The following is a 72089-nucleotide window of genomic DNA, read 5'->3' on the forward strand; positions in this document are numbered from 1 at the left end:
TCCATAGGCGCCATTATTTTTATTTACTTACATAGTTTTTATGTACCTCCTGCATAAATTAACTTCCTTTGGGTACTCCAGATTAGTCTTCAGCAGAAAAAGACTGGTAGGTTAAATTGGGTCTAACCTAACCAGTCCTTTTATAATGTGTACTACAACTAGTGGTCTGGTAGGCCAGATTGGGTTCGGAGGTCTCACTCCATCTATATTAGGTACAGCACCTGCAGTTGACCACATTCATACATGCACAGACTGAGTAAACATTGACATAAAATCTTATGAAGATGTATTTGTGTAGGGCAGTGGTGGGCAACCTTTTTTTTCAACTGAGCCAAATCTCGCCAAAACCACGATTGAAATTTATTTTGAGAGCCACATTTTTAAAACTGAAAATACATCCCCCATATAGTAATTCATCCCCCATAGTAATTCATCCCCCATATAGTAATTCATCCCCCATAGTAATTCATCCCCCATAGTAATTCATCCCCCATATAGTAATTCATCCCCCATAGTAATTCATCCCCCATATAGTAATTCATCCCCCATATAGTAATTCATCCCCCATAGTAATTCATCCCCCATATAGTAATTCATGCCCATATAGTAATTCATCCCCCATATAGTAATTCATCCCCCATATAGTAATTAATCACCCATATAGTAATTCATCCCCCATATAGTAATTCATGCCCATATAGTAATTCATCCCCCATATAGTAATTCATCCCCCATATAGTAATTAATCCCCCATATAGTAATTCATCCCCCATATAGTAATTCATCCCCCATATAGTAATTCATGCCCATATAGTAATTCATCCCCCATATAGTAATTCATCCCCCATATAGTAATTAATCCCCCATATAGTAATTCATCCCCCATATAGTTATTCATCCCCCATATAGTAATTCATCACCCATATAGTAATTCATCCCCATATAGTAATTCATCCCCCATATAGTAATTCATCCCCCATAGTAATTCATCCCCCATATAGTAATTCATCCCCCATATAGTAATTCATCCCCCCTATAGTAATTCATTCCCCATATTGTGTCAATTCACTTACCTTTGCTCCGCGCGTTCCTCTTGCCGTGTTCCCGCGCCGTTCCGGTCTTCAGGGCAGACTGTGAGAGGAGAGGAGTTCGTCACGCTGCCCCGCCTACTTCCTGACAGCCAATGTTTGCCACGCTCCGCGGGCCAGATTGAAAGGTCCGCCGTGCCGTATGCGGGCCGTAGTTTGCCCATTGCTGGGCTAGCTGCAGAGTCCTGACTTTTGGGGCGGCCGTCCGAGAGGAGGGAGGGGAGCGGGCGCCCGGCACACAGAAGAGCCGCATTAATGTGTGTAAAGAGCCGCGGCTTGCCTACCACTGGTATAGGGTAATGGAAGAACGTCTTACAGATATAAATGAAAAAAGCTGACAGTACTACCTCTTTAATATAGAAATCACAGTCATTAAATGGGTTAAGGCATCTTTTATGTTGTAGTAAGTTGTATTATCATAAAAAAGACAATCTGGATAGAACGTACACTCACTTTATATCTAATATACTGCATTTTAGAAGTGAGAACCATGAAAACTTCTGATCATTCCAAGCATAGCACCCTTTTAGTATAGGATGCTAGGCAAATTTAGTTTTTTGGCTTGCTCTGTAATCAGAGGAGTAGTGATCATTTGCCTTGGTTTGATCGTGGTTTCACAAGCTAAGGGTTTGGTTGTGCGCCCCACCTTTGGGAGAAGCTGCCAGAGTTTGGGACAAGAAATTCAAATGACTGGCCTAGAAACTGTATTTACCCTGGACAAACCATGGGGTGTTCCCAGGAGGTGGTCTGGAAGTTGGTAAATAGCCTGAAGACCTGGGCAGACTGTCCTGGTGGTTGTTCTAGGACTTATGAGTAGAGACCCCGAATGACTCCCTGGAGTAGTGTAACCAGAGAGACATTTCTCAGCTATTAGACATTAATCATTTTGGAGATTTCTCATGGTTCCCAGCTATGAGAAAAAAGACTGTCCTGTAAATTACCTCATGGTTCCCAGTTGTGAGAGCTACACTGTGTTACCTTTGCCAAGAGAAGAGTTCTCTCTGCCAAGCATTCCCAAGCATTTTGGAGTATCCCATGCCCCTTTCCCTCCGTCTGTTAAAGTGGAGTTCCACTCAAATATGGAATCTCCGCTTGTTTGCCCCCCCCCCCATCCAGTGTCATATATGGCAACGTTTGGGGGGGAGTGGGGAGAGGATACCAAAAAAATGCTCAAAGTGGGCCGTGAGGTAGGCCGGGCGGCCATTATTACTGATCACATGTGAGTTTTATTGTTTGGATTTATTCTGTTACACTGCAATAAACGTATTACACTATTAGTACCATTTCTGCCCCTTGGCCTGGTCATTTCAAGCCTACAAGGTGGAGCCATTTGGGATGTTGTTACCAGTGTGCTGAGTCTCCGGGAGGATTCAGTGAGCGGAAGGGGATCCCTGAGTGTGAATCGCTTCATTTCTGAGAGTCCTATTTTGAGCCTGATGACCTAGTCACCAAAGACCAGACCTGGATGACAACGCATATATCATATACATATAATGCTCTTATTATATGTACTTCTGGTAAGTACATTATTGTACCGGATTTTCTCATCATGAGACACGGAACACAGGAGCACTACTTATGATGAACTCTACCAATCACCGTCAATATTACTTCAGTTTGTTTGTCTATAATAGACTCATACGTCGCTACTTGACGTGATCACCATTGCACCATTCACACACTACCATTAGTGCCCACTTTGAGCATTTTTCATTTATTATTGCTGAGCGTTGCATAACGATTTACATAGAACATGTGAGGTACTCACTAAATGACAGTAAGAAATCAGATTGTCCAATGAAGGAGTAAGAAAATACATGATGATTTACTGAAAGGTAAATAATGTGTTTAATTTGTGGGCAGGGACACCTCACCCTGCATGCGGGGGTTCCTTGCCTCATGTACAGTACATGGTCACCAATGCCCAGCACCAGGCGGGGAACTGTGAAAGTCAACATTAAGACAAAATCCTGGCTTAGAGATGAGCCGCACACTGTGTGCAGTTGTATAGCATACAAGGTCATTCTGTAAAACGTCCTGTCCCATGTTGTGCTGCTACACACCTTTGCTCTACGATCGTTGCTGTTAGGAGAGACATCACTGAGCCTGGGCCCTCTCCACCAATCCAGCATAACTGTCACCTCACCTCCAGTTACAGAATGGGGTCCCACCGTGCACTAGCACAGACCTCATGTATGCACTTCATTGACTCCTTCTCTCTCCCGTACCATGCGGCGAGGTACCTGGGGTCTCCTTACTGTTTATTTTCAAAAATATTAGCCGGCAACTCAGTTGCTTCTTAATCCTGTTTCTTTATTGGTTACAAAATATTAGTACAGGATCCTAATATTTTGGAAGATATCTGGTACCAGTGGATGTTTTTAGCGTGAGTACTGGCCTTCAGCTGTGATTGATTATTGAATGGTTGAGCTTGGGTGGGTTTGATATCTCCTTTCTTTGCGTACGGTCCTGGATACCACTTGGGGAACCGACTGGTAGGGAGGGAGTCAGAATACCGACCCCCTTGCTACCAGAGGACCTGTTGCCTGCTATAGGTACTGCTGCTGATCTACCCTTGGCCACTATACACCTCCAACTCTCCTTCTCAGTTAACCCCTTGTGGTGGCCTTCCTCCTCTACCCTGTGTGTGCTTTGCAGACCTTGTTCTTCTAAATATGCCATGTAGCACCATGCACCCCTTTGTTTTTAGTGCAAACACAGTTCCTCTTATCTAACTGATCATTGGCTGCCCACACATACTTATACAGGTGTTAGTCAATAATGGGTACAGTCCATTACTGGTGGTTCCTCGGTTGCCATATGTTACATGCTTCTGGTGTGGACCTTGTAGCTTGTTCCTATATGGTCCTCTCCAGGGGCTTCACAAGCTAAGCCCTCCTTTGTATATGTGAGCCTACAGCCAGTAAGGGAGGGCCAAAATTACCTGTAATAGGATGTGATACACAGATAACACCTTTCCATCATGGGCAGCCTGATCTAACTGCATGGCTATACATTGCCATCAATACAACAGCAGAAATACATTCACTGTACCCCGGTAGCACCTCCTTACAACTTTGCAAGGTAAGTTGCCCAAGAGATTAATGAATAAGGGGAACTTTGTTGACTTTCATCATCTAATCATAAGCCAATAAAAACACTGTTATTTTGTTGTCCTTGCATATCATTGGGTATTCTTTGAAAACGTTAAGCCGCGGGGCAATTGCCCTTGCCAAGCATAACTTCCCTTGCAAAGTGAACAGTCTATTTGCCTTTAGTAAATTAACCTCAATGATTACAGAGGATTCCAGTGCAATCTACTACCAGAGATCACAAACTTACAGGGATCAGGTCATGCTATTGAGAGCAGAGTCCAAAAACAACATAGAAAGATGAATTATAAGATTCTTTGACCATGTTTTTACTGATTGTATTTATATTTTTATTATACTCTATTTATTTTCACTCTCTAAATATGAGTATGCAAAGAGATGAGCATTTCAAAGGGATGTGGAAGAAGAGATTAAATGGACATGTATTCTTTAATAGATCCAAGTTATACAATTTTTTTCCAGTTGCTGTTGAACTTTGTGAAAGAGGCAGTCAGTATTGATTGTGCTATAGTTATTCAAGCACAATTCTCCCTGGACTGGGATTATGTAATCAGAATGAGTTCAGTTCAGTAGCATTCACACATCTCATCATATTCAACAACATCAGCTGTTACACATTCCATGGAGAGTAGATAAAGCTGAGTTTCTATTGTGGTTATAGTTGAAATGCTGAGGTATATTTTGAAGACTCGTCAAAACTGAAGAAGATACTGAAGAAGATGAACAGCAAAATGTTCTCAATGTTACAAGAACAAGTCCAGTTAAATGGGACTATCTGGTACTAGCTACACCATGACCTGGATAAATAAGTAACTTCACAAGCAATGTATCAGGAATCAGTAGCAGTGATGGCCAGATCTGCATGTCTACACTCAGAAAACTGGGACCAGACTGTGTATGCTTTAAAGAAGAATTTCAGGAAAATGGGTTGACTGCTTGTTTATGTCTTGGGGTGAGGAGAGCGGAAATATGCTTACCTAATTTGCTGACCCTCCAAGCGTAAGACTGGTTCCTGCCACTCCCCCCCCCCCCCAGGCACGCTAGCAGTCTTGTGAAGGGACTGTTCCAGATGTCATCATGCCCATAGACTGGCTCTGGATGTGAGGAGGCAGGAACAGTCCACCACTGGACGTGGGGGAGCACTGTGTTTCAGAGGATTGAATGATTGGGTACGTATAGCCTTTTGGTGCGCCCTGGACAAAATGAGCAGTTAACCCATGCAGTGATGGCATAGCCTCACCGCATGGGACAAGAAGTTTTTTTATGGAGTTCTTCTTTAATTGAGATTTATTTACAGTGAAACAAAATCCATCCAAACAGCTGCACACAGCAAACATAAAAATATTAGTTAGGTTACTTAGAGACAGAATACTTGACTAATTAACCTAACAATAGAAAGCCTAACAAACAACTATGTACAATATATACAAAATAGGAAACATAGAAAAGCAGGGAAAACTGGAGGTGCATGGAGCAGATGGGAAGGAAGGGGGAAGCAAAACTGGGATCAGGAACAAGGGAGAGCAGGTATAATGCAGCAGGGTACAGAGCAAGAGCAAGATCACAAGATCAGAAGTCAATGGCAAACAGAATCTGGCAGCAGCAAAACACTGGAACTAGAGGCACTAGTAGGGGAGAACCTAAATACCCTCCCAGTAGCCAGCAGGAAACAGATTAATGAGATCTTCTGGCTGCTGGGAGATACTGGAGTACACCAGAACAACAACCTTCTGCTTTGGGAAGCCCTGTGCCACCAGCAGGTGATTCAGGTCCTGAAACAATGCAATGTTTAAGGATGTGTTTGTTGAGAGCATACAGAACACTTCAACATCTCCTTTGCCGCATCCTGCAACTTAGGGTTTCCAAGGACCAGAAGGAAAGATTGAACCATAGCATAGGAGGACAACAGTAGCAAAAATACCCAAAACTGGACATTTAAATGGGAGGCAACAGCAAAATAAAAAACAAACACACAAATGTAATAAAACGAATAAGCTAGCAATAGACGCTTTATCTTTAAGACTGTTTTTCCAAAACTTTTTGTTTGTTTGTTGCTTAAGGTCCCCATATTTTTTATCATATTATGGCCATGCTTCTTCAAGGTTCCAACAATACAAACGGTGCTGATTATAACGATGAGGAACGGTAAGCAACTTACAGTTATGGGGGTGCTCAAAATCCCCATGTCTGTGTATAATAAGGAGCTGTTAACACTTATTATTGAATCATTCATAGATTTTCTAGGGTTAATATTGATCAGCATACTCAAGAAACTGCTAAAAAAGGCCAACACTTCTGCTCCAACGATCATCCATGGTATGACAGTGCTGATGTTCTTCTTTGTCCAAACTATGGCCCTGGCTTTGAAATCCATGATTTTTATGCAATAGAAAAAACTGAGAATAGCAGTGAGCCAGGAACTGGAGCTCAGGGTAAACATGGTCATAGAACAGACAATAAAAGTCAAGATAGGATCACTCATCTGAATGCTTCTAGGTGAAAGTATACCACTGAACACCGAAGCGAACACTAAGATTGAGTAGCACACATTTGATATGTTTAGACAAATCCGTATTATGTTCCCTGTTTTCATGATCTTTTTTCTGAATCGACTGAGTATTATGGCCATGACAATTGCATTGGAAAATGTCCCAATGATTGTTTCAAGCAAAAGAACAAGAAGGCAAGCTGAATCGGGAGAACTGAGGAAGGAAGCCATGGATCCCAATTCTGCTGTGGTCAAGAGTGGAGAACGAGTGAGTATGAAATCTTAACACACAACTTGGGGAGAAAAAAATCTCTCACTCAGGCTTCAAGGTTGTATTTTTAACCGCGGCTAAAGACAAATATCACTTTTTGAACAGATACTGTGCTTTTGCATAGTGAGTATGGGAATTTACATAGCACATACTGCATAGATGGAAATACTCAAGCAGGTCTCACGTTTTGTAAATCATTAGGTTACTGGAGATTTTTTTTCCATTATCTATTGAAAGCACGGATAGCAAAGAAGTGACCTTTTGTGACAGAACAAATGAGATAAGAGTAATTGTCAACACATATTTTTGAAAAAATGGGGCTTGCCCAATGAGGCAATACATACCAGGGGCAGACTGACAACTCATGGGGCCCCCGGGCAATAGGGGATCATGGGGCCCCTGTGTCCTTGCCCAAACTCAAAAAAGACTATGAAAAAGGTACCAGGGGGATCTCCTGGGGCCCCCTACTGACCCTGGGCCCTCGGGCAGTGCCCGAGCTTCCAAATGGTCAGTCCACCCCTGATACATACAGTATATCATACTGTTAAAATTCATCCATTTATTGAAAAATCAGTAAAACATGACGTGTTTCCTAACAATATTTTTGTTGCATATACAGTATACACACTTCAAGTAAATGTATTCATAAATACAAGCATGCGATACAGAAGAATTCTTCACATGTGTGTCAGGGCATATCATTATTAATCCCGCCATCCTTAGTGTAACTTGGCTCCTTGATGTATGAACGGATGTGATCGGGGGGTAGAACAATGTGTCACAATGCGTTTTGTGGGTCTCCAACCCCATTTCTTCAGGTTTTTTGATACTATAAATAACAGTAATAAGAAGGACCAATTGAAATAAAAAATTGAAATTAGGATATTAGTTAGTGACTATTGCACCAACCTCTACTCCCCAAAAGAAACAGAAATAGTAGCAGCTGACAGGTTCTTATCAGGTGTCACTAACTCTATTGATCCTGCAGGTTTGTCAGCCACTAACCCTCCCTTGATGTTTTAAGAGCTGCACTCTGCCATCACATCCTTTAGGAGGAGCAGGACTATGGGCTGCCACAGTCTCCCAGAGGAGCTCTATGTAGCACTTTAGGATCTCATGGGCTTGGACCTGCTGGAGTTCCATGAGGAGATCGCAGTGGAGGGCAGAATGCCTCCTTTGCTCAGGAAGGGGATGATCTCTATCTTTTATAGGAAAAAGGGGGAGGGATGTGATTTGAAAAATTGGCATCCCATCTCTTTCTTGAACTTGGACTACAAGATCCTCATCAAGGTACTGGCCAACCAGCTGAAAGCTGTCATCAGACAGATCATCCACCTGAATCAGACTTGTGGCATTCCTGGCCACAGGAATGCAGACAGCCTTGCACTTGTCTGGGACATGGTCCAGTTCATCAAAGACCTCCTTATACATGAGGCACTGGTCAGTCTTGACAAGGAAAAGGCCATTGATCGTGTCTCACGGTGGTTTATGCACATGTTTGGTCTGGGAAATGTTTTGTTTGTATGTTGACCTTGAAAATAGAGTTCCATCCTTCCAAACTAAAAGTGTTTGAGAGCATGCCAGTCCTTCAGCTTACTATTTACTAATGACCAATGACTAACATTGTTTATAATTTAAATTAAGTGATTATGAGTTAGATGGAATGCAAATATCTAAAATAATAATAGCATTAGGCTTCCCAATAAAGGGGAATGGATCTCATTAGGTGCAAATGATTGAGTCTGGCATGGTTATGTTTAACCTTTTCAATGCCAGGTTTGTACATCGATCTGACAGCAGGGAGGTTTACACACACTCCCAATGTCTGCAGCCATAGGGATTTTGTGTGTAAATCTGACAAACCGACTTCCAGCTGTCAGATAAAAGCAGTCCGTCACCTCTGGCAGCACTGAATTGCTTTCATATTCCCCAGTAATGAGCGTTGCCCCCCACCACGTGACCAGGGCTCTGCTTGCCTATCTACGGGAGTGAAGTGTAAAATGTCTCTACAGTTTCCCCTATCAGTTTTCCCAGCCAGTATGATCAGGAAATAAAGTAATGTAGAGTGTCTGCATTGTATTACATTCAGTGGAGTGCAGAGGAGGGTCTAAAAGACCCTGGATGTCTCATAAAAGAGTATCTGTCACAAAAGAAATCATCACATTTGATGAAAAAAGAATGTAAAATTGTGGTTTGTGAAATTCACTGCTATACGTAATCATAATTTGTAAAACAAAAATCCTGATCACTTCCCCAAGGTAGTACAATGTCACTATGGTAACAATACATTGCACCGGTCACAATGTTTACAAAAATGTAAGAAAAAAATTGGAAAATTGAAAATATGTATAAACTGTATATACTGTGTGATTGTCACTCCAACAACAGTCCTAAGTAGCTGGAAAACTAATTACAGCTTTGGCATCGAACTCCATGATTTTATTCATAATCATACTTATCCAGTTGTCCCTGATTCCAGTATAACACAGCTGGTTGTGACCTGGTTCATCACAGAAACGCAGTTAAGTACAAAGAGGTCTTTGTTCACTCCGTCTAATGGCTTGACTTTGAATAAATGCATATCTAGAGCTATTGTCTTTATTTGGGGGGGGGGGGGGACTAGAAAGTAAGGCAACTGACACTGTCCAAGCACAGAAGAAGACTGATATAAACTATATAAAATGTATTATAAATCTCAGGCCAAGTGTAGTCTAAGAAAATATTCGGAGTCTATGTACACGAATGGGGCACATGCTATTGTCAGGACCGGAATCTGAACCCTCAACCTCTGATGTATCCAGAAGTGACTCTCTTACTGAGCCACCTGGACAGCTTCTTGTCTGGACCAGGGGCGGACTGACCATTTGGAAACTCGGGCACTGCCCGAGGGCCCGGGGTCAGTAGGGGGCCCCATGAGATGCCCCTGGTACCTTTTTCATAGGCTTTTTTGAGTTTGGGCAAGGACACAGGGGCCCCATGATCCCCTATTGCCCGGGGGCCCCATGAGTTGTCAGTCCGCCCCTGGTCTGGACCCTTGGATAGTCTTATCTTGTACCTTGTTTCTTGTGAAACTTGAACTCCTTGCTCCTCCCATGAACTTACTATTCAAGCCATGCCTTTCCACTTCTAGTTTGCCAAATTATTGCACTCCCTCCAGCAGATATCTTGTTCCTTTGCATACCTGCAGCTGTCCTTATCTCCACTACCACTCTTCAATAACCTTTTCCTTGTTCCTCGACTACAATTTCACTTGATCCCAACCTGCAGCCACTTGTTACTGACCTTTGGCTTGTTTACTGAATATGCTTCTGCTTGATCCCTAACTGCTATATCAGCCACAGGACCCCGGCTTGCTCCCCTCCTGGTGGGGGTGATCCTCATGGATGTGACCTGGTACTAACACACAGCAAAACCCATCTCCACCATAAGGAGCTCTGGTGAATACCAGTTAGTGGTTAGATCCCACACATTGCATGAGCCTGCATCATCCTCCAGGGTGACCTGCTTGTGTACGTATCCAGCTGGTTGGTGGGAGACTCTCTATTGCTATAGCTACTTGTCTCCAAGCCTGACCCTTGACCATGGCAGCTAAAGTAACAAGACTTTTGCTCCTTGCATCTCATCCATTTTTATGGTGGGAACACATGAAAGAGGAGATGAAAATACTGGTAAATACCAAAAAAGAGTTTAAATACAAAGATAGTCTTATGAATTGCTAATCAAAGAACAGAACAGAACCATATGATTATTTACATAGTATTTTCATGTATATAGCTCTGGAAGTAAACTGATATCACCTTATTATTTTAAGAACTGCTTGGTCATTGCAGGTGTCCAAGGTCTTTCATTGTCTCACTGACATCCAGCTTTGGGTACATGCAAAATGATAGTATAGACTTGCTTTCAGCAGATGCTGGAGCGCCATATTAAGTTTCTGTATTTATTTTAGGCTAACACTAAAATCACAACTGATATTTCAGCTGTAGGTAGATTCTAGCGCACGGAACAATCTTTATATTTGTTGATTCTCTTGAGGCAACAAATGCTTGAGTTCTTAAGCTTGTACATTAAAATGGGGGCCCACTCTCCATGTGAGATATTTAACCTGCGATATATACTTTAGGAACATTGAAGAACATTTGTTGCAGGATGTGTGGGAATCCAAGGAGGTTATGAGAAGAAAACTATGGTGATGGTGATATGATCTCTCTGCTGGAATCTCGAAGAGGTATAAAGGTTCAGAAAGTGACTTAGCTCACCAATTTCCACCAGTAGTTGAAGCATCGTGTTTTAGTAGACTGAACCTTATATAACTTGGTGACTCCAGTATATAAAGTTTTTGTATATCTTTTCTCTGAGTCCGCAATCACTCTTGGTGAAGAAGGTAATATCAGGACTCCCCCCCCCCCCCTCATAGTTTGTATTCTTCATCATTGGGGGTATTAGGGTCAGGTGTGGGAATGTTTTTTTTTCTTTTTCATGTCCCTTTGACATGCTTTCCATTTGATTTTATTTCTCTTGTGAGTATTTTACTTTTTATCAATAAATCTAGTTTGTAAAGGTAATGCACTAGGCCCGTGCTCCCTCTTTTTGTCTCTTCATATACAGTTCTCTTTGGATTTCCCTGGTCCGCTGAGGGCAGCAAGGCTTGCATTCTTTTTATACAGATGTGGGGATATTGACAAGGTGGAGTCCATTGTCCAGCGCAGGAGCTCAGGCATTCGGTTAATTTTTCATCCTCCAGATGCTCAATTGCCACTTTTGAGTATATATATAGTACAGTCAGATCAGTCCCTGCTCTCAAGAATCAAGTAGAGGAAAGTACAATCTGAGGTTTCTAACTCACATTCATACATATTATGGCCCACATATGGATATACAGTATGTCTTCGCTGTGGCACATTTAAAGTCCCGATAAAACCTTCTCCACCGTGAGTGGTTTTGGCATTGGAAGAAGGATATTTCAATTAATTCTTGAGAGTGCTGGTTGGTACCTTGAGAACTTTACTATGAAAAAAATTAATATAAAAAAAACGGTGAACTTATATAAGTTGATTTTTTTCTTGATATAAATTTTATATATAATTTGTTTGTATTCACATACGTTTAAAGAAAGCTCTGCACTTTTATATTTATGTATTGAAATTCACGCACATGGTATGAGTATGTGTTAGTGTGAGCTGCTTTCTGTAGTATGTATTGTTTGATTTGAGATATTTTTGTAGTATCTGAGACTGCTCGTGAGAAGTTTTGATTATTTTGTAACTTTACCGAGACGGTTCCACCCATGATATAATTAGTAATACTAATGAAGTTTTCCCAAGAAAACTGTTTCAAAGGTGAGCAAAATCTCATCCACCAGTCTTTCCAGTATGATTTACAGGCTGGTTTGGCAATAGTAGGGCTGAGGAGAAAACATCCTTCAAAGAACTATTAGGAGCTGTGTTGCCCTGTGGAAAGTGATCTCTGTTGGATTGCTTTTTAGATGGCACTTAACAAGTGGCTGGAAGGTGATACGCTTCCTCCCAGGGGCGGACTGACCATTTGGAAACTCAGGCATTGCCCAAGGGCCCGGGGTCAGTAGGGGGTCCCATGAGATGCTCCTGGTACCTTTTTCATAGGCTTTTTTGAGTTTGGGCAAGGACACAGGGGCCCCATGATTCCCTATTGCCCGGGGGCCCCATGAGTTGTCAGTCCGCCCCTGCTTCCTCCTCACTATCTCTTTTAACCCTGCAAAGCCTGCACCACCACACTGCAACCATGTGCATTGCATTAGGATTGCAGAGAGCTGGCAGTGCATCCCAATGACTTGGATAAGTCATTCTTGGTGGTGCCCACCAAACACATGACAGGAGAATTCATTTTTCCGAAAAGCAACACAGCCATGGCATGTGTACATTCCCCTCTGGCTGCCATGTTGGATTAAGGGAGAAGGTCTAGGGATGGTAAAACCATGGCTCAACCACCTGCTTTAATTGCCCCCCCCCCTTTACTTCAGGTGTAAGTGAGGACTCAAAATGGTTCAGAAAATTGATATCTTCCTGATTCCTGTCTTTGGAAGACATTTATCATAAACGTGTCTATAAAGCATTACAGTTAGTGAAGGACCCTTCTCACCCCTCACTGTTTACCTGCCTGCCACCTGGGAGGTGTATTAAGACAATGAAAGCACACATAGTTGGGTTGGGGAATAGTTTTTATCCTGGTAGAAAGGAGCCAGGTACCCTACCAGCATATCTTTGCAGTGTGAGAGGAAACCAAAGTAAGTGGAGGAAACCCACACAGGCACAGGGAGAACATGCAAACTCCAGGCAGGTGGTGCCGTGGTTGGGATTTGAACCGACAACCTTAGTACTGTTAGGGGGAAGCTGTTATATATTTATTGATGAGTTTAAGGTACCCTTAGCAGTAAAACTACTGCAAAAAAAACAACAATGTGCCATTGTTCACTGCTGCGATGATAGTTTAATGCTTGGGAACATAACAATTAGGTGCCTATTTACAAAAAGCTCACTGAACCTTTCACTGAGTGACTCAATATTTGCACAATTTTCACTAATAATTCCCCAAATGTGAATATTATGAGTGAAATGTTGTTTTCTATTTCTATTTCGTATGATCATCAACTCCATCTAGAGGCCACTATGGGTTTTTTTCCTGAAATTACACAATCTGAAAAATACCACATTATGGCCACTAGATGGTGCTGATGATTATCAATTATCGTTTACATCTGTTTAAATCCATCAAGACCAACAATGCCATCATCAGTCCCTCTCCGCAAGCCAAAGTCCTAGGTGTCACTCTAGACTCAAATCTATCCTTCCAACCCCATGTCCAATCGCTGGCAAACTCATGCAGGCTCCACCTCTGCAACATCTCCAAAATACATTCGTTCCTAACCCCAGACAGTACTAAACAACTCCCTTATTATCTCATGTCTGGACTACTGCAACTCCCTCCTCACCGGCCTACCTCATCACAGACTATCCCTGCTTCAGTCTATTCTGAATTCAGCGGCCAGACTCATCCACCTTACCAACCGCTCCGCTTCTGCCACCCCCCTCTGTCATTCCCTCCACTGGCCTCCACTCAGTGTCCTCTACCCCCCTCTGTCATTCCCTCCACTGGCCTCCACTCAGTGTCCTCCACCCCCCTCTGTCATTCCCTCCACTGGCCTCCACTCAGTGTCCTCCACCCCCCTCTGTCAATCCCTCCACTGGTCTCCACGCAGTGTCCTCCACCCGCCTCTGTCATTCCCTCCACTGGCCTCCACTCAGTGTCCTCCACCCCCCTCTGTCATTCCCTCCACTGGCCTCCACTCAGTGTCCTCCACCCCCCTCTGTCAATCCCTCCACTGGCTTCCTATTGCCCAACGCATAAAATTCAAACTTCTAACTCTGACCTACAAAGCCATTTATAACACCGTCCCAAACTACCTCACCGACCTGATACCCAGATACCACCCAACCCATACTCTTTGCTCCTCACAAGACCTCCTACTTTCTAGCTCCCTGGTCTCCACCTCCCACGCCTGACTGCAGGACTTCTCCAGGACTTCCCCCATCCTCTGGAACTCACTACCCTAATCCATCAGACTGTCACCTACCCTCCTCACCTTAAGGCGCACCCTGAAAACCCATCTCTTCAGAGAAGCCTACCCCACCCTCACCTAACAGCCGATCTCCTCCACTCCTCCTGCCACTCCATCCCCCACAGCCACTTCCTCCTGTACCACAATCCCCTCCCTCCTAGATTGTAAGCTCCAAAAGAGCAGGGCCCTCGAACCCCTCATGTATTGTATTGTTACTGTATTGTCTCATGTTCTGTCCCCCACTATAATGTACAGCTCTGAGCAAACCTTTTGGCGGTATATAAATACTGTATAATAATAATACTGAGACATTCACACAGTGAATTCTTTATAAGTTGACCTTTTAAAGTGGGAAAGATTGCTAAAGACAATGACTAAATGTTGCATATTAAACACACACCTATACACAGTGAAAAGTATACCTTATGGCTCTGCTCCAAGCTGTAGATGGAAGGAAAAGGATCACCTCACCGGCAAGTGAGAAGAGGGGAGTCCGAGCGATTCCAGTGTCAGCCAATACCAGTGAAGGGATGGACGCTGCCTAACCTCTTCCCAACCGCCCTATAGCAGAAATACTGCTGCAGGATGGCACAGGTGCACAAAATCACATATATATATATAGATCATTTTGCATTTCAGGGTAGGGGGCACGTGCAAGGAGCGAGTGCGCCCTACCCGAGCCGCCATTCACAGCTGTCAATCACTGGGTCCCATCCGGAGATTACTTTCCAGCACCCAGTGATCTCCGAGGATCACCGATGGGGAGGATAACTGTTTGTAAACAAAGCAGTTCTCCTCCCTGTCAGCTCGTACACACTGCTTTGGATGGCTGTACACAGCACTGGCATGCAAATCAGTGTGATTACAGTGAAGCACACTGGCAAAGCACAGTGTAAAATAGCACACAGTTAACCCTTTGATCTCCCCACATGTTAACCCCTTCCTGCCCAGTGCCATTAGTACAGTGTCAGTGCTTTTTTTTAGCACTGATCACTGTATTGGTGTCACTGGGGATGTTGGTGACACTAAGTCAGTTCCCCCCCAGTGTCAGAATGCCCACCACAGTCCCGAAGTCCCGCTATAAGTCTCTGATCGCCGCCATTACTAGTAAAAATATTTTTTTAAAAGCCCAGTATATAACGTCATTTGTAAACACCAGAACTTTCACGTAAAACAATTAATTTACTTGTATTGAGATTTTTTTTAGCAAAGACACGGAGCAGAATACATTTTGGCCTAAATTTATGCTGAAATTTGATTTTAAAATTTTTTACTGGACAGATTTAATAGCAAAAAGTCAAGAATATTGAAGGCACAGACAGCATGAACAATCATTCAGTCCCAGTTGGACCATGTTGAAATAAAAAGGAGGAATCTCTCTCTCCCCCCCTCTCTCTTCCCTCTCTCCCTCTCTCTCCCCCCCTCTCCCCCCCCCCCCCTTCTCTCTCTCTCTCTCTCCCCCACTACAAACCATTTTTTTTACATTTCCACTATAACACAAAAATGGACTCTTTAATTAAAAGTTGATAAATGTTCTTTTCCTAAAAATTAGAGCTAGTTTTAATGTCATATGATACAACGTAATAATCAAACACACAATGATTTCCGTGCGGTCTGCTGTCTGTAACATTTCCTGTTCAATTTCCTGTAAAATGGTTTGGGAGACCCGCCCTCCTTATCAGGGTAACACAGTACAGAGACAACCAGACCGAGAGAGCTGATCTCTGTGAGGTTATTCCTGAGACATGAATTGTTAAAGTGACATTGAAGGCTCATTTTTATCTGCTTTTTAAATAACAAACATGTCATACTTACTGTACCTGCTCTGTGTAATGGTTTTGAATGGAGCATCCCCGATCCGTCTCTTCTCGGGTCCCATACCAGCACTCCTGGTCCTCCTACCCCCCTGCTGAGTGCCCCCGTAGCCACTTGCCACTTGCATGCTTACTCCTGAGCCCCACTCTGTGTGTCCATTGACACACACAATGGGACTCAGTCCCTCCCCACTGGCTGTGATTGGCAGCAGCAGGAGCCAGTGGCTCCTGCTGCTGTATCTGGGCAAATGAAGAGGGATAGAGCCAGGAGAGTTAGCTTCTCCCATGTACATTGCTGGATTGGGATTGGGCTCAGGTAAGTATGTAGGGGGCCTGGGGGAGGGGGCAGCACACAGAAAGTTTTTTTACTTTCACGCATAGAATACATCAAATTATTAAGAAAAAACCTTCAGCCTTTACAACCACTTTAATGTGAATACATAAACAAGTACAATGAAAACGTTATCTTTTCACCCTAAATTATATTTTTCTGAAGTCTTTAAAATGTTCAACATTTTATTGCACAATGCTTAAACAACAGTCTTTAGTTTTATGAAACTCCTGGCTGCTATGAAAAAAAAACAAGGAAAAATTATTTAGTTTAAAAGTTTTACTAAACTCTCTTTTAATATTCAAACAAACAAACAAACAAATCCCTTCCATTTAAATAATAATCATCATCATAAAATACATGCAAATTGTTATTTATTTTTTGCATAAAAATCATAATTTTTATTACATGTCCTAACGTTATTATCTATGAAAAAGAGATAAAATGTTATATTCAATGCACGTCTTTGTATTAGCCACTTCCCGCTGGCCGTACGCATATATGCAGCCTCTCGTTGGATGGGCTTTAATGCCGCATGGCTGCATATATGCATTAATAACTAAAGATTTTAAATTGGAAAGTGAACTCCCTGCATGCTCCCAGCGCAGTAACAAATTGGGTATTGGAAAGCTCCCAATGAATACCTGCAATTGCGAGCTTTCCAATCATGTGACCGCTGTGACTGCCAATCACAACAGTCACATGATCACATGCCCACCTCCCAGCATTTAGATCCTGATAAAGGGTTGGGAGGCAGCAGCTGGAAGGGGTTAATCTAAGAAGGAACGATAACAACTGAATAGCCCACACAGGGGTTACAGATAATCAAATAAGGCTGGATATAGAATACAAAACACATGAATTAAAGGCTCGGGGTTTTTCACCTTAAGGCATTCTATGCATTAAAGTCATTTTAAAGCCTAAAAATTCTTTACCCTAATGCATTCCTTGAATTAAAATAGAAAATGTATAGGCATCAGCATTCACGCTCTCACCCCCCCCCCCCTTTTTACTTACCTGTTAATCAAAACCAGTGAGCAGGAAGAGGGGGCCGGGCCGAGTCCCACTGTCTGCATCAATGAACGCAGCAGCAGGGCTCAGGACTGAGCATGCACGAATGCTGCTATGGGAAGCAGTTTCCCGTAGGGGTAATGGACAGAGTGGAGGGGCCTGGCGCATTAGCAGGGGACCCAAGAAGAGGAGGTTTGTGGACTCTCTGTGCAGTTCCATTGCACACAGCAGGTAAGTATTGAAATGTTTGTTATGTTTTTGAAAAAAAAAATCCTTACAATCACTTTAAGGTAAAAAAAAAAACCTTCTGGGTGCAGTCCCCCCCCCCCCCAATAGTTATCTGAGCCCCATCTCCATTCAGTTATTTGCATGAGAGCAGCAGCCCCCTGGGTTCTTTCTCTCCTCATTGGCTCACACATAGCCACTGCTGTTATCAATCACAGCCAGTGAACAAAGGAGGAGAGAGTGGGGGTGGGGCCAATGGACAAGGTCCACTCACAAGAGTGCAGCTCAGGAGGTAGCCTACTTGAGTGCCCCAATAGCAAGAGACTTGTTATTGGGGACACTCGGCAGGGAGGAGGAGCCAGGACCTCTGGCGAGGGACCCAAAAAAGAAGAGGATCGGGGCTGTTCTGTGCAAAACCATTTCACAAAGCAGGTAAGTATAACATGTACAAAAAAATCTTCCTTTATAATCACTTTAGGGCTTCAATGTAGGAGCACAAGACCAACAAGACACCTCAAGATATAGGTTCCACTTAAGAGGGGAGTCCCCACTGGGACCAGAGGGAACAGGGAAATGAAGACAAGCAAAGAAAGCTGTAGGGCTAAAGACAATATAAAAAAAAAGAAGGTAAAGTGAGACTGAAGAGAAAGAAAGATGGGGGAAAAAAGCCAATCCTCCACCGATCCAAAATTCAGGTAAAGAATTAAGGGGCACTCAGACTGTCAGGTTTTAAGAACAGTAAGGCATAGGAGAGCCATAGGTTCCCAAATTTTAAAGAATTTCAATTGTGAACGATAGACATCTTTTCATTCAGATAAAACGCCATTTTGAAATAAACACATTAAACACTTTACATAGCAAAATACAATTAAATGATTATTTATAGGTCCATTTTATAACTTGTAAGTCAAGATACAGAAGTATATTTACAAACCAAATGGATATTTGAATGATGATGAAAGAGAAACATTCTTTTTGGAAATCACCTAGATAAACTGAAATTCAAACAAATTATTTTTCTACAGTATGTCTAAACATTGTATTTAATCTATAACTAGCATTGCTTTTCATTCAAGTGTAAATCTGATGACTAAATGAAAAAAAAAAGAAAATATACAGTAAATAAGTACAACAAGAATTTACATTATTTGTATACAATTCAGTATGTTCCAAAAATTTTTTTTTTTCACTAACATTCAAATTTTCAGGACCGGTCTTCATGGTGTACCCCTTCTCAAGTCTTCATTGTGTTCCCCTCTTAAGTATTCCTGGTGTACCCCTTCTCAAGTCTTCATGATGTTACCCTTCCTAAGTCGTCATGGTGTGCCCCCTCTCAAGTCTTCATGGTGTATCCCCTCTCAAGCCGTCATGGTGTGCCCCCTCTCAAGTCTTCATGGTGTATCCCCTCTCAAGTCTTCATGATGTTACCCTTCCTAAGTCGTCATGGTGTGCCCCCTCTCAAGTCTTCATGGTGTATCCCCTCTCAAGTCTTCATGATGTTACCCTTCCTAAGTCGTCATGGTGTGCCCCCTCTCAAGTCTTCATTGTGTTCCCCTCTCAAGTCTTCATGGTGTATCCCCTCTCAAGTCGTCATGGTGTATCCCCTCTCAAGTCGTCATGGTGTATCCCCTCTCAAGTCGTCATGGTGTTACCCTTCCTAAGTCGTCATGGTGTACCTCACTCCAAAGTCTTCATGGTGTACCCTCTCTCACATCTTTATTTTGTACCCCTTCTCAAGTCTTCATAGTGTGCCCCTCTCAAGTCTTCATGGTGTACCCCCTCTCAAGTCTTCATTGTGAACCCCCTTCTAAAGACTTCATGGTGCATCCTCTCTCAAGTCTTCATGGTGTACCCCCTCTCAAGTTTTTATGGTGTGCCCCCTCTCAAGTCTTCATGGTGTGCCCCCTCTCAAGTCTTCATGGTGTGCCCCCTCTCAACTCTTCATGGTGTATGCACTCTCAAGTCTTCATTGTGTACCCCCCTCTAAAGTCTTCATGGTGCATCCTCTCTCAAGTCTTCATGGTGTACCCCCTCTCAAGTCTTCCTGGAGTACCCCCTCTCAACTCTTCTTGGTGTACCTCCTCTCAAGTCTTCATGGTGTACCCTCTCTCAAGTCTTCATGGTATACCCCTTCTTCTAAGAACAAAGCATATACTAAACAAGTAAGGTTTTGTACTGCTTGGACTTTGGAAGAAGGGGGAACACCCTGAAAGCTTGTCCTGAAATTTTGAGTGCTAGCTCAAATAAAAAAAGTATAATGGACAGTACTCAAAGGTTTTTGTTGTAAGTGCACTAATACAATCACCTCAAGCGTCAATTATATACAATTTACTCTTCTCTGCTTTCCTCTGCTTCTTCTGATTCAGTACTGAGGTGAAATAGCTTCATCCACGCTTTCTTCAACTTTGTTGTGGCAAGAGATAGGAGAATCGATTGGGTTAGACCAAACGAACACATTATAACCAAAAAAACCCAAAAGCCAACACTAAATAATGCAAAGATATTAAAGTAAAAAAGAAACAGAACTACATAGATCATTGCATAGAAAATCAAAAGGCGTATCAGAATTCTTATTGTGTTTTCATATCTGTTTACACAGACATTGCTGGATGATGGTGATTTGGTCTTTGTCATTTTTATTCTGTGGAGGTGTAGCGAAAATGCGGTGGAAGCGGTGGTCAACCCACTAATCAGAAATGGAATGAAACTGCACACGAACAAGATGTAGAGGTTATCATTAAATATACCATTTGAAGACCTATGCGACATTGATATGTTAATGGAGTGGACAACTGGGATGTTTTTAGAAAGTTTCCTATCTACCAGAAACTGAACCACATTGAAAGAAGAACTGAAACAAGACAATGCCACAGACATGAAGATCATCCATGGAACAAGGGAGGAAATCTTCATCTTCAGGTGTGAGAGAAAGTCCGAGGTGAAGCTTTCGATTTTGACATAATAGAAAAAGCAGAGAGAGGCTGTCAGCCACAATGAAGTGATAAAGACAAATGAGATAGCAATAAAGACAGCAAGTGACATATTAGGAATCACAAAAATTAGAGGCCAAAAATAAAAAAGTAAAATATCGCTAAAAGCTATGCAGGTGTAACAAACGTTGGAGATGCTTAAAGCCACAATGATTTTGTCGCTGCCACTTATCGGCTTCTGGTGTTTACAGCAATTTAAGGAAAAAATGGAGATGATGAAAAAGTTCGTAAAAATTCCAATTAAGGACTCCAAAGATATTATAATAAAACATACCAGACCTACGGAGCTTTTAGTAGCCATTAGTGAGGGAAAAAACACAACTCAAAGTCCAAGAAATTCTGTCGGATGCTCTTATGTCCTCCTTGTCGCACCGTTCGGGTTATTGATCATCAAGAACTGAAGAAGCGTAAGATAAAAATTCAATGTATCCCTCAATATCCAGGCATGTTAACCAAAATGGAAAATATTAAAATGTGCTGCTGCTGGCCAAACATATAAGAGAACCTGAGCTAGGCAGCCTTTAGAGGGCATCCAGTCCACCAATCAGCATCAACTACATAATACTTAGGCAAAGCGGGATATGATTTGAGAACCCTTTATACAAAGTGATAATGATGCTGATGAGCCAGCTTAAAGGATAATGGGTGATTTACAAACATGTAAACAGTCAGATAATCAGGGTATTTAACATTCAACTGGTTTCAAATATAGACATCCTGTTGCCAAAGCAAAAGACAAATATGAGGAATATATAAATAAAAAAAAAAGAAAAGTCCTTCTTGGAGACACTTGCCAATATGAGCATTGATGTCACTATCACCTGTGATGGAGCCTTCCATAGTTGTCTGTATCTACACTATTTTCACAACCTTGGCCCCTACAGACTGCTATGAGCTCTGTCCTATATATTTTCATTTCTCCATAACTAAAGATGCTATTAAGTGCTAATGAGGTTTATAGATTTTTATGCAAAACAGCTGCTTTGTTGTGGCTGTGAATTTGTTTTCCCTTCAGATTAGTGGCTTGGATACATGCAAAGTCCTGACCACACAGATATACCATCTATCTCGTCATCTGCTTAGCTATGTCAACAGAGCAGGAGTGAGGATTTGCATCTGGAAGCTCATGATGGCGCTTTGACAAATGAGAGGATTACATGTTGTCTGCTTCAGCTTAGTGATAAGACCTAAGTTTAACTTGTAGAGACATCACAGGCTTTGAGGCTGTCCCCAAGGCAATGGAGAGACAAGTGTGGGAGATTACTGACCTTTAAAAACTTGTTACCCATCTGTTATGCCAACATACACTCACCAGCCACTTTATTAGGTTCACCTGTTTAATTTCTTGGTCACACAAATTGCTAATCACCCAATCACTTGGCAGCAATTCAATGCATTCAATATATTTCAGTAGTTTTTGAAATACTCAGAACAGCTCTTCTGGCACCAACAACTAAGTCACATTCAAAGTCACTTAAATCCCCTTTCTTCCCCATTCTGATGCTGCCGTGTGATTGGCTGATTAGCAATTTGTGTTACCAAGCAATTGAACAGGTGAACCTAATAAAGTGGCCGGTGAGTGCACAAGCAATATATCTGCTTAACCTCCCTGGCGGTATGATTCTTTCCGATTTTTTGTGCTGAAAGCGGTACCATTTTTTTGCATGGAAATATGTAGTTTTTTTATTGTAGGCTGTCATTTTTAAGAATAACTCACTGAAATCTGTCCGAACAAGAGTCTAGTAAACATCCCGGGGAGGATAAAATTCGAAACACGAAATCATAAATTATAATTTAATAAATAATCATAAAAAATAATAATATAATAATAATAAATTTAATTCAATAATATAATCAAACCAAAAACACTGAAATTTGAAATACAGAGGCAAATTCGCACATCGCTGAGCAAAGTCACAAAATTGTTTTCAGTGTCTGATGAAGAATTTCCCCCACCAATCATTATCACTCAATTCTGCAAGTGGTTCTGATTTACTATCGCTGTTCTCTAGCCGGTCTAAAACCGCGTCTGACCTAAAGGGACGCTTTTTGGACGCCGTGGACGTTTCTCAGTTTCCAGGCAGAAAGAACAGACAAAATGCAGGCAGGGCGCCGGACAAAGCACTCGGGACAAAATGTATGTGAAATGCATTGAAATAGCAATGACAGCAAAAATGTCATTTTTTAAAAAATTCTAATTTCCCGCCGGTTCCGGCGCCCGTACGTCCCGACGTCACAGGGACCGGAACACAGAAGCCGGATGCCGGCATCGGCCGGAGGAGATGACCGGGGACGCTGCAGGGGACACATCGCGGGAGCGAAGGACAAGGTAAGCGCTGCAGGGACCCCCAGAGCAGCGCCGCATGGTAAGCCCGAGTGTAGCTCGGGGGTTACCGCTTTTGGTATAGAAATTTTACCCCGAGCTACACTCGGGAATACCGCCAAGAAGGTTAATCAAAACAACCAATAGACAAAATGGCTTTTCCACTTTCCCTCTCAGTATTGAACCCAGATGGTCAACATGACAGCCTCCATGTTTCAAACATTAAATATTTCCTTTAAAGCAGACCTAAATTTGGATTTAAAAAACCAAAACCATGACTTTTGTCAATACCCTACCATTCCCATGTCAATCATAATGTTAGAAAATCCCATTGATACCTTTGTTGTCCATTTTTAGTTGTGAACCCATTCTTTTTTGTGAGCAGGGAAGGGCTGTGGGAGGGGAATAAAAGTAATGGTCTATCTGTAGGCTGGGGAGATTGAGTAAAGTAAATATGTAGCACAAATTAGATTCAATGAGAAAAGTTTCCTTTAATGCATGATCTCATAGATGCATGGGCCCTTCAACGGGTATGGCAAAATGGAGAAAATATTTAAAGAGATCCTCCACCAATAAAAAAAAAGAGGCCTTCCAGGGCCTTTGGAACATAATGATGCAATATTCCCACCAAAACCATATAAGCAGCAATAACAAAGAGCATAGTGTCAGGAACCATGAACCAGGCTGAGACAGAAAGTGCTGTTAAAATCACACCTTTAATGAAATAGAAAATATAACATAGATCAGGAAAGTTGTCAAAACAGAAGCCAGGGGTTGGATGCCAAAGCAGGTTATCAGATGAGCCAGAGTCAGGAAACCAGAAGTCAGAGCAGTCAGGAACCAAAAATCGGGAACAGGACTCAGAAGAGAAGTCATCCAGTCCAAGTTGTACACAGGAACACAGGCAGGAACACACTGGAGATCATAAAACATACAAGGGCAAGGAGGAAATGAGCTAATCTGCTAAAATAGCAAAAAGGGGCTGGCTGTGAGCTGGACTAATGAGGCAGTTAATGGTATCCAGGTGAATCTCTGCGGAGACAACAAGTGGCTGGTAATTAATCGACAGCAGAGCAGCTTCTGAGCACCGAAAGGAAAGAGCTGCTCATTACATAGAAGGAACCCAACCCTGACACATAGATATTACAGACACACAGTTTACAATCTTTTTACTATTTCAAAATATAGACACAGGAATACATTTTTGCTGTTACTATAGTCACGTGGAGCCAAGCAAAATCATGTTCGGCTTACATCTGGGCAAATGTCATGGGCAGCCCAAAAGTCAACCACATTGCATTAAACCCGACCATCCCTGGGCAATCAAGAACTCTCACAGTCAAAATCAGTAAACGGGTTTTGCAATTCAAAAACAAAGCAAAATAATATACTACAAAAGTGACCCGTTTCAAAGACTAAGAGTTAATAACGGAAATAACTTAGGTAAGGGCAGCACACCAATAAGAGAGCTAGGAAATCAAAACAAATCAGGGTAGATTGAAAGAAAGAAATAAGTATAGGATAATGGAGGAAGCAACTATCGAACACTTGGGGTACTGGGCATGATGTGCCGATGTGGGAGTGACCAGCTTGTTCCTCCCTGGTGACAATGCTTCTGTACTGGGGGAAGAGGCTGGGTCACCATACCACCTTGTAATCCAGTGGTGGAACAGATGAAGGAAGGGGTACAACATTACAGAGCTGTCACCCTACAACAGGAAGAGACCTGGGGACAATGGAACTGGTAGGATTGACAGGTATGTCTGACAGCAAACAAAAGGGGAAAGTGGAGATGACTTTACTAAAGGTTTAAGGCTGTGCTAGTAAGCAATTGTGTTCTCTTACAGGGTATAGAAATCTCGAATATGAGAAGGATGAATGAGGAAAGAAAATAGTTATATACACTAATATACACAATTCAGTAGTCAGAAAATCACAGGAGGGAACTTGCAGTCAGCTGATGGGGAGCAAGTTTTCTCTGATGTCTCATTTTCCCCCAACAATCATGGCGACATCCATACCAAGTGGCCAATTTGGATTTACCATTAGCCTCCGTTTTCCTCTGGCTATAGACGGAAGAGTGAAGGATGCGTCTTTTCAGTCCGGCCACACTGAATGCTTGTTTTTTCCATCCTCAGCCATCTCAGGTTTCTACATTATAGCAATATTTTTAAGCTAAGTCAGGAACAGACCTATAAAATGATCCCAATGAAGGGGGAGGGCTTTGGGCTCCTGAGGTTGTATGTCTACTGGCTGCAGTGAAGGAAATCGGACACTGTTGAATGGACGCTGGTCTCTCTGGCTCTCTTTTGGTCACCTCCATCATCTAAGCTGACAGCACAAAGGGCTAGATAGAATTTTTGATTGCCGATTGCCACAGATTGCTTTCTGTCTGACAGCAGCTGCCGACGGGATTGGAGACGTATGTACTTTATGCAATCAATGGCTAAAATTAAAAAAAAAAAATACTGCTTTAGTGTGTTCTCTAGTTTGGATATGAAATGTGGATTTTAAATAAATATACATAACATTTTATAATTGTTTTTGCAAATATACTGTACTTATAAATAGTTTTTTTTAGAGGCATTAAAATGTCTCCACAGTAAACTCATCATGCATCTAAAATAACTAAAATGACTGCAGATTTCTTTTATTGCAACAATATAGTGTCAGCGATGTCAAAAACGTACCTCATGCAGTCCTTCCTCAGAACTGTGGGGAGCACAGTGTGTAACCTACAGTGAAAAAGGAAGAGTGTTTATCAACAGAACTGACCTTTCATTGCTTCCTCTCCAGTCGGTAAATGCATTTAGATGTACACAGGGGCGGACTGACAACTCATGGGGCCCCGGGCAATAGGGGATCATGGGGCCCCTGTGTCCTTGCCCAAACTCAAAAAAGCCTATGAAAAAGGTACCAGGGGCATCTCATGGGGCCTCCTACTGACCCCGGGGCTTCGGGCAGTGACCGAGTTTCCAAATGGTCAGTCCGCCCTGGATGTACAGCATACTCACCGGCCACCTTATTAGGTACACCTGTTCAATTGCTTGGTAACACAAATTGAAGATGACTTGCTGAAGTTCAAACCAAGTATCAGAATGGGGAAGAAAGGGGATTTAAGTGACTTTAATGTGACAAGGTTGTTGGTACCAGAAGGGCTGGTCTGAGTATCTCAAAAACTGCTGATCTACTGGGATTTTCAAGCACAACCATCTCTAGGATTTACAGAGAATGGTCTGAAACAGAGAAAATATCCAGTGGCAGTTGTGTGGAGGAAAATGCCTTGTTGATGTCAGAGGTCAGAGGAGAATGGGCAGACTGGTTCCAGATGATTGAAAGGCAACAGAAACTGATGTCAATTTGGACCAAAATCTCTGAGGAATGTTTCCAACACCTTGTTGTATCTATGCCATGAAGAATTAAGGCAGTTCTGAAGGCAAAAGGGGGTCCAACCCGGTACTAGCAAGGTGGACCTAATAAAGTGGCTGATGAGTGTATGTTGGTGCTCAAAACACCAACACAGGCAAAAGGTCAGCTATTATGTCCAGACATATGATGCAATACTCCATTTTAGCCTACCTCAAGTCAATGTTCTAGTCTGTATGCAGTCTTCTTTCATTATTGAGATTGTTTGGATACAGAAGGTCCATTGGTCTACCTAAAGCAGTATTTAAGAGCCACCTTTACACCAAGAACACACACTACCCCTACACACAAAGGTTCCTTCACCTTCTCTGCAATGTCAAGCAGATGTCTGACTAACTCTAAAGGCTGGGGTAATTGGGCAAATGGAGCATGATCTCAGACGCATACAGCTTATGTTTGAAATCAGCATAAAGCAATACTAAAGGTTCATTTTTTTGTAAAATAACAAACTTGTTATACTGTGTGCAGTGGTTTTGCAAAGAGCAGCCCAGATACTCCTCGTTTTGGGTCCCATGCCAGCGCTCCTAGCTCCTCCTTTCTGCCAGGTGCCCCCTATAGCATGCAGCTTGCTATGGGGACACCTGAGCAGGCGTTTACCTGAGCCGCTGCTCCATGTGTTAATTTGCAGATGGAGCCGCAGATTTGCCCTGCTTCCTCTTTCTCCTCATTGGCTGACTGGCTGTGATTGACAGCAGTGGGAGTCAATGGCTCCCGCTTGCTGTCTCAGCCAATGAGGAGGCAGAAATCCGGGACAGCAGAGGCTATCATGCACATTGCTGGATCGCGATAGGGCTCAGGTAAGTTTTGAGGGGAGTGGGAAGGAAGCTGCACAAAGAAGTTTTTTTAACGCCATGCATAGAATACATGAAGGTAAAAAACCTTGAGCCTTTACAACCACTTTAATATGTATTAGGGGTTACCTGCCGCTAGCCTGCCAGCTCATGTCCCATCTGCTCTGCATGAAGAATTATGGCTTGTTGTGGATGTCCAGGGTGACACCAAGCAACCTATTTAAGGGTCATCTTGACAGTGATTACTGATCTTCAGCAAGTTCCCTGCACTCTTTTATATGATTCTTCATTACTGACCTGGCTTACTCCTAATCATTTCTCTGTAACTTTACTTATAAAGTTTCTGCCCTCAGCTTCACCTCTGATTATGATCTGTCTATGATTTGGTACTGTATAGCCTACTTGTTGCTGCCATTTGCCTCTCTCTCTGTAGCTACTGCTTCTGGCTCAGTCCCACGTCACCCTTCAGGTACCTACTTCCATGAGAGTTCCTACTGCCTGCATGCTGATGTAATCGGTACCCCCTGCTGTCCTGAACCCACTGACAAGTAAGAGTTCGTCCTAAACTTGTGCTGGTGCATTGTGTGGTCCGAACAACTGCTCGCATGGTACTCCTGCCTGCACATCCTGCTGGTCCCTCCCAGTTGGCATCACAGGTCCGAAGTTCTGCAAACAAAATCCTAAGGCACTCATGTTCTTCCTGTACCTCAGCACCACCTGTCTCACTTTCAGGGACACTTGGGCTGGAGAAACAAGTGTGGCTTCCCTCATCATTTCGGTCTCCTGTTAGATAAGTGACAAGGTGCTCCGGAGTTCCATCTGAATTTTTATTTAGGTGCATCTGACCTGCATCCAAACTCCCACTGACCTGGAGGCAACTCAGCCTCCTTCTGACCTGCAGTTGACTTCCCTATGGCCTGCGTTGACCTTCCTCTGACCTGTGGTATATTTTGCCCCATCTATCCTGTAGTTGACCTCATTATGACCTGCAGTAGACTTGAGTTGACTGCCCTCTGACCTGTAGGATAGCTGGCCTCCCCTTGCCCTGCATTTGAGCTACAGTTGACCTATATTGGACCTGCAGTCAACCTCTTTTTGACCTACATTTGACTTCCTTCTGTGCTGCTTCAAGCTGCATTTAAATTCATAACAAATTAATAAAAGCTGTTTTGGTTAAAGAAAGTCCGTATACAGTACATTCTAACTTTAGCATCACGTACATACAGTATTTCAATGTATAATAGTAATTAAAGACATTTTGGATATATATGTAAAAAGAATATGTTATCCTAACATAGTGTGTTATAAGTGTACAGGTTTTCTTGTTATATTCATTTTATAACTATATATATAGTATGTGCATGAGGGTCGTTAGTAATGGTGGCCTCCATATGTCATATGAAGGATCTTCTTCAATAATGAATCTGGATGATGTGATTATAACAAAAATAATAATTATGTGGGGAACTCACGATTTCTCTGAGCCAGCGTGCCATAGATCTCTGAAAAGAGGAAGAGGTCATGAGAATTCATGTTACAGAAACTATTGCTGGAAACCACTAAATGTCTATTTTTCACATCTGAGACAAAATAATTTAACTCCTTGACGCCAACGTTACACAAATATGCGGCCTCACAGAACTGGGCTTTTTTCCATGGGGCCGCATATTTGCACCACACAGCGCACTCCCAGCACAAAGAATGGGGTATCACTGAAAGACCCGAGTCCCGTTCTAACGATCGGGACCTGGATCTCCGAATTCTAGGTCACATGATCGCTGTGATAGCCTCTGATTGGCTATCACAGTGATCAGTCACTGTGAAGCCTGCCCTTGTTTTTTTTTCTCTTTGAATGGAGGAGAGAGATACATTGTCTCTCTCTCTCTCTCTCTCTCTCTCTCTCTCCTTGCATAGAGAAAAAAAAAACCAGATAAACAAAGAAATGATTATTACAAAATAAAATAAACAATATAGAAAAAATACTTAGGTCAAAGTTTGATTTAGTTAGTGTTTGGGTCAAAGGTCAGGATTTTAATTTTTTTGTTTTAAATTGGTATCAGTGTCAGTTAGTGTCAGTGTGTTTTAGGTAAAAAAAAAAACAAAATGCGCACTATTGTTTCTGGGCTGTAGTACAGGTACTAACATCAAATAACATAAACAAATATGGTATCGCTGTGATCATCAAGAGCTGGGACATTCATTTTGGGTTGTTCTTTGGTGGCAGGTTATGGTAGTAACAAAAAATACACAGCTAAATTTAAAAAAAAAAATCTTTTACTATTTTGGGCCAGTTTTCCTTTGATAATAAAAAAAATCAGGGGATATCCATTACCATTTACCACCAAACAAAAGCCCAATTTGTCCTGAAAAAAACGCGGTATAATTCACCTGGATGTACAAAGTAGTTGTGATGATGTGTACAGTTTTACTAACACATGTCAACGTTGTCAAATTTTACTTAGGCTCTAGATTTGTTTTACTCTTAGGCGTGAAGGGGTTAAATAAGGCTTCAAGGAACATCAATTCATAACCTTCCAAATGTTCTCCTGAAACTCTACAAGAGTGCTTTCAGAAAATCCAATTTAGTTCCATCTGTTTTTTATGTAATTGCAGCCAGATTCATCAGGTTTTTCATTGTGCTCATGGTTGGTTTTGCAGCCTTCTGTTACATGTCCTATACAGCCTTTCTTTGAGGCTACAATATGTGGATGAGGCTGTAGTGAGTATGGATGGTGCTGAAACCACTGCACACACAAACTGCATTTCCCTTGACCCAGATTCATGACCATTCAACAGGGGTTCTTCTCTCAGGGCAGCCAGATGCAGGAGATGTCCGCAAGGAAGAAAATTAGAGGCTGGAAACCAAAGGTTTGCTCATCCACATCATATCACGACTCGACTACTGCAACTCCCTCCTCACTGGCCTGCCTCGCCGCTGGCTATCCCCGCTTCAGTCCATCCTGAATACGGCTGCCAGACTCATTCACCTTTCCAACCACTCCGTTTCCGCCACCCCCCTCTGCCAATCCCTCCACTGGCTTCTGATTGCGCAAAGGATCAAATTTAAAATCCTAACACTGACGTACAAAGCCGTCCACCATACTGCCCCAAACTACATCACTGACCTAATATCCAAGTACCGCCCAACACGCACACTCCGCTCCTCACAAGACCTCCTTCTCTCTAGTTCCCTGGTCTCCTCCTCCCATGCCCGCCTCTAGGACTTCTCCAGGGTGTCACCCATCCTCTGGAACTCCCTGCCCCAACCCATCAGATTATCACCTACTCTCCTCTCCTTTAGGCGCACCCTGAAAACCCATCTCTTCAGGGAAGCCTACCCCACCCCCTGCTAACTTGCCGACCTCCTCCACTCTTCCTACCACTCCATCCCCCACAGCTATCTCCTCCTGTACCACTATCTCCTCCCTCCTAGATTGTAAGCTCGAAAGAGCAGGGCCCTCGATCTCCTCATGTTTTGCATTGTATTGGTATTGTTCTGTCACATGTTCTGTCCCCCTTTGTAATGTACAGCGCTGAGCGAACTATTGGCGCTTTATAAATACTGTATAATAATAATAATAATAATCCATCTCCGAGCATGAGTGGGTTCTGGGTGAACTGTATGGAGGCTGCTGCAATCTGGACTAGGAAATTGGGTGACACAAGTGGCAAATCAGGGGACGCAAGAGATTTTCTCCAATGTGTTAACTCATAGTCTGACTCTAATAGGACTTTATTAGGTTCCTTTTCACCCTAAAGTGAACAGTCACCAACCTGAGTATTTTGAACTGACTAAGCTTCATTTTGGGAGAAAACCATTATTAGGTCCTTGTTACAGGCAGCTGAAATTATATGCAGATTCTTGTACATGATTTTAAACCTTTCTATTCCTGAAAATCAAGGTATATCACTTTAAAGGACCAATGCAGGAGACAAAGGGAGGCATGGTTTGATTGTAACTCCAGCTGCCATTACAGCTCAGGATTTTCTATTGAACTATGGATTTCACCAATGAATAATTTTCCGTCATCCTAACTTTTTCTTTTTAGCTATGTAATACATAACAATAGCCACAGCTTATAGGGTCTAGTTATAGAAGATTCACTGGATGAATGTCACATGCATACTCCCAGCTGCCACTAATTCCTACAGCTTATTGCCTAATACAATGATTTCTTATGATTGTCCATAAGCTCCATCTTGCGACCATAATGATTTTTTTTCCTGAAATACCTCAATCAGATAAATACCACATTAGGGCCTATAGATGAAGCTGACAATCTTAAGAAATCAACATATTAAGCAAAATACGGTCACAATTTGTGACAGCTGGGCGAATGGGAGTCATATTCATCCAGCAATTATTTTTTTTACAAATAGACTCCTATGTGGTTCACCTCTGGAAACAAAAAGACACAAGACATTAATTTTTGTATGGTTATGTAGGGACCCCACCTTATTTTGGAGTGTCTCTAGTTTAAGCCAGAGCTTTGTTTACATTTTCTGTGCTTGGTAGGTTTCTCCGAAGCTCCGGACATTATTTCAAAAGTTCTCTCTAGTAGTTAGTGTAAGGGGTAACAATGTATGGGTTATGAGTATTTATCTACCCTAGCCGTTCACTGGGGTTTTGTCCAGTGATGTAAGCCACAGTGATGTAAGCCAAGTAATAAATGTTTGGTGCAAACATTCTAGTAGGGTCTTTCTCTACTGGTCTTTGCCCTACTTAGGGATATGTGTTAAAAGCTCAGGGGACTTCAGATGTCTTGCCAAGGGGTATATCCAATTGGCTGCCTGTATGAAGCAACTTCTGTGATGAAGAGTGTCCAGGAAAGTAGAAACATCTAAGCTGGACAATGCAATAAGATCTCACTGCTCACCAATGAAAGTACCTGTGGCTGTTCAAATAGGATGAGGAGCCTAAGAAATATTTAGAGAAATAGGAAGATCCATTCCCCCTCAACAAACCTGCTCTTGCATTAGTTGAGTCATTTTAGTTGAGTCACAGATCTCATTAGCGTCTCTTCTCATTGAAATCAACTTGGCCGCTCTGCTCTTAAAGGGACAACAATTGCTACTAGAAGATCTAAGCTATCTTACTTTTTTGTTTGTTTTCTTTTTTGGGGGGGGGGGTGAGGGGAGGGAGAAGATATATTCTGTGCCCCTAACCCTATCTCTCAAGAGTTAATTGGATTCTGCCATGAGTAAGAATTGTTTGCCTACCACACAACTTGAAGAGGTCATTCTCAATCACCCCTACAGGAAGAATGATACAACAAAATATTTAGAAATAGTGAAACAGGAAATGTATAAGAAGGCAGGCTCAAATTATTGGTTCGTCATCTTTACATCTTCGACTGACTGCCACAAATTCCACCAAGTACAAAGATTTCTTACTCGGGGATCACAAGCTCAGGGGACTTCAGATGTCTTGCCAAGGGGTATATCCAATTGGCTGCCTGTATGAAGCAACTTCTGTGATGAAGAGTGTCCAGGAAAGTAGAAACATCTAAGCTGGACAATGGAATAAGATCTCACTGCTCACCAATGAAAGTAACTGTGGCTGTTCAAATAGGATGAGGAGCCTAAGAAATATTTAGAGAAATAGGAAGATCCATTCCCCCTCAACAAACCTGCTCTTGCATTAGTTGAGTCATTTTAGTTGAGTCACAGATCTCATTAGCGTCTCTTCTCATTGAAATCAACTTGGCCGCTCTGCTCTTAAAGGGACAACAATTGCTACTAGAAGATCTAAGCTATCTTACTTTTTTGTTTGTTTTCTTTTTTGGGGGGGGGTGAGGGGAGGGAGAAGATATATTCTGTGCCCCTAACCCTATCTCTCAAGAGTTAATTGGATTCTGCCATGAGTAAGAATTGTTTGCCTACCACACAACTTGAAGAGGTCATTCTCAATCACCCCTACAGGAAGAATGATACAACAAAATATTTAGAAATAGTGAAACAGGAAATGTATAAGAAGGCAGGCTCAAATTATTGGTTCGTCATCTTTACATCTTCGACTGACTGCCACAAATTTCACCAAGTACAAAGATTTCTTACTCGGGGATCACAAGCTCAGGGGACTTCAGATGTCTTGCCAAGGGGTATATCCAATTGGCTGCCTGTATGAAGCAACTTCTGTGATGAAGAGTGTCCAGGAAAGTAGAAACATCTAAGCTGGACAATGCAATAAGATCTCACTGCTCACCAATGAAAGTAACTGTGGCTGTTCAAATAGGATGAGGAGCCTAAGAAATATTTAGAGAAATAGGAAGATCCATTCCCCTTCAACAAACCTGCTCTTGCATTAGTTGAGTCATTTTAGTTGAGTCACAGATCTCATTAGTGTCTCTTCTCATTGAAATCAACTTGGCCGCTCTTAAAGGGACAACAATTGCTACTAGAAGATCTAAGCTATCTTACTTTTTTGTTTGTTTTCTTTTTTTTTTGGGGGGGGGGTGAGGGGAGGGAGAAGATATATTCTGTGCCCCTAACCCTATCTCTCAAGAGTTAATTGGATTCTGCCATGAGTAAGAATTGTTTGCCTACCACACAACTTGAAGAGGTCATTCTCAATCACCCCTACAGGAAGAATGATACAACAAAATATTTAGAAATAGTGAAACAGGAAATGTATAAGAAGGCAGGCTCAAATTATTGGTTCGTCATCTTTACATCTTCGACTGACTGCCACAAATTCCACCAAGTACAAAGATTTCTTACTCGGGGATCACAAGCCTCAGATGCACTTGGAAAACCCATGGTCAGGAAAATCAACGTCTTAGGTTCTTCACTTTCATCCAGTATGATACACTTGTAGCCTCAAACTATAGGCAACTTTAAACAACTGCTTTTTAATTTTTATTTTTTTGAATAACAAATATATGTTGCATGGCTTTCTACAGTGCTGAATTCTTACCAGGTAATCACCGTACTGGACTGAGCTCCTGCTTTCTATAAAAAAAAAATAAAGAATGTAAAACAGCAAGAAACAAGGCTGGTATTATACCTAAAACAAAAGAGGTTTGTATCTTGTGATAGCAGAATCTAGCCAATCTTTGGGGGTATTTACTAAAACAAGAGTGCAAAATCTGGTTCAGCTCTGCACAGAAACCTATGATCTTTTAGGTTTTAATGTCAAAGCTTAATTGAACAAGCTGATGCTAGAAGATAATTGGCTACCATGCACAGCTGCACCAGATTCTGAGTGCTCCAGTTTTAGTAACGCTCCCTCTTTGTCTTCACAACACCAAGAACCAAGGTCATTGTGGTCAAAAAAGCTCTAGTACATCCGGATTGCAGGGAAATCACCATGCATGAAAGGCACCAAGAAGTAGAGGGTTTCCAGGAAAGACCACCACAGAAATAATTATCCCATCCTATTTTGACCCCATACAAGCACCATGAGACATGAAAAATGGAAGTTTGAGAAATTGAGAACAATGGAAGATTCCACACATTCTGGGGACATTTTTGGAGATGTCTAGTAATCTCTGATCCCAGACTGATCAGGATATCTCTGCACGATTATTATATTCATGTCAAGATTTTAGGGTAAGTTCAGGGCACCAAGAATGTCGATGGGCAACAAATTGTAAAATTGTAGCTCTGGGTAAGAAACTTGATGAGAGGTAGGGTTTAGAATCTCAAGGAAGTTCTCTTTAACCTTTGGAGTCTTCAGAGCTACCCAGTGCTGTCTGAGGAGCGTAAAAAAAAAAAAAAAAATGAAAGTTCCACAGTCCTAGTATTAGTATTGTATACTATTATATATCATAAAAGTGCTAATGCGCTAATGGATATGCCGCAATCAGCAAAACAAATTAAACATTTTGCAACAGTCTTCTACTTGTGTTCAAATACCACAATAAAATTAAAATAGAAAAACAAATGGACTGTGCATAATTAAAAACATGTGCACATGTCCAACATATTAACTAGTCCCAAAATTAGTGAAACAAATGCATATGCTTGTGCTCAGCTTAATTTTTGTATCTTGATTACTGAATCATCTCCAAAATGTACTCCACTGTGCTCAACAAAAGTGCCCCACATGCACTGACACTCACTCTTATCCAGGGACCATCTATCTCTATAATGGTCCTTCAGGCTTTAGGGACATTCCCAAGGGGCTGGTTGTCTCCAGATCCTCAGCCTGTTACCATCTATCCCTTGGGTGGTTTGTAACGCTTTAAGGGACAATTTTCAAAGAGCCAGTTGTCTCCCCACCTCCACATGTTGCAAAAAAATGTATTACCATATACAAAGGAAAAAGGGGGGACAGAAGGCCACTTACCATCAAGCATAAGATCTCCGATCAGTTGGAGTTTGCTGTTAATGCTTTGTTGATGTGTTTTGTCTTTGCAGCTAACAAGTATCAGATCTCGGGCAAAGTTTGCGATATCTGGCTGGCTCTCCAGGATATCGTGCTTCTCCTTAAAGTCATACTTCTCTAGGTCATCAATCACAACAATGACATTCATCCTACCTTCAGAGATCCAGTAAAAAAACAATGCTTCAATTGGTTTGAAAAATAAAGTGAAATAAACTAACATCAAATAATAAACCCTTAAAGTAGCTCTAAGGGTTTGGCCAATGTCAAGACCTGAAGACTATTGCTGCTGCAAAGCTCTGGCAGGCACCATTCAGGTACATATGATGTGCATGGATCTGGTACTCAAGAACTTAAAGAGCGATTATGGGAAGAAAGCAATAGCATTCAGCGATCTACGTCATTCTGAGTTCTCTGCAATTGCCTGCAGCAAAAATCCAGAGAGCTCCTGTGCTTTGTAACTTCCTCTAAATGATCTGGTTTTGGCAAGGGGCCCATTCTCTAGTATGGTTGATGTGTGTGATAGCACTGGACCACTACAAGTGGGATCTGATGGATCTACTGTAAAGAGATTTTTCCTTCAAAGAAGAAGATATATGGTTGCACTACAGTATATGTGGACCCTGTTCTGTTTGTGGGCTGCTTCCTCTCTGATAGCATCAAAGAAAGCAATCGCCAGGCAGTAAATTCTTACATGCGTATACGCTTGGGATATTCACCTTGGTGGCACAGTGGCTAAATGGTTAGCACTTCCACCTGGCAGTACTAGGGTTGCTGATTCAAATCCCAACCATGGCACCACATGCCTAGAGTTTGTATGTTCTCCCTGTGCCTGCGTGGGTTTTCTCCTGGTACTCCAGTTTCCTCCCACACTCCAAAGACATGTTGGTAGGTTAATTGGATCCTGTCTAAATTGTCCCTAGTATGTGTATGTATGAATGTGAGTTAGGGACTTTAGATTGTATGCCCCTTGAGGGTTAGGGACTGATGTGAATATACAATATATATGTAAAGCGCTGCGTAAATTGATGGCGCTTTATAAGTACCTGAAAATAAAAATAAAATCTTGTTTGAAGGACTTTTTGAAACATTTAGGACTGGAACAGTCAATACTAATGTATTTACAATAGGATGCACTAGGGGACATGTGTTAAGGCTAATGTCTTCTAATGGCACTAAAGAATCGGCTGAGTATAAGTCTTCCTTTAGTTAGCTGTATATGATATTCTTATCCAATAAACCTCTTTAAAAAATTCTTCAAATGAGATGGACTTCTGTACCAGGCACTCCTCGGTACAAATCTAAGAATTACCCAGCATGAAGAAATTAGGAAACATGGGAAGCAACTGTTTATTAAACCCACATTTTCAAGAAAAAATATAATAAAATAAATTTTAGTGCAAAAACACACAATAGAATACCCATTCTTGGTTAACATATAAAAGGTGAGGTTGCATCGAGTATATAAATACCAAACGTTCCATGACTTAAAATTGTGTGCGCCTGCGATATTGCCAAAAACTACAGTGCCCAAAAATCACCATAAGTGACGCTTTAAAATCCTTTACAGCTCATCAGTTTAGAGTTAACTAGGAGCTCTTGTGCTAGATTTATTTTTCTCATTCTGACGTTTGCAGCGATATGTCACACGTCTGGTGCCACCACGGTTTACATACGCGTGCACACCATGGGTTTGTGTTTGCACAGGTATGAGGGGTAATGGGGGCTACAGGAATTTTTTTTTTTCTAATATATTTTATTATAATTATATTTTTTAAACTTTTTTATTTTATATTTGTAGTTGATTACTATCACAAAGGGTTAATAAACCCCTATGTGATAGCATTGGGCAGGTGACAGGTACTCTTTAAGGAAGACATTAGGGGCCTTATAGACCCCAATGTCTCCTTTGCCCTTCACACCATCTAACCAAGCACAGATTGGCTTGGTTAGATGTGTCCCCTGGCTGTACTGGACAGGAAATGGTGCACCTGAAACCAGAAGCGACATCACTTCTGGTTTCAGGGTTTGCATGTGAGACCGAGACATGGATTTGCCTTGGTCTCACAGCCCTCTCTCCCCCCTAGCCGGTGGTTGTGTTCCTGGGTTCTGGTAATAGTGGGAGATCCTGGGAACCATGGGAGGAGGGGGGGCCTTCAGCAGCAGCAGGGGAGGGGGAACTGTGCTTCTGTCTCCAAAACAGTGATCAGCAGCCTTGGAGCTGCCAAATCACTTTCACTTTCAGCCCAGAGTGGCTGAACAAAAAACACATAAGCTGATGGCTGCTACTGCAACCATCAGCTTGTAATAAAAGGTTCACTCTTTGGACTGTCCAAAGAGCTGAACTGGTTCAGATTGTGGAGAAAATACAGGTGAGTGATACTAGCTTCCAATAGATATGCCATGAACTGGATTGGATAAGAACCTTCACAGACAAACTCAACCTAATACAAGGCATTAGCAGGCAGAGATGGAGCCTAGGCAGAACACAATGGCTCAGGAAGTATAGTGAGGATGGGAGAATACAGAAGACAAAAGCTTTATCTTAAGGCTATTTTCTTTTACAATCAAATGTTTGGGAATGTTACATTAACTCTGCAAAAGGCAACAAATCAGAATTGACTGTTCACAAACTTTACAAACATTATGGGGATTATTTGTAACTTTCACGCAAATGCTAAAATATTCTTACATTTTTTTTATAACTAGACCCCTTAGTGCAGTGTTTCTCAACTCCAGTCCTCATGGACCCCCAACAGGTCATGTTTTCAGGATTTCCCTCAGATGAAACAGCTGTGGTAATTACTAAGGCAGTGAAACTGATCAAATCACCTGTGCAAAATAATGGAAATCCTGAAAACATGACCTGTTGGGGGTCCATGAGGACTGGAGTTGAGAAACACTGCCTTAGTGTTACAATCATTTTAGTTTGGAATTTTTATCTACATACCAAAGACCAGGAAGGTATCCCTACGTTTTACCTTTGCACAAGGACATGTGCTTAATCTCATAGTCATAAATGGAGTCTGTCACATTGGTGAGGTTTATTCGTCCTCGATTCTTCGTGTGATATAAGATGGCAAAATCACACTTCTCAACGTCTTCTATGAATTTTGGCCTTTTGCTATTTGATATGATTGAGGAGAATGTTGACTCTACAGAACCTCTAAACATCGGAGACTTCAAGCCCTGAGTGATCCAATGGTAATCTTCAGGGGAGGAGTAAGAGAAGATCCCAACGACTCGTTTCTGAATACCACAGATCTGCATGAACTAATATAATAAAAATGTAATAATGTGAAGACAGTATCTTCCAGAATGAGGTACCATCATCTTGAAGTCCATCACTTAATCTTTGTTATCAATGCTATCTCCTTGGATTCCACTGTAATTCTTCTCACTGCATTATATATGGAACTGGAGACTTTTCTTATTCTAAGACTCTGACTTCACACAGTTTGGAAGAACTAAACTCATGTTTAAAGCCTCCAAAATTCATGTTTATATAAAACTTCCAAACAATCATATTTGATGGACCTAAACTCATGTTTAAAGAGTCTTGAACTCATGTTTAAAGGACCCCAACTCATTTGTAAAGCTTCCTAGTGTACAGGGTTTTCACATTGTCCTCATATACAGGGACAGATTAACTGAAAATGAACCTTCTTTACTGCTCAGAAAGAGTGGCCAGGGACCAGTAGAAGACAGATTCTGTTTTCCTGCTTATGAATTTATGGTGTCTATGGCTAAAACTTCATAGATGATACAAATAGAGTAAACCTGCAGATACTCCCTCGTTTCTCCACATTGAGACCAGAGATCAGCCATTGCTTTGGTGTAAGCCCCCAATGACACAAACTGCCAGACCTCACTGAGAAAAATGGCACATGACTTCTGAACATGGCTATCCACATGGACCCCTCCATGACTCCCATGGTTGATCTTGTAAGCTCTACTCATTTAGTGTGCAGCCCGTGACAAATTGTTCATGTCGCTCTTTCTTTCTATGCACAACTATGACTGGAAGATTACAGTGTATCTAGTTTTTTTGGGGGGGATTGAGTAGAGAGGGTTTAGAACCCCTGTGGTGTTCTTATTGTTGTCTGTACCCCTGTTAGGGAGTTTTGATCTCTCTCTCTGTCCTGGTAACCATTATTACCAAATTTTAGGTTGTTACCAGAATAGGCATAGAGAGGAAACCTCCCAGTGGGGACACTAGTTCTGGTGGTAACCAGGGATTTTTTCACTTTGGGGGAATATCCTTTCACTTCCTGTTTTGGCTATGGGGCAGGAAATTAAGAGAAATCTCCCCAAAGGGACACGCATGGCAAAAAAAACCTGACAGGGGTTATAAGCCTCCTTTACTCAAAGTTTTGTCTTTAGCTCTGAATTTGAGTAGTATGGAAGTTTTAACTCCACCAGCAGAAATGTAGCATCCAGTTTGTATTTATTTGGAGTGAATTGGTTTTATACACCTACATCTGAAAAATCAATGCTACATATATCTCATTTTATATATATATTTTCCCATCATTAGATTTTACATTTCAGATTGCACTTACCCGAGAAAAACAGAATGTGATTGTGAAACCCAAAACAGCAAATGGGAAAAGAGCTACAAACAACTGAAAAGAGAGAAAGAATGATCAGAGGATCCTTGTGATAGTGCACACCGCCTATACAGGTAATATTTCCATTGTGTTCTCTTAGTTCTACGTGTATCTCCTTTATAAAGTAAGATTGTCTTACCTGTGACAGAACATACTTGATGCAAGGAGTCTTCTGTTGCAAAACAAAAGGAACAAAGATTTACTAATATAATAGCGGTACAAATAATAAAATGTTGAACTATCTATATCAGTGGTCTCCAAACTATTGCCCAGGGGCCAGATGTGGCCCTTTGTCTTCCTTTAGCCGGCCCTTGGGGCACTATTTCTTCTACTGATAGGAATGGTGCGGCACCATTTCTCCCATTTACACCAGTGATGAGACAAAGTTCCCCCAACTGATATCAACAATGGGGCACGATTCCTCCAACTAAAAACAATCATGGGGCATTGTTTACTCTGACTGATGTTGGGACATTTTCTACTCCTATTGGCCACAGTCCACCCCCCCAAAGTCTAAACAACAGCAAACTGGCCTTTGTTTGGAAAGTTTGGAGACCCCTGCTATATATATCTCCAAATGTCAAATGATATGGTAATGGGTTGCTAGGCACAGATTTTCACAGGTTATCAAAATGTAGACAAAGTCATTCCGTGTGTCCAACTGGCCTATATTCAGCAGCTTATCACAAAGACAGGGATACCCCCAAAGAGGACATTCACCCAAGTTGAGAAATCCAAGTGTAATGGGTCAGAGAGAGCTCCAAATGAACAATAATAGGGAGGCCAAAGACAAAAAAGTGACTAAAAGTTAAATGGAGAAAAGCAAAACTTGCCCTTAGGGATTAAGTTCCACCCTAAATACTGGCCTTACTGACTATAACATTGGCAACAATTTCCAATTTTATCTGCCAGGCCTGGTATGTAAACAGTGTAATTGACCAAAGAGAGTGCCAAATAAAAAATCATTTGGAGTCCAAAGTCTTTATTGTCCAACTGGTTACAACAAGCAGGTCAAAAGATAGCCAACACGTTTTGGGAGCCACACAATCTCCCTTCATCAGTGCTGGGAGAGATGGCAGAATGTTAAATGGAGCCAAAATATTTCCAAGCAGACTCCAAGCATGGCCCCTTGCTAATTGTACTGTGAATACCAGCACTGACTGTTGTCTATAACATCCACTGCTTGCAGGTCAGTCTGCTCAGGAATACTTCTGAGTATATTTGATATTCTGCTATCTGAACCAGCCCTGATGAAGGGGGATTATTAACACGTGTTTTGACTTGCTTATTGTAAGCAGAAGGACAATAAGAATAAAGTGAATTTTCATCTGGCATTCTCTTTCACTCTCACCTGGCACTGGTCCATTACATTATTTACTGTATATAACTGGCCTGGCAGATAAAAGTGGGATTTGTTTCCAACATTATTAATAGTCCATAGGGCAGGTATTTAAAGTGGAATTTCACCCCTAAGTGGAAGCTCCACTTTTCTGCTTCCTCCCATCCTCCTATTAAACTTTTGGGCACTTTATTGGGGGGTAATGGGTACCTGATTTTGACAGTTACCCACTTCCACTTCTGCTCTGACTGCCTAGATGATTCAAGCAGAAGTTCATCCCTAACCCTCTCAGGAATTGCAAGGCTGACAGTTACATGCATGACTTCCAAAGGCAAAGGCATGATGGGACTTGTAGTTTTGCAACAGCTGGAGGGACGCCAGTTTGACACCCCTGATCTAGACAGTCCAAGCAGAAGTTCGCCCCTCCCCTCCTCTGCCAGCAGCCTCTTGGGACATATCACAGGTCCCAGAAAGCTCAGAAACCATTCACAAGGACCAGTGTGGCTCAACGTCATTTCCGGCGTGGCGGCCATATTTGAAACCCCTATATCTAATACCCATGCAAGGCAGGCATAGCATGAGGTGAAGGAGCCATATGTTAACATGAAAGATGAACCATCATGTGAGTAGTTATCTCTGTGTATAGTCGATTTAATAAATGCGGTTTTACACTATGAGAGTCTTCTGTTTATGCATGAACCGGAGAGGAAGTTGGCTATAGAGTATACAGCGCTGGGGAGGACCCTGTGATACACCTGAGTGGTGTCTGTCACTTAAGGCGAGTTGCCCCTGTAGGTTCTTTGTAAGGAGGAACCGGAGAGGAAGCTGGTTATAGAGTATACATCGCTGGGGAGGATCCTGTGATACACCAGAGTGGTGTCTGTTCCCTAAAGTGAGTTGACCCTGCAGGGTCTATGTAAGGAGGTGAGGGGCCATTGCAGCTATTTTTGGATATACACAGTGTGGACACTTGATATCACCTGCATGAAGATTGTGTATTAGACACACTATATGTATATGGACATGTTCACATAGAGTGGAGATTTTTATTAGAGTATTTTGTGATATATAGTTTGTTTGGTCACTTGGTCACTTTAAATACTCCCTTTTTAGGGAATACACGGATTGTACATTATTGATTATAATTGATCACTTGGTCACTTTGATTATTCCCGGAGGGAATACACGTGTTACACTTTATTTAATACTGTATTTGCACTGTCGCACTTTTATATGATATATATTGATTTGGTATTTATTTATTTATATATATGTATTTTTGTTTTAGTGTTTAGCGCTGCACTATTTATTTATTTTTTTGACTCACATTGGTAGGAGGTTAGGTGTCAGCAGCTATAGGGATAGGGCCTCATTCTGAGCGCAGGAAGTTGTTTCATAATTTATTATCGATCTCTTGTATGGCTTTCAATGAGGCAGCTGAAAATTGCTTCTCCTCCTCTCCCTCCTGTGGATTTCAGCTGCTTCATTGAAAGCCACACAGGGATCGGTGCTTGTCATGTTCAAAGCTGCCTACTGTACAGGGATTTTATATTGTTCTCATATACTGGGACAGTTAACTTAAAATGAACCTTCTTTACTGCTCAGAAAGAGTGGCCAGGGACCAGTAGAAGACAGATTCTGTTTTCCTGCTTATGAATGTATGGTGTCTAAAACTTCATAGGTGATACAATTAGAGTAAACCCGCAGATACTAACTCGTCCCTCCACATTGAGGCCAGCGGTCTATGCCATAGCTTTGGTGTCAGCCCCCAATGACACAAACTGCCAGACCTCACTGAGAATAATGGCACATGACTTCTGAACATGGCTACCCACATGGACCCCTCCATGACGTCTATGGTTGATCTTGTAAGCTCTACTCATTTTGTGTGCAGCTCCTGACAAACTGTTCATGTCAATCTTTCCTTCTATGCACAACTATGACTGGAAGATTAAAGTGTATTTAGTTTTTTTTTTTTTAATTGAGTAGAGGGGGTTTAGAACCTCTGTGGTGTTTTTATTGTTCTCTGTACCCCTGTTAGGGAGTTTTGCCCTCTCTATCTGTCCTGGTAACCATTATTACCAAATTTTAGGTTGTTACCAGAATAGGCATAGAGAGGAAATCTGCTGATGGGGACACTAGTTTTGGTGACAACCAGGGATTTTTTCACTTTAGGGGAATATCCTTTTGCTTCTTGTTTTGGCTATGGGGCTTTCTAAGAGAAATATCCACAAAGGGACACGGCTGGCAAAAAGGAAGAAAAAAAGACTTGACGGGTTATAAGTCTCCCTTAACCAAAGTTTTAGCTCTAAATTTGAGTAGCATGGAAGGATTAACTCCACCAGCAGAAATTTAGCATCCAGTTTGTATATATTTGGGGTAAATTGGTTTTATACAACTACATCTGAAAAATCAATGTGATTTTTTTTTTATATATTGTCCCATTATTAGACTTTACATTTCAGATTGATGTCACTTACTCGAAAACAGCAGAATTTGATTATGAATTCCAAAGCAAATAGGAAAAGAGCTGCAAACACCTGAAAAGATAGAAAGAATGATCAGAGGATCCTTGTGATAGTGCACACCGCCTATACAGGTAATATTTCCATTGTGTTCTCTTAGTTCTACGAGTATCTCCTTTATAAAGTAAGATTGTCTAACCAGTAAGACAGCATACTCGATGGAATAGGTCTCCTGTTGCTAAACAAAAGGAACAAACATTTACTAATATAATAGCGGTACAAATAATAAAAGTTGAACTCTCTGTATCAGTGGTCTCCAAACTGTGCCCGGGGGCCAGATGTGGCCCTTTGTCTTCCTTTAGCTGGCCCTTGGGGCACTATACCTTCTACTCACAGGAATGGTGCGGCACCATTTCTCCCATTTACACCAGTGATGGGGCAAAGTTCCCCCAACTGATGTCAACACGATTCCTCCAACTAAAAACAATCATGGGGCATTGTTTACTCTCACTGATGTTGGGACATTTTCTACTCCCATTGGCCACAGTTTAGTCCCCCCCTTCCCCCCTAAAGTCTAAACAACAGCAAACTGGCCATGTGTTTGAAAAGTTTGGAGAAACCTGCTATACATATCTCCAAATGATATGGTAAGGATTGCTAGGCACAGATTTTCACAGGTTATCATAATGTAGACAAAGTCATTACCTGAGTTTAACGGGCCTGTATTCAGCAGCACATCACAAAGACAGGGATACCCCCAAAGAGGACATTCACCCAAGTTGAGAAATCCAAGTGTAATGGGTCAGAGAGAGCTCCAAATAAAAAAATAATTGGGAGTCCAAAGACATAAAAGTGCTCAAAAGTTAAAGGGAGAAAAGCAGAACATTGCCCTTAGGGATGAAGTTCCACTCTAAATACTGGCCTTACTGACTATTAATAACATTGGCAACAAATCCCAATTTTATCTTCCAGGCCTGGTATGTAGAGTGTAGTTGACCACAGAGAGTGCCACATGAAAAATCATTTGGAGTCCAAAGTCTTTAATGTCCAATTGGTTACAACAAGCAGGTCAAAAGACAGCCAACACATTTTGGGAGACACACAATCTCCCTTCATCAGTGCTGGGAGAGATGGCAGAATGTTAAATGAACTCAAAATATTTCCAGGCAGAGTCCAAACAGGGCCCCTGGCTAACTGTACTGTGAATACCAGCACTGACTGTTGTCTATAACATCCACTGCTTGCAGGTCAGTCTGCTCAGGAATACTTTTGAGTATATTTGACAATCTGCCATCTGAACCAGCCCTGATGAAGGGGAATTGTGTGGACCATGAAACGTGTTGCAAGTCTTTTGACTTGCTTGTTGTAAGCAGTTGGACAATAAGATTAAAGTGATTTTTCATCTGGCACTCTCTTTCACTCTCACCTGGCACTGGTCCATTACACTCTTTTTATAACCAGCCTGGCAGATAAAAATGGGACTTGTTTCCAATGTTATTAATAGTGCATAAGGCAGGTATTTAAAGTGGAACTTCACCCCTAAGCGAAAGTTCCGCTTTGCTGTCTACACCCATCCTCCTCTTAAACTTTTGGGCCCTTTTTGTGGGGGGGTAGTGGGTACCTGGTTTTGACAAGTGCCCACTTCCACTTCTGCTCTGACCGCCTAGACGGACCAAACAGAAGTTCGCCCCCCCCCCTCCCCGCCAGCAGCCTCTTGGGACACATCACAGGTCCTGGAAAGCTGGGGAACCATTCATAAGGACCAACGTGGCTCATGCATGCACACTGGGGAGCTAGCTTTGCAGCCGCATGGAGTCATAGCTGGATTGTCACAGCATGGCAGTACCAAAGACTGAAGAAAAACCACTTCATGTAGAGACTGTGCTGAATCTCTGGACAGGTAGGTGTCATTTTATAAAAGTCAGAAGCTACAGTATTTGTAGCTGCTGACTTTAATTTTTTTTGGGGGGGGCTGAATAAGCTCTTTAAGTGGTCCATGGTTGGTCAATGGTCATCCCTTCATGTCTCGGGCACAGAAACTAAGGACAGGAAATAGGGAACATTATGGGGATGCAGTCAGCAATAAAAACAGACCTGTACCCAGCTGAAAGGGTTTTTTTTTTAATTTTTGATGGAGTGGAGAGGGTTTAGAACTCCCATTAGGCTTTTGCTGCTCACCAGAACACTGTTAGAGAAATGACCCAATGGGGTTTATTTACTAAAGCTGGAGAGTCCAAAATCAGACTCCCTTCTGCATAGAAACCAATCAGCTTCTAACCTCAGCTTGTTCAATGAAGTTTTGGCAATGAAACCTGGAAGCTGATTGGTTTCAATGCAGAAGTGAGTCTGATTTTGCACTCTCCAGCTTTAGTAAATAAACCCCAATATGTCCTGTCCTGATGACAACAATTTCTCCAGACAGGGGGTGAGGAGAGCTCTCCCACAGCACCAGACAGAAATAAAAATCTAGGAAGTGAAAGTTGCATAAAGAGAGCCAAACCTAAGTCTGAGAAAGCTTTACTTATTCTTCAGAATAATTAATACAAGTTAATAAGTGCAGAAGAGTGTATATGTTGCTGAATTTAACTTGGACACTTAATGACATCAGTTTTTTTATCAATTCAATTAACTTGCTTAGTCCTTTAGAATATACATTTAACTTTCAAATACTAATGAAGGAGGATTGGTCAAGCCCCCAGAATGTATCGTCTGTTGCATTCAATCATCTGATGAATAATTAAAGGTTTTTTAGACTCATTTTGGTATTATGCTCTTTGTGCAACTTCTTATTTCTGGGATTATCACCATAGGGACCCCATTTAGGGCCTCACCAAGACCATTGTGCCTTCCAATATTGAACGGGTTGACCATTGACAATGAAATAATTCCAAATATGTATATTTTTACATACAGTAGGTACAGTACAGTACATTGCTCAGCTTGGACTATTGTAACTATATATGTGCCCAGGGGCGGACTGACAACTCATGGGGCCCCCGGGCAATAGGGGATCATGGGGCCCATGTCCTTGCCCAAACTCAAAAAAGCCTATGAAAAAGGTACCAGGGGCATCTCATGGGGCCCCCTACTGACCCCGGGCCCTCGGGCAGTGCCCAAGTTTCCAAATGGTCAGTCCGCCACTGTATGTGCCATAACTGTGTAATCCCTCTAGAACAGTGGTTCTCAACCTTTCTAATGCCGCGACCCCTTAATACAGTTCCTCATGTTGTGGTGACCCCCAACCATAAAATTATTTTCGTTGCTACTTCATAACTGTAATTTTGCAGTGGGAGGAGTAGTACCATGTCATTGGTGTCAGTGGAAGGAGTAGTGCCCCATCACTGATGTCAGTGGGATGAATAGTGCCCCATCGTTGGTATCAGTGGGAGGAATAGTGCCCCATCACTGATGTCAGTGGGATGAATAGTGCCCCATCATTGGTATCAGTGGGAGGAATAGTGCCCCATCGTTGGTATCAGTGGGAGGAATAGTGCCCCATCACTGATGTCAGTGGGATGCATAGTGCCCCATCGTTGGTATCAGTGGGAGGAATAGTGCCCCATCACTGATGTCAGTGGGATGAATAGTGCCCCATCACTGGTGTCAGCGGGAGGAATAGTGCCCCATCACTGGTGTCAGTGGGAGGAATAGTGCCCCATCATTGGTGTCAGTGGGAGGAATAGTGCCCCATCGTTGGTGTCAGTGGGAGGAATAGTGCCCCATCGTTGGTGTCAGTGGGAGGAATAGTGCCCCATCGTTGGTATCAGTGGGGGGAGGAATAGTGCCCCATCGTTGGTATCAGTGGGGGGAGGAATAGTGCCCCATCGTTGGTGTCAGTGGGGGGAGGAATAGTGCCCCATCGTTGGTGTCAGTGGGGGGAGGAATAGTGCCCCATCGTTGGTGTCAGTGGGGGGAGGAATAGTGCCCCATCGTTGGTGTCAGTGGGGGGAGGAATAGTGCCCCATCGTTGGTGTCAGTGGGGGGAGGAATAGTGCCACATCGTTGGTGTCAGTGGGGGGAGGAATAGTGCCCCATCGTTGGTGTCAGTTGGGGGAGGAATAGTGCCCCATCGTTGGTGTCAGTGGGGGGAGGAATAGTGCCCCATCGTTGGTGTCAGTGGGGGGAGGAATAGTGCCCCATCATTGGTGTCAGTGGGGGGAGGAATAGTGCCCCATCGTTGGTATTAGTGACACAAATGATGGGGCACTATTCCTCCCACTGACACCAATGATACTTACTTTGCTGACCCCTGCTCCAGCCTGGGCTCGCTCTCTCACTTACCTGTCAGCTGTCTTCCTTCTCTGGCCGCTCTCCTCTTCACTCGCTCCGGCAGCTCCCTCGATCTTCTTTGATGGACCCGCGCTGCCGCTCGGCTCCTCCTCTCCAAGCTCCACCTCCTCGCCGGTGATTGGCCGCCTGTGTGCCTCTCCTGAGCTACAGTTCCGGTGGCCAATCAGCGGCGAGGAGGCGGAGCTGCTGAGCGATCCTGGAGGTGTGGCCAGGTGACAGGAGCAGCGTATCATCCCTCCCACACATCGCCTGAGACGGAGGAGCGGTGTCTCGGTTCCTAAGACCATCGGAAATATGTGTTTTCCGATGGTCTTAGGCGACCCCTGGGAAATGGTCGTTCGACCCCCAAAGGGGTCGCGACCCCCAGGTTGAGAACCGCTGCTCTAGAAGATGGAAATCTCTCAGTAGACACAACTACTACATTGTACTCCAGTGATCTCCACTAGCTTCCGGGTCGTGGGCTGAGTAGCTGCCCTGTTGCATTGTGGACATAGGAGGTTGGGGTGGAAGAAAGGGAGGTGTGGAAAGAAGGAAGGAAGGAAGGGAGAGGTGGAAGGAAGGGATTAAGGGAGGGGTGGAAGGAAGGAGAAGGAAGGGAAAAAAGGGTGGGAGGGGTGCAAAGGGAAGGAAGGAAGGAAGGAAGGAAGGAAGGAAGGAAGGAAGGAAGGAAGGAAGGAAGGGGTGGAAACAAGCGAGGGAGGGGTGGAAGGAGGGGTGAAAAGAAGGTAGGGAGGGGTGGAAGGAAGATAGGGAGGGCTGGAAGGAAATGTGGAAAGGGATGGAGGGGTGAATGAAGGAAGGGAGGGAAGGAAGGAAGGAAGGAAGGAAGGGAGGGGTAGATGGAAGGAAGGGAGGGGTGGGTGGAAGGAAGGGAGGGATGGAAGTAGGGCTGAGTAGCTGCCCTTTTGCATTGTGAACATAGGAGGTTGGCTGATCAGCATGGACACCAATTAGAGAATATTTAGCATTTTCACAGTGAATGTAAAATGTCCTCTGATTGGACAAGGTGGGGATTTTGATGTCGTTGTCCCTCCACCATGTCAAATCAGAGAACAGATTAAAATGCAACATCTTCAGTGGCCACTTCATCAGTAAAGGTGTACGGGATATGTGAGCATTTCTTCAGCCCAGAGTATACTGCACAGATCCAAACCATCAAAGTGTACACTTTTTTCTAACAAAGTGGCCAAAAAGAGCCACAAAATATGTTGATGGTTTGTTTTACCTGTTCTTTGAATAGTAAATTTTAACCTTACTGAAGAATCTACTTGGAAGCACCTTTTTATTTAATGGCATCTCCACTGACCACATATTGGTTCCATATTTGGGCCTCATTCCTTCTACCATCGTTCACCAGAACCTGATCACAGCCTTGCCCAGTGCAGGGATCTCTGGAAAACCCTGAGTAGCATCAAACGTGACCTTCCATTATTCTGTGTGGGAACAGATGCTCTCCATATGTGTTAAATTTGGTTGCTTGACCCCAAGATGGGTATCCAGCAGTCTTATGAATGATTACCTCACTTTTTTGCTATACTTTCTATACATGTATTACTGAACATCATTCTTATGGCTTGTTCACATGAGCGGCCAGGGGGGGCAGTAAAACTATGGCTCTGACTGCATGCCTTAACGCTGACATGTAACTGCTAAGGACTGTACACGTGGCACAGCCAAAGAAGAAGCACAGGATCACAGCCAAACAAACAAAACGTAAACATCATCACATATTCTGCAGAAATTGCCACCAGCAAACACAACCCATGTAAGTCTATGGACCACCCAGTACCCAACGCACATCCTCCTGCAATACACAACTGAGGTGCAGTGGAGCAATATTTGCAGAGTTAAAGGGGTTCTAAAGGCTGAAGATTTTTTCTACATGCATTATCTGCCCCCAGCCCAACCTTACACTTACCTCAGCCAAATCTCGACTGACCATTGTGCACAAAAGTAGCGGTTCTCTCAACTAGGGTTTTAGAACGTTATACCATATACAGTCATACCCGTCCACCAGTCCGATCAGGATGAATCCACTAGAAGGACCCAGAGTGTGTCAGTCCTCACTGTGCCTGCTCCCTCTTGGTTTTGTCTTCAATTCCGAGAACAGGAAAGGAGTAAAAATGAAAATGAAAGTAATAAACAATATAAACAGGAATTACAGGAAAGTCATCATAGCAGAACAGTTAGCTATCAAAGAGAATATGGGCGTTCCAGTCCTTCGGTGGTGGGGGTGGGGAGGGAGCAGAGTCCATCTGCAGCTGACAATAAACAAACATATTATAAAAAGCATATAATCTTCTAGAGAATGGGGCTGAATAACTGAAGACATGTTCACAAGAATAATTATTTAAAATACTTCAGATGTATATTCCAATATCACCACTTTTCCTAACATTTTTTTTTTTCATTTTACACATTTGCAAGAATTTTATTATTAATTTTATTATTAATATTTCATTTTAAGAATGGTCCATACTATATATATATATATATATATATATATATACCCCACAACCAAAACTCCTCCATCTAGTATTTTGTATGACCTCCATGATCTGTAAGGACGGCACCAAGTCTTCTAGGCATGTAATGAACAAGTTAACCAACATATTGCAACATCGATCTTTTTCCATTCTTCAAGATCGACCTCTTTTAGAGCCTGGATGCTGGATGGAGAGTGATGCTCAACTTGTCTCTTCAGAATTCCCCATAGGTGATGGATAGGGTTCAGATCAGAAGACATACTTGGCCACTGAATCACTTTTCCCCTGTTCTTCTTCAGAAATACAACAGTGGCCTTAGGTGTGTGTTTTGGATCATTGTCATGTTGGAAAAGTTACCGATGACCAAGGGCATGGAGTGATGGGAGCATCTTCTCTTTCACTATACAATAGTACATCTGTGAATTCATGATACCATCAATGAAATGCAGCTCCTCGACACCAGCAGCACTCATGCAGCCCCACAGAAGGACACTGTCACCACCATGTTTCACAGTAGGCACCATGAATTTTTTTTGTACTCCTCGCCTTTGTGACGCAATACAGTTTTGAAGCCATCCCTTCCAAAAACATTTATCTTTGTCTCATCACTCCAGAGTACAGAGTCCTAGTAGTCATCTTCTTTTTCAGCATGGGCCCTGGCAAATTCTAGGTGGTATTATTTGTGCATGAGCTTTAGGAGAGGCTTCCTTCGTGTGTGACACCCATGCATTCCTCTGCAATGTACACCATATTGTGTCAGGGAAAACAATCACCCCAGTTTGGCTTTCTATTTCCTTTGCTAACTGCAGTGAACTTGCATTATGATTTTCTTCAAACCTTTTCATCAGAAGACACTCCTGTTGAGGTGTTAACTGCTGTGGATGGCCTGGACATCTCTGTGAGATGGTTGCAATTCCATCTTTGTTAGTTTTTTTTTATCACTTTTGCTCCAGTATTCTGATTGATAAGTAAAACTTTGCTGATCTTCTTGTAGCTTTCACCTTTCTTGTGTAAAAAAAATAATTTTCTTTCTCAGGCCTTGTAACATTTCTCTTCCATGTGGTGCCATTGCTGACAGCATGAAATGGGCGGGGTTTTCTTTGTTAAGTAACACCCTTTTATAATCACCTGTCTGCTGAACACCTGTTTAATGCATAATTAGACTCACCTGTAGTTGAATTCTTGTTGATTAGGATTTTGTTGTGGAAAACTTAGTTTTGCTCTTAAGACTTTCATTGGGGTGTATTCATTTTTGCAACACAGTCTTGAATGAATTTGTTAGGAAAAATACTTTTTTGTGTGTGCAAAATAAAAAATCTTGTTTGCAATCAATTTTATTATTAATTTTATTATTAATATTTCATTTTAAGAATGGTCCATACTATATATATATATATATACCCCACAACCAAAATTCCTCCATCTAGTATTTTGTATGACCTCCACGATTTGTAAGGACAGCACCAAGTCTTCTAGGCATGTAATGAACAAGTTAACCAACATATTGCAACATCGATCTTTTTCCATTCCTCAAGATCGACCTCTTTTAGAGCCTGGATGCTGGATGGAGAGTGATGCTCAACTTGTCTCTTCAGAATTCCCCATAGGTGATGGATTGGGTTCAGATCAGGAGACATACTTGGCCACTGAATCACTTTCACTCTGTTCTTCTTCAGAAATACAACAGTGGCCTTAGGTGTGTGTTTGTGGGAGTATTTTGTAGTATAGTGTCCCATAGAAAATGTGGATTCTGAAAGGAAAGGAAAGGGTTTCTGAAAAATATGTTGGGGTGGACTCATTTACTATAAGCACTGTATAAAGGATTTTTTTATATATATGTATATATATATATATATACACACACCAGTAATGGTTGTGATTAGCGACTTATAGTGGGACTGTGATAGTGTGGTGAGAAATCTGACACTAACACTGAGTGGGAATTGACTAACTGACACTGACGTCACCAGTAACACTAATACAGTGATCATTGATAATAATATAGACTGTCACTGTACTGATGACACTGGCAGGGAAGGGTTATCATCTCGGGGTAATCAAGGGGTTAAGTGTGTGCCTAACCATGTGCAATGTGTGCTGATTTTTACTAATAGATTTCACAGTTTCTCATCCCTGCTTTGTAGGGATGAGAAACAAAGAGATCCTTCCCTCAGTACATCTCTGTGTTGAATGTCCATGAAAATATAATTACTTTTTTATTGCTACTAATGGCGGTGATCAGTGACTTATAGTGGGACTGTGATAGTGCTGTGGACAATCTGACACTAACTGACACTGGGTGGGAACTAACTGGCACTTACCTCATCAATGACACATATACAGTAATCAGCGATAATGCACAACCATCTCTGGACATTTTCAGAGAATGGTCCGAAAAAGAGAAAATATCCAGTGAGTGGCAGTTGTGTGGAGGAAAATGCCTTGTTGAGGTCAGAGGTCAGAGGAGAATGGGCAGACTAGTTCCAGATGATAGAAAGGCAACAGTAACTCCAATACCCCTTCGTTACACCCAAGGTATGAAGAATACCATCTCTGAACACACAACACACCCAACCTTGAAGCAGATGGGCTACACCAGCAGAGGTCCACACCGGGTGCCACTCCTTTCAGCTAAGAACAGGAAACAGAGACTACAATTCACACAGGATCACCAAAATTAGACAATAGAAGATTGAAAAAACGTTGCCTGGTCTGATGAGTCTCGATTTCCCTAGAGATGGTTGTGCGCAAAAATCCCAGTAGATCAGCAGTTTTTTAAATACTCAGACCAGCCAAAGTCACTTAAATCCCCTTTCTTCTCCATTCTGATGCTTGGTTTGAATGTCAGCAAACCATCTGCACCATGTCTAGATGCCTAAATGCATTTAGTTTTTGCCATGTGATTGGATGATTAGCGTTACTAAGCAGTTGAATAGGTGTACCTACAAAAGTGTCCGGTGGGTGTACATTTGATTTGGGCAATCTGAGGTGCATTTAACCACACAAGACATTTTTTTTATTTATTAGGATATCCTTTTTTTTTTATTTGTCAAATTTTCATATAAGAGAGAGGTATTTAACACGTACATATTTATTTCTAGTACGATGACACAGCTCTACATAGAACATATAGGACACCCAAGTGGTTACATAAACGTAGATATAGAGATCCCCTCTTTGTCCTAGAGGTCTTCAAGATCCAGGCGATCTGACTCATATGATGTGGCGTCGCTCCAGATTGTTTAGCTATTGGCAGAAATAATGGATATAACTAATACTGTCAATATCACACTAATAGGAATGGCAATGAATAGGGTAGCAATGAATGGCAATGAATAGGGTAGCAATGAATGGCAATGGATAGGGTAGCAATGAATGGCAATGGATAGGGTAGCAATGAATGGCAATGAATAGGGTAGCAACCATAAAAAAGATACATTTTTTTAAATGCTTAATACCCACAGACCAACAAACACAAAAATCTAAAGAAAGAAACACACCTCCATGTATGGGAAGCGGTGAGTAATTTAGTGTAGTACCTAGCAGGCAAGGAAGTAAACAAAGAAAGCTCCAATAAATATTAAGAAATCTCACTTGAAAAAGTTAGGCAACCACTTATATGGGGATGGTCTCATTCTGTCTGGTGTAGAGGAAAGCCGAAGCCTCCTGGTCTGGTGGCCAATCAGTGGGAGGTGGAAGCACAGCTGAAGGGGAGCGGACTCACGTTCTGATGCCAGTGGCAGGAAACCTTACTTCTGTGCAGGCGCCAGGGATCAGCAGAACTACCAGAAGTGCATCACTGCTATGGTCTGCGTCATATGCTGCAGACTGGAAGCACCACAGAGTCTCCATAACAAACCGTTTTTAGGCCCCATCTCTTTTTCCAGATAATTCACCTAAAATGGGGCCTTAAAATGCATTGCTTCAGAGACTCGAGGATGCTTTCCAGTCTCCAGGATATAACGCAGACCGTAGAGGTGAGGAACTTCCGGTGCTTCTTCCAATCCAAAGGTGAACAACCCTTCACAATGTAGGGGCCCATGCAATTAAAAAAATCCACATGAAGTCAAAAAGTTTTCACCAAGTTTTCATCATAAGAGCCCATAGTCCTTGCTGATAAGATTGTGACAATAGGAAGATACATGGTAGCAAAGATGTTTCAGTGTCCCTTGATTAAGGGGTATTTTGTGGCCCCATAAACTTGTATGATACTATTTATCTTCCTGCTATCATATTCAGCAAAAAAGGATTGGATGGAAGTTTGCCGTTACCTTCAATGGTCTGGAAGGAACAAAGCAGAGCAGAGGTCCGAGTGGGTGGGATCATGGCACTGGGTGGGATCAAAGGCGGAGATTAGTGTGGGAGTTTTTAGTGGGGATGGCACTATGGTGGTGAGTCACACAGTTATTTGCACTCGAGCGTTTTCTGACATGTTCTAAGTTACACTCGCCTGGGTAGTAGAAGAAATAACACATTTTTTTTTTTTTTTTAAGTCCGCAAACGTGCAACTATAACGAAAAAACCCATAAGTGTTCACAAAAAAGTGCAAGTGCAAAACACCACACAAAAAGTGCACTTAAGGGTGTGCTTTTGTCCTACCCCCAAAGGGGTTGGACCGCTACCCTGATCCCCCGGGGCACGAAGCTCCTGACAGGGACAAGGGACAAGGTTCCCATTTGGTCCGCCTGACCAAAAGGCCTGGTGGACCACCGTTCCTTATGCCCAGCAGAAGCCGGACATCCAGTACTAGGCCAGAGGGTTCTCCCGAAGAGAAAACCCCCTAGGGACAGGGGAGGAAGGAACCGTAGGGCCACACATCCTCCCCCTAGACTTCAGGGCAGGCCCGAGGACCCACACCCTCCATCCTGTGAAGGAAAACACACACAAAAGTAAAAAGTGACAAACGTGGGGTGAGGAAAATAAATAAATAATTAATTAAATAAATCTATAAAAATAATAAAAAGTGTCGTGCCCAAATTGTGCACTGACCAGACCCTGAGGCCTGTAGCAAAAAAATTGCCCAGAACTTGACCAAAAAGGCCCGGTCCTAGAGGCGCACACATGTTCTGGTGGGACAGGATCTGGAGCTGTGGATTAACATCACATTTTTGCATGAAAATTGGCAAAAGAGCGAGTTAAATTCGGTTACAACAGGCTTATGGAGAACATTCCATGAAGAAATCAAGTGTTTTTGAATGACATAGGAGGTTTAAGGAGGGAAGGGAAGATGTCCATGATGATGCAAGAAGTGGGCAGCCAAAAACTCAAAAGACAGATGCAAATGTGGACAGAGTGAGAACCTTCATACATTGAGATCAAAGATTGAGTGTGCAAATGATGGCAGAAGAATTGAACATGAACAGGGAACACAGTGCAGCAGATTCTAAATATGGAGTTTGGAATGACAACGATTTCCACAAGGTGGTGCCTCAAATCTTGACAGAAGATCAGAAAGAATGTTATTTAACCATTTGAAGAATAAAGAGGTTTTTCTGGATATTAAAGTCTATGTCAACTATTTTCCTGGTGGCTCCCTGTTCTCCATCCTCCTTTATCCTTCCTCCCCCCCCCCCTTTTTTGCTTTCTGTAATGATAGAAGGTACTGGTGGCAAGTGCAAGTCCACCACTGTATAGAGTGTTTCATATACAGCTTGTGTTTTCTTTTCTTCTCATTTATTATTGATTTATGTGATATTGTTGCACTGATACATATGTATGATGTACCTTCCAGTTCACTGCTTCTCTGATGTCTCATTTACATGAAAATATTTTCAATAAAAAATGGTTAAAAAAAAAGGAATGCAGGAGTGTTTGATAGGGTTATCACTGGTGATAAAACATGGCAGGAGATTTTGCATAGTGTATGGTGCAGCTGTACGTGGCAGCCAATCAGCTTCTAACTTCAGCTTGTTCAATTAAGATTTAATAATAAAACCTGGAAGATGATTGGTTTCCATGTAGAGCTGCACCAGATTTAGCATTTTCCAGTTTGAGTCCATAACCCCCATACCGTTTTCAGTATGATCCGGAAACAAAATGCCAGAGCATGGAGTGGAAGAACAAAAAATTCACCTCCCCAAAGAAAGCATGCAGTTCTCGTTCTCAGTTCAGAACCATCCTGGTGTGTTTTTTTTGATCACATGGTACAACGGTCCATCAACATTGCTACTTGGAAATTATCTCTGTTCTTTTTTATTAGCACAGCTGTTTATCAAATGTATATTTTTAGTTCAAATGTTAGAGCCCACAAACACAATAAAATGTCAGAACTTTCTGTCAATTATAAAATATGAGACTAAGTTGAGTAAATAGATCCCAAATATATTCAAATGGTGACAAACTCAAGCCTCAAATTCTGTTCTTTGGACAGAGATTGAATGAGTCCTAGTTCCTGCCCTATACACCCTTTTGATGGTGGATTTGTGGAAGCCCCTAGAACTATACTATCTACCACTGCTGGTCCAAGCATCCCTTCTGGCGTGGAGATCTCTGTACTTCACTACAAATCCGAATACATCTACAGCCCAAATCCAGATATCTATCACTGTTCTCGGATCACTTATATCACATCTTTCAGTCAAGTCAGGGTAACATAAAGATAACACCGTAATTGATGATACATTCAAGGGCCACTTAGCTAAAAGCATAGAGGAGTTAAGTGCAGCCCAGGGGCGGACTGACAACTCATGGGGCCCCCGGGCAATAGGGGATTGTGGGGCCCCTGTATCCTCACCCACACTCAAACCACATCCGAAAAAGCCTATGAAAGGTACCAGGGGCATCTCATGGGGCCCCTTACTGACGCAGTACCCGAGTTTCCGAATGGTCAGTCCACCCCTGGTGCAGACTTTAGGCTGATGATGAAAGAGCAATATACTTACCTATGGATCCAAACGTTTCTCTCTGTATCTTCTCCTGACATACATATATGAGAACAGGTGTGGCATTTTTATTTAAGCCCCCACACCTGTGCATAAGGCCATTTCTCTATTTTATAATCAACTTCAGGCTATATTTTTGTCAAATCAAAACTATTCCTTTACACCCCGATCACAACGGGTGCGATTTGGCATATAATGTGCATGCCAGGCAACTTGCAAATCGTATACCAAGTCACACCCTATTGTCCGCTATTAGAGCGGTCATATCGGTGCGGTTCCAACTTGGTCAGAGCAGCACCAATTTCTACTTTATGCACTACTTTTGGTGCTATTTGCATAGATGTCTGTGTCCGATGTCTTTCAAATCGCACCTCAAATCGGAAAGTCACCCAACTTTGAAATCATGCTACTTCACTGTACGTTTCAAAATCAGCTTTGTTATGACCGGGGTGTGAATGGGAGAAGGATCCCCCCTCTATTTTCTACTACCTCCCAATGGCACAAGGCTCTTAAATCTCTATATGGCATTACACATTCTGTAAACCATTGGGAGTTGGCACAAAATATTACTTTGCAGCAGTATCTGCTTTTATTTTCAGATTGAAGATGTTGGGTGGTTGTGACAGGGTCGTCCTCTGCTTGATTTTCAGCTGATTCATCAGGAGCTGGCCAAAATTTGCTCAGCATATGGCCAGCTTTTCTGAGCATGTAAAGCTAAAAAGAATATGAACTGTGGGTATTATGGCTTTGAATGGGTGGTTCCTACATATTTATGAGCGGGACCTCCTGGCAAAATGGGCATGCTCCAGGTTTGACTGCCCAGAGGGTGAGTGTGTCAAGTAAGGGGCATGCTCTAGGGACTCAATTGTTCTTAAAAATGAAATCTTTCCCCACACAGGAATAACAGGATAGCTGCATACACATGAAGACATCCATTTTATTATGAAGCTGGAATGTAAACCTGCACATATATTATTATTATTATACAGCATTTATATGGCGCCAACAGTTTGCTCAGCGCTTTAAAATATAAGGGAGACAGTACAATTACAATACATTTCAGTACAGAAGGAATAGGAGGGCCCGGCTCGTGGAGCTTACGATCTAAAGGAAGGGGGAGGTGATACTAAAGGTGATAGCTGCGGGGGATGATCTGGTGGAGGTGATTCCAGTACAGTTCTTAGGTGGAGGTGGGGTAGGTTTCTCTAAATACGTGAGTTTTCAAAATTCGCCTAAAGGCAGACAGGGTGGGGGCTGACCGGACATATTGTGGTAGGGAGTTCCAGAGGATGGGAGAGGCCCTGCAGAAATCCTTGAGGTCAGCATGGGAGGAGGTGATGAGGGAGCTAGAGAGGAAGATGTCCTGGGAGGAGTGGAGTGGGCGATTTGGGCGGTATCTGTGGATGAGGTCAGTGAGGTAGCTAGGGGCAGTGTTGTAGATGGCTTTGTAAGCTGTGGTTAGTATTTTGAATTATACGTTGGGTTAGTGGAAGCCAATGAAGGGAATGGCAGAGAGGGCACTGAGCAGAGGTCAGTTGAGGGATTGGCAGAGAGGGGCAGCAGTCAGTTGGTAAGGTGTATGAGTCCAGCAGCAGCATTCATAATAGACTGAAGGGGGGATAACCATGGGCAGCACAGTGGCTAAATGGTTAGCACTTCCGCCTGGCAGTACTAAGGTTGTTGGTTCGAATCCCAGCCATGGCACCTCCTGCCTGGAGTTTGCATGTTCTCCCTGTGCCTGTGAGGGTTTCCTCCAGGTACTCAGGTTTCCTGCCACACTCCAAGGACATGCTGGTAGGTTAATTGGATCCTGTCTAAATTGGCCCTTGTATATGAATGTGAGTTAGGAACCTTATATTGTACACCCCTTGAGGGTTAGGGACTGATGTGAATGTACAATATATATTTAAAGCGCTGACGGTGCTGTATAAGTACCTGAAATGAATAAATAACCTGTGTAGTGGTAGACCAGTGAGGAGGGAGTTGCAGTAATCAAGGTGGGATATAACCAAGGCGTGGATAAGTTGTTTTGTGGTGTCATTGGTCAGAAAGGGGCGAATTTTGGAAATGCTCCAGAGGTTGAGGCGGCAGGATTTAGCCAGGGATTGGATGTGGGACCCAAAGCAGAGGTCAGAGTCTCGGATTATGCCTAGCACCCTGGCATGAGGGGAATGGTTGTGCTGTTGATCTTCATGGTAAAGTCATGATTGGGGGATCAGAGGGGGAGGAAATATTACAAGCTTGGCTTTGGAAAGATTGAGTTTAAGGTAGTGGTGTGACATCCATGCTGATATGTCGCTTAGTAGATTTGTGATATGTGAGGAGATTGAGGGGGTGAGCTTGGGAGTGGTGAGATAGATATGGGTGCCATCAGCGTAGAGTTGGTATTGGAAGCCATGGGAGGTTATCAATTGGCCAAGGGAGGAGGTGTAGAGAGAGAAAAGGAGGGGCCCAAGGGCAGAACCTTGGGGTACCCCAACAGAAAGAGGGAGAGGAGCGGAGGAGGAGGAGTTATATGTGACACTGAAAGTGCGCTGAGAAAGGTAAGAGGAGAACCAGAAGAGAGCAGAGTCACGGAGGCCAATGGAGTGCAGTTTACTGAGGAGGAGCGGGTGGTCGACTGTGTCAAAGGCAGCGGAAAGGTCAAGGAGTATGAGTATGGAGTAATGGCCGTTGGTAGCAGTTAGTAGGTCTTTAGTGAGTTTTAGTAGGGAAGTTTCAGTGGAATGTTGTGGGCGGAAGCCGGACTATCGGGGATCTAGAAGGTTGTTGTCGGTGAGGTAGCAGTTCATACGGTTTTGAACAAGTCTTTGAGGAATTTAGTTTTATGCCATGCTCACTCAAGAGCGTGACTGCATCTCTTGAGACTTCTGGTGTCATCTGTTTGCCAGGGTTGTGACAGGCGAGGCCTGGTTCTGCGTGTAGAGAGAAGAGCAAGAGCATCCAAGGAGGATGATAGATAGTTGTTGTAGGCAGATGTGGCCACCTCTGGGCAGGACAGGGGTGCAATTTTATCATAAAAGCACTCAGTAGCGGAGTGAAATAGGTCAGGGCTCAGGTGGTGGAGGTTTCTACAGGTAATGGTTTGCTGGTTGGAAGTAGGAGGCAGGGAGAGTGCAAAGCTGATAAAGTTGTGATCAGAGAGAGGAAATGGGGTGTTAGAGAGGTTACAGGGAGTGCATAGGTGGGAGAATACAAGGCCGAGGGTGTTGCCGTTAGAGTGGGTGGTGGATTGTGTCCATTGTGTTAGGATAAAATAGGAAGTTAGGTTGAGTAGTTGAGAGGTGGCTGAGGTGATAACAATAACTGGGATGTTAAAGTCACCGAGGATGGTGGCAGGCACCTCAGAGGAGAGAAAGTGTGGCAGCCATGCTGAAAAGTCATCAAGAAAGCGTGAAACTGGTCCCGGAGGCCGGTAGATGACTGCGATCCTCAGACAAACAGGAGAAAAGAGACAAATACAGTGCAGTTCAGAAGAGCAGAGGAAAAGAGACGGAGGGGCAGGAAGAACCCCCTTTTCGTCCACTGAGTCCGGGCGAGTGAGTCCAGAGGAGGCCATCATGGGAGAGTGCAGCTGAGGAGACAGAGTCAGAATCCTGGAGCCAGGTTTCAGTAATAGCAAGTAGGTTGAGGGAGTGGGAGAGGAAGAGGCCATAGGGTCACTGATAGTAGAAAGTTTGTTAGAGATATATGTGGCTTCACACTCAATATATATACGTATATACACCTATGTCCCATCCAATGTTAATAGCAACTTAAATAGTAAGAAGACCGGCCTCTGGATTTCTCAGTGATGTGAAGATTGTTGAGTGATGTCCATGTATCATATCCATTGCAGTGGAATCAAGGAGTGATATTAGATGATAAGAGGGCTGTTACCACAATTCACACCATGTGTTCAGGACTCCTCCTACTCAATGCTGATAAGAGAGATAAGTTCTAGGACACAAGGAATAGGACCAGGATCATGCTGTGCAAGTGGATATGATGTTCATGGGGGCAGGGTTGAGCTGAGGGGCAGGCAGAAGATATGGTCATCTTGGATGCTTCAGTAGGACAGGTATGCAAAAAGGATGAGATCTGCTGCTAGGTAGTTTACAGCTTATGGGGGATGGGACACACTTTAGCTTTTTCATCTCCAATTCTAAACGACCTTGTCTGTCACTTCATAGGGGAATAACTGTACTCACTACTGTCAGTCCTGAAGAAATTGTTGTGTGTTTCTTTTTCTGTAGGAAAAACAATAAAATAAATACTTAAATTGTTTTGATCACAAGACACGCCAAGCTTTTGGAAACTCTGCAATCTACCTCTACCCTCTAGGAAGATAATTCTCACCTTCTCCAACAGGAAAGGGCAGATAATTATAAATATATTATTAATATTATTATTGTTAGTATTATTAATTATAATAGTAATAATAGTAATAAAACGACAAAAGACGTTAATATAGCTCTGACGTATACCGCAGTGCTGTACAGAGAACACTGATCCAGTCACATCAGTCTCTGTACCAGAGGAGCTTACACTCTAATGCCCCCTTCCCCACAGTCACATCAGTCTCTGTACCAGAGGAGCTTACACTCTAATGCCTCCCACAGTCACACACTATTATTATTATACATTATATAGCTCTGACATATACCGCAGTGCTGTACAGAGAACATTGAGCCAGTCACATCAGTCTCTGTACCAGAGGAGCTTACACTCTAATGTTCCTCTACAGTCACACACTATTATTATACATTTATATATCTCTGACATATACCGCAGTGAGCCAGTCACATTAGTCTCTGTATCAGAAGAGCTTACACTCTATTGCTCCCCCACACACACACACAGTCATATCCCATTATCATTATACATTCATATAGCTCTGACATATACTGTCTCTGCACCAGAGGAGAGGAGAATATTAGTGGAGAAGGAGAAGGATGATGAAGATGGCACCCTGCTTCTCTCTGGTAGGTGGAAGACTGATGAGCTTATTTTATAAGAATATGACCTTGGAGTAACCAATGAGATTCTCAGAGTTCTCTGAAGCTGGACCAGTAAAAGATGAGCTCTGCTGGGTTGGACTAGCACACTCTGTAGTTCTTGGTCACTCTGAATGACAGAATGTCCCTCACCTGATGTTTGGGATGTCTTCTCTAAGCCATGGAAGGGTCATTTCTGAATTTCAATCGATGGATCATAGTCTAGTATTCGGGTTTGTCCAGCTAAAATAAATAACTGACACCAGATGTTTCGCTTAGCATAATCAACAATATTAATAACAATACAATATTCATAAAAAACCTATGTAAGACTCAGCACAAGACAAGTTCACCATCGTGTGCTCCCATTGTAAGAGACTCAGCACAAGACAAGTTCACCATCGTGTGCTCCCATTGTAAGAGACTCAGCACAAGACAAGTTCACCATCGTGTGCACCCATTGTAAGACTCAGCACAAGACAAGTTCACCATCGTGTGCTCCCATTGTAAGAGACTCAGCACAAGACAAGTTCACCATCGTGTGCTCCCATTGTAAGAGACTCAGCACAAGACAAGTTCACCATCGTGTGCTCCCATTGTAAGACTCAGCACAAGACAAGTTCACCATCGTGTGCTCCCATTGTAAGAGACTCAGCACAAGACAAGTTCACCATCGTGTGCTCCCATTGTAAGAGACTCAGCATAAGACAAGTTCACCATCGTGTGCTCCCATTGTAAGAGACTCAGCATAAGACAAGTTCACCATCGTGTGCTCCCATTGTAAGAGACTCAGCACAAGACAAGTTCACCATCGTGTGCTCCCATTGTAAGAGACTCAGCATAAGACAAGTTCACCATTGTGTGCTCCCATTGTAAGAGACTCAGCACAAGACAAGTTCACCATTGTGTGCTCCCATTGTAAGAGACTCAGCATAAGACAAGTTCACCATCGTGTGCTCCCATTGTAAGAGACTCAGCATAAGACAAGTTCACCATCCTGTGCTCCCATTGTAAGAGACTCAGCACAGGATGAGTTCACCATTATGTGCTCCCAGGGGCGGACTGACCATTCGGGTGCTCGGGCACTGCCCGAGGCCCGGGGTCAGTAGGGGGCCCAATGAGATTTCTGTGGTACCTTTCATATGCTTTTTTGGGTGTGGTTTGAGTGTGGGCAAGGACACAGGGGCCCCATGATCCCCTATTGCCAGTGGGCCCCATGAGTTGTCAGTCCGCCTCTGTGTGCTCCCATTGTAAGAGACGTAGTGCTAGATGAGTTTACTATTGTGTGCTCCCATTGCAAGAGACTCAGCACAAGACAAGTTCACCATCCTGTGCTCCCATTGTAAGAGACCCAGCACAAGACAAGTTCACCATCCTGTGCTCCCATTGTAAGAGACCCAGCACAAGACAAGTTCACCATTGTTTGCTCCCATTGTAAGAGACCCAACACAAGACAAGTTCACCATCCTGTGCTCCCATTGTAAGAGACCCAGCACAAGACAAGTTCACCATCGTGTGCTCCCATTGTAAGAGACCCAGCACAAGACAAGTTCACCATCGTGTGCTCCCATTGTAAGAGACCCAGCACAAGACAAGTTCACCATTGTTTGCTCCCATTGTAAGAGACCCAGCACAAGACAAGTTCACCATCGTGTGCTCCCATTGTAAGAGACCCAGCACAAGACAAGTTCACCATCGTGTGCTCCCATTGTAAGAGACCCAGCACAAGACAAGTTCACCATTATGTGTTTCCATTGTAAGAGACTTAGTACAAGATGAATTGACTCAGCACACGGTAATTTCAACATTGTGTGTCCCTATTGTAAGAGACTCAGCACAAGATAAATTACCCACAGTGTATTCCCATTGTAGGAGACACAGCACAAGACAAGTTCACCATTTTGGGATCTGAATGTAAACGGTGCATTTTTTAATATTTTGTACATTATTACATCCAGCAAACACACTTCCCTATTCTATAGCTTCTGCGGGGAATATATGTAAACTCATTACCCCGGAAAGTTTCAGATCCTTAATGTACTAAAAACAGCATCAGAACAGGGAATCACTGCTAAGGATTGCAAATCATTTAAAACAGTTAAACAAAAAAACTCAATTGAATAAACTTCATTTCTCACCTTGAAAATGGGAGCCAGTACAAAATTCACACCGTGAATGAAGAATGACCATATCTGAAACACAAGAAAAACATGTATGTTCAGTTTAAGCAGAACAATAGCTTTTAAACCCACTTTTACCCCCTTCCCCCACCGTTCCCTCCCCCATGTCTTGGGCTTTCCTAACACTTAAAAAAAAGAATATCTATCTGTCTATATAAACAAACACACACTTTAGTCTGATGACATCATGAATTCTTTTTCTCCAGCAAGGATGGTCCTTTTTGCTGTCTGCATAATGACACAACCCTATAGAAGGGTTCATGACAACAGCCTTGGCTTAGAAGAATTGGTTGGCTGCAGTGCCCTCTTAATAGCATCATGGGTCCCTGGGATAAGTAATGCACTGGGGCTACGCCCCAGAAAACAGTTGGCACGGCTAAATTATCCTACATATTGGGTGTCGCTTTTTAGTCTTATTAGAAATTTTAGTCTAACGTTTTACAATTTGTTTAACCCCTCGCCTACAGGGCACTTCTACCCCCTTCCTGCCTACAGGGCACTTCTACCCCCTTCCTGCCTACAGGGCACTTCTACCCCCTTCCTGCCTACAGGGCACTTCTACCCCCTTCCTGCCTACAGGGCACTTCTACCCCCTTCCTGCCTACAGGGCACTTCTACCCCCTTCCTGCCTACAGAACACTTCTACCCCCTTCCTGCCTACAGGGCACTTCTACCCCCTTCCTGCCTACGGGGCACTTCTACCCCCTTCCTGCCTACGGGACACTTCTACCCCCTTCCTGCCTACCGGGCACTTCTACCCCCTTCCTGCCCAACGGACACTTCCACCCCCTTCCTTCCTACAGGGCACTTCTACCCCCTTCCTGCCTACAGGACACTTCTAACCCCTTCCTGCCTACCGGGCACTTCTAGCCCCTTCCTGCCTACAGGGCACTTCTACCCCCTTCCTGCCTACAGGGCACTTATACCCCCTTCCTGCCTACAGGACACTTTTACCCCCTTCCTGCCCAGGCCAATTTCCAGCTTTCAGCACTGTCGCACTTTGAATGACAATTGCGCGGTCATGCAACATTGTACCCATATGAAATTTTTATCATTTTTTTTTTGTGACCAATAGAGCTTTATTTTGGTGGTATTTAATCACATCGGGGTTTTTATTTTTTCTTAAACAAACCAAAAACCACAGAAAATTTTGAAAAACAAACATTTTTTCTTAGTTTTTGTTATAAAATTTTGTATATAAGTGATTTTTCTCCTTCACTGATGTGCGCTAATGAGGCTGCACTGATGGGCACTGATAGGCTGCACTGATGGACACTGATAGGTTGCACTGATGGACACTGATAGATAGCACTGATGGGCACTAATGAGGAGGCACTGGTAGGTGGCACTGATGGGCATTGCCAGGCATCACTGATGGATGCTGAAAGCCAGCGCTCATATATGGCACTGATAGGCAGCACTGATAGGTGACACTGCTAGGTGGCACTGACTGGCACTGCTAGGTGGCACTGACTGGCACTGCTAGGCAGCACTGCTAGGTGGCACTGATGCACACTGATCAGTGGCACTGACTGGCACTGATCGGCGGCACTGACTGGCACTGATAGGTGGCACTGATTGGCAGGACTGATAGGTGGCACTGCTCGGCATTGATAGGTGGCACTGACTGGCACAGATGGGTGACACTGAAAGGCAGCTCAGATGGGCACTGATATGTGGCATTGATGTGCACTGGTAGGCACTGATATGTGGCATTCATGTGGCACTGATGGACACTGACAGGTGGCACTGCTGGGGCTACACAGATCATCAGGGCACACTGATCATCAGTGCTCTGAAAATCAGTGTACATGTCCGCTCCGAGGAATGCCGATGAGGACAGAAATGCCGATAACGGGCATTTCCCTATTTACATGTGATCAGCTGTGATTGGACACAGCTGATCACATGACCAAGCCAACATCTTCAGCTCTTTCCGTTGATCGGTGATCCGCTGTGTCCGAGGGATTTTTTTCACAGTGCTGTTGGGAGATCTATGGTGAGATATCAGGGGTCTAAAGAGACCCCCAAAGTCTCACTGTTGAGCCAGAGAAAGGGACTGAGGAAACATATTCCCTGGTTCCTTTCTGCAGCCTCAGCTGCACTGCAGATATATATGAACAGGGACAGCGACTTCTGTTCATTCATATCTGAAGCATAGTAAACACAGTTTACTATGTTTCAGCTTTGAATGACCACAGTGAATGATTAGCACTGGTCACTCGCTGTGTTCATTTAGAAAAGGAAGGGATGGTAAATTTCATATTTACCAATCCCTTCCCCCATTCTCCATCCTGAAGGGGGGCACACAGAGGAGCTCAGACAGCAGGGGAATCACATGTAGACAGGAGGGGGTGATCTGTGTGCCAGGCAGGGGAAATTACTGCAACTGATCTTTTGTGGCTCTCCTGGCTTTCAGGTGTTGCAGTGAAAGCCACATAGAAGATTGGTTCCAGTAATATCTCCCACCTACTGCACTGATTGCCCCCTCCTGTCCACATGAGATTCCTCCTGTTGGGGGGGACTGTAGGGGTCCCCCATGTACCTGTGGCCCCTTGACAGGGCCCAGGGGTGCCTGTGCGAAAATATGGCCTTGGTTGGCTGACTCTACTGTTATTAAACCAGAACAAAGTCTATGTGTGAGTCCAGTAGATTTTTATTTCCCTCCAACAACAGAAGATCAGACAAAAAAGCCAACATATGACAGGAGGTCTTCAGATAAAATGGAGAGTAATTTCAACTTACCAAATAAATGATTCCTTGATTGCTTGATCCTGATACAAACAAAAACAAATTAGAATCATTATTCCAGTATCAGTATTATATATCCTCATTCCATGGCCAGAACCACACCCAGAACCACTGGTGTATAAAGCCAATATAGCTCAACATTATAAAGCCCTTTATTCCAAACTGCATGCAGCTTTGTGGCCATAATCAGTGCAGTGTATGGGAACCATGACTTCTATGGGGATGGGCTTGGTGCCCAACAACACAGAACAACAATACAGGTCATGGTGAGAAGGCAATACATGAATCCAAAAGCCCTTCAACCAATTCAGTGTATAGTACAGTAAAGACTTCTTAGAACTGAAGGCATTCACATGTCTCAATCCAAAAAATTAAACGATTATTCCTCATTTCAGGAAAATCAGCAGAGTTTTCTTTTCTGAAAAAGAGGAATACTCCTTTTAATTGTATGAAGAATTATTATCTCATTTTTGGGATATATGAGGAACGTGAATATTTCTGTTGTAAGGCGGCTTTACTGTGCTACATACAGATGGAGGTCTTATTGATTCCTTCAGTGCCTTCTCACAACAAACTGTACGTTTATACGCTTTTCAATAAAAATATTTCCAACTCATATCCTCTGTCACTGGCATCTTGACCACGCCCACTCCTGCCTTCCCGCTCACCTACCATTCAGTAGTAGCATGCATACTCCTAGCAGCCAAGTCAGATATAACTAAACACTAGAATAAAGACTTAGCCCCAAATGTTTCGGAGTTGTAGCTTCAATTGAGCTTACCTTTGAATATGAAAGAGCTTTATCATTAAGGTTTGATTCATACACCAAATTTGATTGTTTTTTGAAACCCTGGATTACATGACGCAATAAATGAATTCAAGCCAAGTATTCTAGAACATTTATGTTATATGTAGACCATACTGCACATGGCCCCAGTACTGCAAATTCCTTTATTGTCATCTCAGTCACTCTGTTGTACCATTTACTATTTTCCTGTATTTTATTAAGAAAACTTTAATAAAAAATACTGACATAAAAGTTGCTGTTGCCCTCAAATCTACCTTAAACTTAAAAAAATAGAAACACAAGGAACTTACTGCAAAAGAAAAGGATTAATAAAAAAACAGTTAAGGTATTAACTGATCAAAAGCTACAAATTATTCACTTGCTGATAGTTATTAGACCTTAAAAAGACATTTTGGTTCAACAAAGCTCTGTGAGCAAAGGCAAAGGCGGGCAGATGAAGAAGAGTCCTTCATCACCGCATTACACAGAACTGCTATATAGACCCTGGGATATCTATCTAGCACTGGATATGATGTACAGCCCTGTTTAAACACAGCAAGTTCCGGAGTATATTTCCATAGACACAAATGGAGCCATTATTTCAAGAACTGAGATTTACCTTTATAAATGTTGATGGGCTTAGCCATTTTGTCTATTTGTGATATTATTTACATTATCTTCTCTCTTGTCAATTTTTTAAATGTTATCTTGTCTTTCCTGAAGAGAATGAGGTCTCTGGCATTTTTCCGGATGAGAGGCTGGCTGTTGAGTATCCTCTCCTTGTCGTTTGGAGTGTTGGAATCCAGGTCACCGACCACCACAAGCACATTCTCCTTACCTGCAAGAACACAATGGACATCTCACTATTATAGACCAAATCAATACCTGAGAATATCTTTAAAGCTAACCCATCACGACAGATCAATGGGTTCTGCCATTTCTTACCTTCTTTTAAAAATGTCAGTTACTTGGCTCCTATGCTAAACTACTAGCTCCACTACATTATAGCTACCTGACCCAAAGCAAGAATGCAGATCATCATGCCAGAAAAGAGGCAGAGTCAAAGTATAGATATATTGAAACAGGTATCCAAAAATTGTGGCAAAAAAGTATGTTCATCTTGGGGTTTATACATTTGGAAATAAGGCCATTTTAGGTGTTTTGGGGGGTGTTCCTACTGTTCTGGCATTTTTAACAGAAAGTGAAACTTTTTTTTTCAAAGAAAATTAAAAGCCCAACAACTATTAAATACCATGAAAAGAAAGCTCTATCTGTCCCAAAATATTATATAAAATGTAGTGGTTCCAGTGTTGCATAACCAAGGAATTGGAGCATAGTGGAGATCTTTTGGACAGCTTGACACAGAATCCTCAGATATGATACACTGGAGACTAGGAATGCTTAACTTTTAAAAGGCCCCTGGGTTTCTTATCCTTGCCATTGCTGACACTGGATTCACTGTTTAGAAAGTCACCCTCTCCCTCTTCCTTGCTTCTTTTTTTCCATCATGGTTCCTCTCCTGAGAAGGGGTATGTTTTTTAGCCTGTGGATCACAGCACCTGTCACATGCATGGTATGTCTATATGAAAATTACCTCTCAATTCCTGAAGAATCTTATACGTGAAATGTGTCAGCACGGTGGAGATCTTTGGGGCAGCTTGACACAAAAACATTGGACATCATACATTGGCTACTAGGAATGCCTAACATTTAAAAGGCTTCTAGGTATCCTATTGCCATTGTTGATACTGGATCCCCTGTTTAGCAAGGCCCCCTTTCTCTTTCACTCATCCGGGCTTCTTTTTCCTCCACTTCCCCTCATGGTTCATCTCATGGGGAGGGGTGAGTTTTGTTTAGCCTATGGATTGCAGCATCTGCCACATGTCTATATTATTATTATACAGGATTTATATTGCGCCAGTTTGCTCAGCGCTTTACAATATAACGGGAGACAATACAGCAACAATACAGTTCAATACAAGAGGGATAGGAGGGCCTGATCCTTGGAGCTTACACTCTCTATATGGAAAGCACCTCTGGGTTCCTGAAAAAAGCTTAGCGGAGAAATGCCTGAAACTGGTGGAGAGCTTTGGACCAGCTTGACACAAAATTCTTAAGCATGATACATTGGAGACTAGGAATGCTTAATATTTAAAAGGCCCCTGGGTATCTTATCATTGCCATTGCAGATACTGGCTTCCCTGTTTGGAGATACAACACACCTTTCCCATCTCTCTCCCTTGTTTTCCTTTCTTCCTCCCCCTCCCTATGGTTCCACTGCTTGTGGGAAGTGTTGTGTTAGCTTGTGGATTTCAGCACCTGCCACTAGCATGATATTTCTATATGGAAAATACCTTCTGGGTCCTCAAGAAGCTAAATGGTGAAATGCGTTGAGATGAACATTCTTACAATATGATCTTTGTATCATTATAAGATGGTTATCTTCTGGTTATTGTTTTTATGCTAATATTGGATGTGTCGCCATTTTGATAACTTTCCAATCCAAATGTTTTATGTAAATGATGAAGTAATTGTAAGTCAAACTATCATAGAAATGGAAACGGAAAAATAGTAATGAAGGGGAATTACAGGCTGGGGCTAAAGTAGTTAAACAGCCTCAGAATTCACACAATACAAACACTACATTGAATGGTAAAGAGTCAAAGTCTGACCCATTCTGAAGATATTTTTATCTCACAGTTTAGATAACATATCCTGGTGATTCTGCCTCTTTGAGTCCTTTCACAACAAAAAATACTCAGACCCAGATGAGGGGGGAGTGAAACACATTACTGTACATGTTTTATGGGATCATGTAATTAATTCTTTAAGTTTGGACTCTTTCACCATTCACTTTAATGCTCCTGTTAAAGTAGAATTTCATACAAAACCTAACTACTCTTAATATGCTCCCTCCCCCACCCAACAGCTAATCTGACTAATCTGTGTAAGAGAAATCTGTATACTTACCTATTTTCAGGCCACTTTGGTCCAGATCCATCATGATCCAGATCCCCTGTGTCAATCAGCAGCAATAGCAGGGGAGAGGAGGACACGCCATAAGAGCCTTAGGATAATGTTGCCAGTTCCAGATACTACAGCTGGCGCTGGCTAACACAGGATATCGCATGACCATACAACAGTGGTCTAAAAATAGGTAAGTACAGGCCTGGACTGGGACAAAAAGTAGGCCCAGACATTTTGGACTGAGCAGCCCCAAGTCCAGGGATCCTTTCCTTGGAGACTGGTGGTGGAACACCAGGGCTTGGTTTCAAGAGTGACCTTGCCGACCCTGGTAGCTACAGCACTAGTGTCTGTAGGATTTTATTTTTACTTTTTAATATTTTATCTTTTTTTTTACATTTTTTTTGTAGGAGCCCCATTGGAGAGATTTAGTGAGAGGGAAAGAATGGAAGGAAGGAGAGACAGAGAAAGGAAGGAAGGGAGGGAGGAAAGGAGGGACAGAAGAGAGAGAAAGAAAGAAGCAAAAGATAGATAGAGAGAGAGAGGGGGGGGGGAAGAGAGAAGAAAGA

At 42.6% G+C, this 72089-nt stretch overlaps 2 protein-coding genes and 1 long non-coding RNA gene across 3 annotated transcripts in view; all 3 read right to left on the minus strand.

Annotated features, from left to right (window-relative positions):
- Positions 1–23945: 23945 nt before the first annotated feature.
- LOC149452005 (uncharacterized) lies at positions 23946–50678 on the minus strand. Its single transcript, XM_089689946.1, has 10 exons — positions 50414–50678; positions 44221–44280; positions 40541–40573; positions 40354–40416; positions 38773–39064; positions 35756–35947; positions 34382–34416; positions 28938–28967; positions 25939–25983; positions 23946–25694 (listed from the first exon to the last, which is right to left on the minus strand). The coding sequence occupies exons 1-10, from the start codon at positions 50435–50437 to the stop codon at positions 25680–25682; spliced, it is 789 nt and encodes a 262-aa protein (XP_089546072.1). The 5' UTR covers positions 50438–50678; the 3' UTR covers positions 23946–25679.
- Positions 50679–58779: 8101 nt separating this feature from the next.
- LOC149452006 (uncharacterized) lies at positions 58780–65041 on the minus strand. The gene is made up of 3 exons (XR_016314965.1): positions 64977–65041; positions 62992–63094; positions 58780–62091 (listed from the first exon to the last, which is right to left on the minus strand). It is a non-coding gene; the product is annotated as an uncharacterized LOC149452006 (long non-coding RNA).
- Positions 65042–69180: 4139 nt separating this feature from the next.
- LOC149452007 (uncharacterized) overlaps positions 69181–72089 on the minus strand; it is a 16263-nt gene continuing 13354 nt past the window's right edge. Inside the window, exon 6 of the mRNA XM_089689947.1 lies at positions 69181–69394. Coding sequence (XP_089546073.1) covers positions 69225–69394 — 170 coding nt within the window. The 3' untranslated portion in view covers positions 69181–69224. The remainder of the gene's footprint in view (positions 69395–72089) is intronic.

This window comes from Staurois parvus, unplaced genomic scaffold (assembly GCF_062004578.1).
Source record: "Staurois parvus isolate SC_StPar_1 unplaced genomic scaffold, SC_StPar_1.0 ptg000503l, whole genome shotgun sequence".
Lineage (NCBI taxonomy): Eukaryota > Metazoa > Chordata > Amphibia > Anura > Ranidae > Staurois > Staurois parvus.

Excerpts from the sequence above, each read along its gene's own strand:
- LOC149452005 (XM_089689946.1), bottom strand. The coding sequence starts at position 50,437 with ATGGTCAGTCGAGATTTGGCTGAG. Across the intron at positions 40,417-40,540 it reads TCAAGTATGTTCTGTCACAG|TTGTTTGTAGCTCTTTTCCC; the intron begins GTAAGACAATCT and ends CTCTCTTTTCAG. Across the intron at positions 35,948-38,772 it reads GCACATGTCCTTGTGCAAAG|GTAGGATGAATGTCATTGTT; the intron begins GTAAAACGTAGG and ends GGATCTCTGAAG.